Source organism: Bidens hawaiensis, unplaced genomic scaffold (assembly GCF_021521415.1).
Source record: "Bidens hawaiensis isolate Kalapana, Puna unplaced genomic scaffold, B.hawaiensis_p1.1 tig00036766_1, whole genome shotgun sequence".
NCBI lineage: Eukaryota > Viridiplantae > Streptophyta > Magnoliopsida > Asterales > Asteraceae > Bidens > Bidens hawaiensis.
In genome coordinates this window covers 131,898-203,986 of record NW_027505433.1, presented here as the reverse complement: position 1 = coordinate 203,986, position 72,089 = coordinate 131,898, and the positions used below count along the sequence as shown (strand labels likewise).

Sequence of the window (72,089 nt, the reverse complement as noted above, 5' to 3'; positions counted from 1 at the left end):
CATTGTCACCAACGTTAAACTCAATTGGTCGTCGCCGCTTATCTGCATAAGACTTTTGTCTGTCTTGAGCGGCTTTCATTCTTGTTTTGATCTGATCAAACTTTGAAGACGTTTCTTGAACCACTTCTAGGCTTCCCATTTCTTTCTGGCCCATCTCACCCCAACACACCGGGGTTCTACATCGTCTACCGTAAAGCATCTCAAACGGTGGCACACCAATACTTGAATGGTAACTGTTGTTATAGGAGAACTCTGCCAGGTGCATATGATCATCCCAACTTCCACCAAAATCTAAAACACAAGCACGCAACATATCCTCAAGGGTTTGGATCGTCCTTTCAGACTGTCCATCGGTTTGAGGATGATACGCCGTACTGATGTTCAACCTCGTCCCCATAGCTTCATGGAATTTCTTCCAGAAACTCGAAGTAAACCGTGTATCTCTATCAGACACGATCGATAACGGTACTCCATGCTTGGTTACAACTTCTTTAATGAACAAGCTTGCTAACGTTTCTGACGAGATGGCCTCTCGTATGGGCAGAAAGTGAGCACTCTTGGTCAAACGGTCCACAATCACCCAGATAGTATCATGATGCTTAGCTGTACGAGGTAGCTTAGTTATGAAATCCATGGTGATGTGTTCCCATTTCCACTCAGGTATCTCTAGCGGTTGCATCTTCCCATAAGGCTTCTGATGTTTGGCTTTGACTTGTAAGCAAGTTAAGCACTTAATGACATAATCTACTACATCATTCTTCATTCCCGGCCACCAATAGTCTCTTTTTAAATCTTGATACATCGTTGTAGCTCCTGGATGAATCGAATATCTTGACTTATGAGCCTCATCTAAGATTCGAATTCTAAGATCACCATGGCGTGGGATCCACATACGGTCGAACCTAGTCTTAACTCCATGAGTGTTTTCCATCAACTCATCTTGCTGGCCATAAATCCTTTCTTTCTTTACTAACCCTTCATCTACTAACACCTCTGACTGCACCTTGATGATTTCTTCAAACAGACTTGGGTTCATGATCAACTTGTATGACTTTACTGTTGCAAGGACTTCCTCATTCTTACGACTTAACGCGTCAGCGACTACATTAGCTTTACCGGGATAGTACTTAATGTCGCAGTCATAATCCTTAATCAACTCCAACCATCTTCTCTGCCTCATGTTCAATTCTTTCTGCTCGAAGAAGTACTTTAAACTCTTATGATCTGTATAGATAGTACACTTAGTACCGTACAGATAATGCCTCCATATCTTAAGAGCATGCACTACAGCTTCTAACTCGTGGACTTTCAACTGTCTAGACGCATAAGCTATCACCTTTCCTCGTTGCATCAACACGCAAACTAATTCCTGATGCGAGGCATCTGCACAAACAACCAAATCCTCATCACCATCGGGTAGAGTAAGGATTGGAGCTTGTGTGAGTCTTTTCTTCAACTCCTCAAAAGCTTCTTCTTGAAACTTACCCCAACTGAATACTACCGACTTTCGGGTTCATACCGGTCAATGGTGCGGCTATCTTGGAGAAACCTTCGATGAATCTCCTATAGTAGCCAGCTAACCCTAGGAAGCTTCGTATATCAGTCGGATTCTGTGGAGTCTTCCAATTTGTTATCGCTTCAATCTTAGCTGGATCCACGGTAATCCCTTCAGGATTGATCACGTGACCTAGAAATTGCACTTCTCGCAACCAGAACGCGCATTTCGAAAACTTAGCGTACAACTTCTCTTTCTTCAGAACTTCCAATACCTCTCTCAAATGCTCAGCATGATCAGTCTCTCTCTTTGAATAAATCAATATATCATCAATGAAGACGATAACCAACTTATCCAACATCGGCCGACACACCCTATTATTCATCATGTCCATAAATGCTGCAGGAGCATTTGTTAGACCGAATGACATTACGAGGAACTCGTAGTGTCCATACCGCGTTCGGAACGCTGTCTTAGGGATGTCTGCCTCCTTTACCTTCAGCTGATGATAGCCTGATCTGAGATCTATTCGTGAGAACCAACTTGAACCTTGCAGTTGGTCAAACAGATCATCAATCCTTGGCAAAGGATATCTATTCTTTACCGTAAGCTTATTCAACTCACGATAGTCTATGCACATTCTCATACTTCCATCCTTCTTCTTCACGAACAACACTGGTGCGCCCCACGGGGAAACACTTGGTCTTATAAAACCCTTTTCGAGGAGTTCTTGCAGTTGGGACATTAATTCTTTCATCTCGGATGGAGCTAGACGGTAAGGTGCTTTCGCGACGGGCTGGGCTCCTGGTATTAAATCTATCTGGAATTCTATCTCTCTCTCCGGTGGTAACCCCGGAAGATCCTCAAGGAACACTTCTGGGTAGTTACACACGATAGGAACATCTTTCATTTCTTTCGTCTCGGCCGTAGCATTGACAACATACGCCAGGTAGGCACCACATCCTCGTCGTAATAACCCTTCGGCTTTTATCATCGAAATGACGTTAAACCCTGAACTTTCTTTATCACCGTAAACCGTCACCGCACTACCATCTAAAGACCTTAGCTTTATTATTCTACTCTTACATACTATCTGAGCTTCAAACTCAGACAACCAATCCATTCCCAAGACTACATCGAACCCTCCTAAGGTCATAACATACAAGGTAACAGGGAACTCATGTCCCTCTAACTCTATCTTACAATCCTTAACCATTTTTGTTATTTTAACCGAAGTGTCACTGGTGGTTTCTACTACAAAAGTTTCAGACACTCGACAACCTTTCATTTTAGCTAGTTTACTAAATGTCGTAGCTACAAAACTTCTATTCGCACCAGAATCAAATAATACGGAAGCAGAAATGCCGTTTACTAAGAACGTACCGGTCACAACATCAGGAATCTGTCTAGCTTGTTCCTGGGTCAGCATATAGGCTCTAGTCCTCGGCATTGCTTGATCAGAATCTTTCTTCCCACTACCTCCAGCCTCACCTTCAGTGCACTCTCTTGCCATATGGCCTGTCTTGCCACATTTGTAACATGCTGGCCTCGCACCGCACTCATTGGCATAATGCCCTACCTTCCCGCACTTATAACAGGCATTCGACCCCATTCTGCATTCTCCACCATGAGCCTTTCCACATTTGAGACAAACATCAGAACTTCTACCCCACTTGCACTCACCACCATGCATCTTTCCGCAGGTCTTACACGATCTCTTCTCCCACACTTTCTGCTTCTTATCTTTGGAGTTCCATAACTGAGTACCGGGTCGCTTAACAGGAGCAACCCACTTCTTATCTTTCTTTTCTTCTTCCACCACTGCATCATCCGCAACCAGGTCAGCATAAACCACCTCTGCGAGTTCGACAGCAAAGTCAAAGGTAGCAGGTTTACTCGTCCTGACTAGCATGCGGACTTTCTGTGGCAATCCCCTCACATAACACTTGATTCTCTTGGCCTCAGTGTTAACCATATCGGGTACCAACCTAGACATTCGATTGAACTCGGTGGTGTACTCACGATGTGTCATTGTCCCAGCTTTCAAGTTCAGGAACTTCATCTCCGCCCTCTCAACCTCGGCGTCAGCACAGAACTTCTTCATCACTAACTCTTTCAGTTCCTCCCACTTCATCTCTTTGATCTCTTCACGGGTCTTCCTCTGCTCCACACTCTCCCACCAATACATAGCCTCATCCTCGAATGATTGAGTAACCTACCGCTTGGTCGGGACGGCACTCGCTAATGCGGATAATTTTATCCATGGCGGTTATCTATTTAAGAGTAGTGATTGCGTCTCCTAAACCAGTCAGCTTAGGCGGGTCACAACCTTTTAAGGACCTATAGTTGCAACCGCCTCGGCCCCTCTTCCTATCATCAACTTTCACAGACCTTACCTCACTTGAATCACCCTTTTCCCTCTTATCATTTTTCCTACCATCACCACCTGCCCCTTCGGCAGTTCTTTCACGGCTTCCAGCAGACCCTTCAGGGGTAATATTCTTCACAGCAATGGCTACAGCTTGGACAATAGCTGCCTGAATTACAGAATCCAGTTGAAACCCTTCGTTGTTGTTCGGGTCTCTTCTAGCCGCGCTTCCTTCATCTCCGATGTTGGAAGAGGTCTCAACCGAAGGTTGTTGGACACGACGAGACCTGCCGCGTCGTTCAGTGCGACCTCCAGCTCCAGCAATGTCTCCAGCTCCAGCCATCGTATTCTAAAAGGGAAAACACAAACATCATCACTCAAGGAACTATTTAGTACAGGGACAATATCTAATTAATTTATTTATTATCAAACAACATTTAAATGCAACAAAAATAAAGGAAATTACAAATACAAACTATTCTTGTATATGTTTTATCCTAAAATCATATCTATGTGAGCTTCAGTTCGATAAGAAATCCAAATCTATAACCTGAAAATGCGTACAAAATATATATTTGTCAACAACACATGTTGAGTGAGTAGATCACCAGTTTTGACACAAACAAAAATGGTAATAATATATAATGATATAAGTGAATAAAAATAGGCAAAACTGTTATCTGTGAGTATAACCAATTAAACCATAGCACATACATAAACAATCAACCATAAAGAAAGGGCTAAACCGTTGCCATGCGAATGGGCATTGGTTACCAAAAATGAGGTGTCAGTGAAACCATTGCCAATGCGATCGGGCTCCGGCCACTACGACGGTCGTATGATCATACTATAATGAGATTATGTTGGACCTCTACGAATGCGATTCAAGTAAGCAAATAGCAAGTAACATGCAATCATTCAATTGATACACCGCACAAAGATCACAGTTTGCGTTTTAGAAATAATAAGATAAATAATATGATAAATGGTACGCAAGTGTCCCCAAAATATTTGAAAACAAGTAAAATAGTGGAGTGATTACTCACCTGACTAGAGGAACGAAATACGAGTGCGAATGTGAGAATGATGAGCCCTTCTGGATACACCGACAAGGATTCCTAATTAAATAGGATAATGTTAATTATCAGAGATATAACATGATTGGATGAATTAAGATTTAGATGTGATTAAATTAGGTTTAGGATTCGTATATTTATTAATCGATCGATAGATTCCTATAATAATTATTATTGCAAAGAGTAATAATATTGTTTAACATATTTTTATTAAAGTCATTATTTATAGAATTTCCCTAGCTTACTTTATATGAAAAAGAATATAAAATCACATTTATAAACTAATAATTTAAATAACTAAATTTGATATAAAATATACTTATGATTATACAAATATATAAATATTTAAATAAATAATTATAATATGTAACAATACACATAAAAATATTTAATGACTATTTTTCTTGAGTCTTTCACAAATTTAATGATAAAGATATAGTTAGCACGTTTAAAAATACGTTTGTTACAATTTAAATAATGATACATATATAGAATATATATATTTTTATGTATATAAACAATTTGTAAGGACGTTCAAAGTCGAGGAAAGCTCCAATAATGGTGTTTGGGTTTTTATAAAGCAACGATGACTTATTAAAATTAAAAAAACTTATAATATATATATATATATATATACACACACGTAACGAAAGCTTTAGCGAGACTTGACAAGAAACATAAACTCTAAGATGTCGGTTTAGTAAAATAAGTTTATTTAATATTAAATATTTATTTTATAAAACCTAAAAAAAATCCATTAAAACCTTTAAAAGAAAGAATAAAAGCAAAAACTGCCATGGCCGGAACTCGAACCCACGCCATTGGCCGGTCCAAGATAATCATGCACACTAGCCAAACCAGTTGGACTGGTTAATCAGTTGGTGATAAAATGAAAACAATAAATTACATATAACAGCCCAGTTTCCCCCAAATCCCTTATGAACCGTAAAATTCCCAATCCGATATACTGTTATACAATGGATCAATTGCTATTAGGGTTATTGTTTAACAGATGAATGCGATGATTGTTGCATGATTTGATTACCTTAACACGCTGTAAGGATGGTGAACGACCATAAAGAAGTTGCGGCCAAGATACGACATGGTTAAGTGTCTTGCAGAAAGCTATCATCCGATTAGGCTTAGGGTTTTGATTGCGAGGGTGAGGCGATGCTCATTGCCAGTTTAATTGAATTACCATAACCATATACAAGTATAACGAAATTGGGATTAAGTCGGCTAGGTTAAAAATAGTATAACGAATCAATTAGATCAATTTAACTTAATTGGAGCGTCGGTGTGGCCGTAATTGGAAAGTATAACGCGAATATTCATTCAATTTCCATGTTGATTGCGAGAATTGAGGTCCAAGCTAAGCAATTGGATAAACGGGTTTGTTATACGGGTCAAAGGTTTGGATCAGGTAGTGGGTAATTGGGTAAAAGGGTTAAGATATATAAATTGCAGATCAGCCCCCCTGAACTAAAGATGTGGAAACATAATGAGTTAATATTTTAGTTTGGGTTGAAGTTGTATGTTTCTAAGTTACTTATATATATTAAATATATATAATAAACGAATAAAACTAATATATAATAATTTCTCGATAACGCGAAAATTTTCCGAACATAAAACGGTTACGGATATAATTTATGTGTAAGGCCCCGTTACCGGTAGCCCTACTTTCGTGTTGGATTTACTCATAAACGCAGTTCTAAATATCAGAGTTAATTAAAACATTCGCGGAACATTAAAACATTCAAACCATTACATTCCATAACCATAATTCTTGTCTTATCGAGCATTCATAGTCATTTAAAAACAAAACATAGTCTTTTAAAATAAAACATCATAGCAAAATCTTCAGATGCCAGCTTCATCCAACTCTGCCATGTGTCCTCCTCAAGCTACCTGCCTCATTCTACTCACCTGCGTGCATACTAAAAGTCAGCTACGCTGAGTGAGTTCTAGTTAATCACTTACTCATACAATACCTTCTTACATTTCATACTTAACCTCTTAACTTTCTTTCATACACACATAAGTGCATATACTTTCATTCTTACCTTCATACTTTCTTTACATACATAATCATACGTTTTAAAGAGCCTTTCGCCCTATAACCTCACAGATATTATAAGGGTCTGGTCCCTAACATCACAGATATTATTAGGGTCTGGTCCCTAACATCACAGATATTATTAGGGTCTGGTCCCAAACATCACAGATATTATTAGGGTCTGGTCCCTTTGTTTCGTGTAACTGTACCGTACCTGTTCATACATACTTTCCTTGACAATACGTGCAATCTCCGAAGAGCGTTCATGTACCATCATCATAACATACATACATTATGAATACATCATACATTCATACATACGTCATATCTTTCATCATACTTATCAATCATATCTTAACTACCACCTGACGGTACATGCAATATCCGAAGATCGTTCACGCACTGTCAAACAATCATCATACATAAATCATACAAGGCATATACTTACCACTTAAGATAAGTGTATTAACTATCACATCGAGTATGCACACAGCCCCGAAAACATAACAAGGTAGTGGGGCTAGAAACTCACCTGAATCCTGTTACGCTCTCCGTTAATCGTTATTCCCTTCTTGAGCTGTGCACGGCTAACTGTATAATATTTACATGTATCAATTAACTACTACTACTCATGTTGTATTTCTATCTTTATATAACCCACAACGAACGGGGGTCCGGGGGCAGCGCCCCTGGCAGAGGGGCCTAGGGGCGGCAGCCCCTAGCAGGGTCCAAGGGGCAGAGCCCCTGGATGGGGTTGAGCTGTCTTAACACATTTTTCATTAGGTTTTTAATTGATTTCCTAGTTTGCTAACTCCAGCGAACTTATCATTAAGCGAACTTAACAATAAGCGAACTTATCATCAGCGAACTTATACAAGCGAACTTATACAAGCAAACTTATACAAGCGAACTTATACAAGCGAAGTTGGCCACCTGCGAACTTAGCATGTAGCGAAGTTTAGCCATAAGCGAACTTATTTGGTAGGCGAAGTTATAGCTTGGCGAACTTAGATTGGCGAACTTAGCTACAGGCGAGGTTACCTGCAGGCGAAGTTGCCCAGCTGCCGCCTCTGTTCAATCTTAATCCCCCAAAATCATCATCGTTTTACTGATAAATCCATGGGTATGGTATTTGACTAACCCGCGATCATTCCTATGGTCGTTTTTGGATATGGTTTGACCCGAAAACACGTAAAGTTTGGACCTTTGAGTTCAAAAACGTTCAATACTAGTGTTAAGGGTTCATTACTCGAGCCGTCTCCATTTTCGGGTTCATTACACTCGTATTTATCATCAAGTTTACAACTTTATGTTTCGTTTACACCCGATCTACTCTCGTTCTAAGTTTCAAGGCTAAACGTTTATAAAAACGTAAACTTTAGGATCAAAACATACCTTTTATACGTTCGGTTGGTCGCGTTTTTGCTTGGTTATCTTGTATCAAGCTTGTATATGAGAGATCTATTGCTATTCGATGTTCGTTGGTCGTTTCACCCTCTTCCTCTCTCTCGGCCGTAAATAGTAATAAGGAAGTGGGTGTGTGTTTTTGAGTGTGTAGAGATTAGAATGGATATAAATGAGGGTTTAGGGTTTTAGGTTGGTTTAAGAGGGTATTTATACCTCTTGAAGCACATGGACCTAAAGCCCATTACCACTTAATCCACCTTAATTAATTCAAGTCCATGTTCTTTATTAATACTAATTAATTATTCAGGCCCGATAACTAAACACAACTTTCTTTTATTAAATACGAGAATTAAGGATGTTACATTATGAGTTCATAAACCCGAGTTGTTACACCATATATATTTAGGAGGCGTTTTTGGGCTTCGGACTTGGGCCAAACAGCTGTAGGCTATTTACCACAATGTGTCCTCGTTTCAAGCTTCGATTTGACTGATAATGGGCTCGAAACGGAGCTTCGTGGGCCAAGTTATGCCCATTTTCATGGGCCACCTTTGGAAGCACGATCATGGGCCTCCAAATACAACATGGCACGTTCTTCAATACTTGGGCCTCTGTCAACAGGTCAACAGGTTACTTTGGGCGGGATTAAGAGCGAGGAATAAAACATCAGGATCCTAATAAAATATATTTTCAACTGTGCTAGTGTGTAAATTAACCTTAAGTTTGCCTTGTCTAATATGTTATGCCTTTGACAAGTATATAAAATTATGTCTTTTGTTCGGAAACCATATTATTGTGACACGTCATCCCATCCGGGTTGGGGTGTTACAACTATGGTATCAGAGAAAAAGCTATTTCCTGCATAAGACTTAAACATAGTAATTAGGCCTATGAGGAATGGGTAGAACTTAGGCATGTCAGGATATTATTAGTTTAGATTTAGGTAGATTTATTTTCATATCTATCTTCATCATTTTAACCACGTGTCCCTACTAGTAGATGTCCCAAACCGTTAATTCCGTAACAACGACCGGCACGCCATTTCTGAACCTCACTTCCGTGATGAATATCTTGCGACCTCAAATTCTATAAACCACATTTGTGTAATATTAAAGTTTTAACCAAATTATTTTGAACCTGAAGTTTATTTAAAATATGATAAAGCACTCCATTGGAAGAAATTAGCGATCTTGGCTCACTAGTCAAAAACACGCTCCACAAAATAAGGGTAATATGTTTCGGAACCTCTTACTAGCGTAAGGTTGTGAAAACTCAACTAGATTAATAATTAAAATAACATTGCTTAAGTATTTGTTTTGCAATCGATATGTCACCACAAAATTTTTCGAAACAAAGGTTTTTATTAATATATAAATAGCTTATTAAATACTTTTATTAGTTATATGAACAAATAGTTTTAAATGTTTCTATTAAATCACCTACCCCTATAGATGCCGAGACCGACACTGCTTTTATTATTTGTTACAATTATGGCTACTATTTATATGTTATGTTTGAACTACATGTATGTTACCACCTTTTACGTAACTATTAGACTATATTTTCCCCAAGGAGGATCCACTTATAAGACATCGGGTTCAAGCGAACCCATATTTTTCGGCTTTTATATGTAAAATAAGTTGTTTAAAGTCAGAGCAAAACCATATGTTTTATAAAACTTTAGAAAGGAAGCGGAAACAAGATCAAAAGTCCTTTTTTGTCTGGTGATAGAACTGCAGTTTCTCATCTTTTGTGTAATTGGTTTGATCCTCAAATTACTATTTTTTATGCCACCCTTTACTTTACTTTTTACCTCCATCAAATAATTAAATTCGTTTAAATATTTATTGGATATTAATAATGGTTCAATGAGTTTCATTTTCTTGTTTAACTATTTTAATTAATTATTACTTACTTTTTTCTTAATTTTGGTTATATGTTTATGAATTAAGTTATAATTATCAATAATCTTATAAAATTACTTGTTGGGTTGTACAAATTATTTATTACAAATAGCGAATGATTTTTTTTAGAATGTCATGAAATTCATCTAAAGCAATTATGAGTATGCGATAATGCTAGTTAATCATTATTTATTAATTTTCTTTACGTAACTTATATTTTAGCGCACGTGCTAAAATTTTAGTTCATTCTAAGATAAAACTAATGGGTGTCACAAAGTTAAGGTCATTTTATGGTATTGTGTTTTGTTATCCGACCCGACCCAATTGTTACATAGTTATGATGTCAGATGATTCCGAGTACAAAAAATAAAAATAAAATAAAAATTAAATCTGCATTTGCTAGAGTTTTTGCCCTAACCATTTTAATACTAAATGCGGTAACTACTTTTAAGTTATTTTTTATTATAACCGTTTACACCATTATATGCCGCAACTATTTTACTGTGATAATCGTCCAAACAATCATTTAACCATAGTCAGTTGACTATAATTTAAACATATATATCTTACTACAATTTTAACCATAACTATTTTACTATCAGTGTAAGGCCCCGTTACCGGTGCCTCACATTTGGACGTTGGATTTACTCATCGACATAGTTCTAATCATCAGAGTTAATAAAAACTTTCGCGGAATATAGAACTTAACCGTTTATTACAAAACATTTAATCTTTTCTTTAAAACCATAACATAAAATATCATATTTAAAACATCGTTTCTTCCATCTTCAGATGCCAGCCATTTAATCCATGCCATGTGCCATCTTCATGCCGGCTCTTTAGTTTGCTCACCTGCGTGCATACTAAAAGTCAGCTACGCTGAGTGAGTTCTAGTTAATCAGGCAACATACAATACATTCACATACTTACTTATATACGTATCCGAAGATACATATTACATACTTAACCTATTCATCGTTCTTCCATACACATACTTTCATTCTTTCGTACTTTCTTTCTTTAACAAACACAAAACACACGTAACTAACCTTACATTATAAAGAGCATTTCGCCCTACATACCTCGGATATTGTTAGGGTCCGGTACCCTTCATCCTCGGATATTTTTAGGGTCCGGTACCCTTCATCCTCGGATATTATTAGGGTCCGGTCACCCTCCATCCTCGGATATTATTAGGGTCCGGTCACCCTCCATCCTCGGATATTATTAGGGTCCGGTCACCCTCCATACTCGGATTTTATTAGGGTCCGGTCACTCTCCATCCTCAGATATTATTAGGGTCTGGTCACCCTCCATCCTCGAATATTATTAGGGTCCGGTCTCCCTTTGTTTCGTACTACTATAACATACATGTCCTTTACGTACTTTCCTTGACAATACATGCAATCTCCGAAGAGCGTTCACGTACCAGCAACATATCATACGTTAATCATACTTAATCATTCATACATCATCTATACATCATATATATTCATACATACAACATTCATACATCATGTATATCAATCATATCATTAACTACCACCTGACGGTCCATGCAATATCCGAAGATCGTTCATGCACCGTCAAGCAATCATCATACATAAATCATACAAGGCATACACTTGCCACTTAAGGTAAGTGTATTAACTATCACATCGAGTATGCACACAGCCCCGAAAACATAACAAGGAAGTGGAGCTAGAAACTCACCTGAACTCTGCTTCTTTCTCCGATAGTTGTTAATCCCTTCTTTAATGGAGCTCGGCTAACTGTATATAAGTTTCACGTATCAATACTCGTCCGATCTATTCTAATGGCCTAGTATTAGCTTACTTCTACTTAGCATTTTTATGGATTTCCTTTATTTTAACATTCATGTATTTTATCTCCTTAGGTCCCTACGATGCATGCCATCAAGTGTATACACGTATATGTATACATTTACACGTCGCCAGGTATCCGGGTCTCAATATAAGCGAACTTAGATATATAAGCAAACTTAGATATAAGCGAACTTAGATATAAGCGAACTTGTATATAAGCGAACTTAGATATAAGCGAACTTGTATATAAGCGAACTTAGATATAAGCGAACTTGTATATCAGGCGAACTTATATATGGCGAACTTAACCAGCAGGCGAACTTAACCAGCAGCTACGGGTTTGGTTTTAACAACATTCAAACCTTGATATGATGTTAACCATTCCCGTAAACGTTCCCACATCCATTTCCGGATAAGTCTTAACCCGGGGAACCATAAAGTTTGGACCTTAAGGCTTAAAACGTTCAAAACTAGATCTAGGGTTTATTTAAACGAGCCGTTCATAACCATGAGTTCGTTAAGTCCATTTTAATCTTCAAGTTTGCAACTTTACGATTTTTCTAGACCCGAGCTATCATCCTACCAATTTTCATGTAAATCAGGTTCATGAAAAGTAAACCTTTTTAACAAAACGTACCTTTGAGGTTTTTGTTGAAATCACTCGAGAGGCTCAAAACCATACCAAACGTACTCCGATTTGAGTGATTCAAGCGGCCACGGAATCGTCTCGTCCCGGTCTACAAACCCATCAGCTCAACTTCGCCGGAAACGGCCGCTACAGTCTCCGGAATAGTGGAACAGTGGCCGGAAATCTTCATTTTGAGCTGCTACAGTTTTGCTAATAAAAACCGTACTTACCGACCTCTGATCGAAGATCTAATCGATGAGACCGATCCGACGGCTAGATCAGCTGGGAATATTTGAGTCTTTGTGCGTGGTTTTCTCAAAAACGGGAATTGTGTTAAGTGTGTTTTGATGGTGTAGGCTATGGTGTATAGATGTATGAAAATGGAAAGGATTAGGGTTTTAAAGGGGTATTTATACTCCCTTAAGCCCATGGACCTTAGACCTATCTTTCCTTTTTGGTCCATAATAATTACATCTAATTAGCCACTTATCCTTCCATCTTTATTATTTTACTATTTTTCTATTAACTCAAGTAAACTTTTCAGTCTTAAATAAATAATATATTAATTATTTATTCTTAGAAATTCCGGGATGTTACAATCAGTATTATTTGTAACCAATACAATTTTGACATACCGTTACCAATATTGTGTTGAAATTGTTTTAAATTACCATATACAAATACTAATTTAACGCATCACATATCATAATTGATATAGTACACCTTTCCCATTTTTCACCGTGTACCGAAATGTTTTCATGCTTCAGCAACTAAAACAAGTTTAATATGAGATGTATAACAATTACTTATTTGAACACGTACCTTTAATAAGCTATTATTACCATCATTACCGACAAAGGACTTTCTTAATCTTATATTATTACCATATATAATAATTTTAGTAATAGCAATGATAAAAGTGCTAATTCGTAATAAGGAACAATATTAACTGCAATAAAGTTTATATGTATATATGTGTTAAAAGATTGTTCGAATTGTTTAATGCTCGTTTAACAAAACTAGTTATGTAAGACATTTTGTATTCTTTTGAACACGTCTTTTAATATTTTTGTTTATTATGTGAATTTGAACCTTTACCATAAGTTATCTTACAAACCTTCTATAACTTTTAAAATTTAAATATTCGTTTACAAGAATTTAAAATTTTCAAACATCATGTTATTTTATTTATACCTTATAGGATGCCAATTTATATATGCCTTTCAAAAACAAAAAATAAATAAATAAATAAAATTTAATATGCCATAACTATAAACGACACCATTAAATTAAAACTTTGGATATCTTTTACACCAACACGGCTTCACGTCTAGGACATGCTGTCAATAAGAGTATGAAAAAAAAAATGATTTAAAACAACCTAAACTGAGTTAGCTCATTTTTAACCAAGCCAAAATCAACCCAAGCTCGGCTTAGGATCACGAATCGGGTCGTTGGCTCGATTTTAGGCTCGTTTAACTTTAAAATCAAGCTCTAACCTAACTGAGCTATCTCGTTTAATTTTGAGCTCGAGCTCAAAACCACCCTGACTTGACTCTGACTCGACTCGTGAACATCCTTACATATGACTCAGCCCAAGCTTCACCACTGGATACAACCCTAATATAAAAGACGAAACATAACCAACCTCGTAGATAAATAATAATAATAATAATAATAATAACAAGGGTATCTAGCTGCTTTCATAAAAGAAAACTTTTATATACGTTTCCACTAACTAAATGTTTTGTGAAATGTTATTCAAAATCCTTTGAGAAGAGCTTTAAATCTAATAGAATGTTCTATTTAAAACCGGAGTTTAGATTTTATGAAAAGACGAGCAATTATAATATAAGTTGCATATGGGTATATTATCGAAAAAAATATGAAACATTTGTTCGTTATAAAATAAATAAATAAATAAAAAGATTTAATTACCATTCTTTATAAAACGAGGTTTTAAAACGTTATTATGAGTATATACATCCACATGACTACTTTCTTAATCAGAATAAATAAAGTTAATTTGATGTTTAACTCAAGGAGAATATTTTGAAACACAAGTTTAGTATGTCGCGAAGTCATTTTTTGGTATAAAAAAAGTATATACCCATTTACCGTAACACGAGCGCCTTTGACGTCATCCTCGGGTTGGATTTGCTCGATTTATTATCGTATGTTATTTTTAACACGTCATCTCCATAACTATGGTTTGCCTATTAGGGAACCTAACCTCATACGCCTGTTAGGATTAGTTCCGTGTTTAAAATCAAAAGTTAATCTTGTAAAGTTATGCCAGATTCTTATCTCTGACTAACAATATTTCAATAGGAGGTATAAATATTAATATCCTTCCCGTTTTCCCTAGTAAGATGTGAAATAGAATTCCCGTCAACCCTCCGTATGTCTGTATAGGTCAATAAGATGCATTATGGGAAAACCGTTAGTACGCAATTGTAAGGTAATTAACAATTATGGTCCGGAACATAATTGTGAATTGCATTTACGAAGGTGTGCTATTAGGATTACTATTATGCATATTAGTGTCCTTGTTAAGAGGATACATGTATCATCCGCTTCACATCATTAATAATTCGTCACATACAATTCACAAGGACTTGTCATACAAGGAAGAACCAGAAGCTATTTTAGACCGAAAAGAATGGATTAAACGTAAGAAAGTATTCCTTTCGTCAAAATCCTTTTGAAGAATCACTCTGAACGTAAAATTACATAGGAAACGAAAGAGTTGATTCATTCTATATACCCTAGTCTATTCGTGCAATAGAACTTTTAATATAGGAGACTACAAACCTTATTTTAGATCTGTGCAATAAAACTTCTCTTTCCATTTCTTAAGTGATTACATATGTTTTAACTAATAAATTTTGAATTTCGAGGAGAAAATTTCTTTTTAGGGGGTAATAATTGTAATATCCAAAATTTTAGAATCCATTTCTTAAATAATAATAATAAAATAATAATAATAATAATAACAATAATAAATAAATAAAACATTAGTTAAATTTCAAATATATTAGAAATTATATTATCTGTTATGATTTAAAGAAAAATGAAATAAGAAATAAATAAAGTATAGAAATATGCACATATAAGATCAAATAAGATAGAATTAAGTAACGTTGGGATTTGAGGTTGTGAAGGTGTAAACGTTCTATCCAAAGTTTTGACAGTGTGGCCATCCATCTATATCTTCACCTTCGTTGCAAAGAAAACATTTTTATAAATATGAGTCTCGGAGCCTTTAATCATTCATACAGTCACACCAAACATTCAAAAACATTTTCCGACGTTAACTTCCATCGACTATTCATGCATAAGGCGAATCGAAACGAACCCACTCACATAACAAATAGATATCTTAGTACTTTTCTTCACCGGGTGACAAACTCATAAAGCGTCAGAACAAGTTTCTAGCCAACCTGTACTTTATCCGACAAACCAACATGAATCTAAACACCAAAACAAGAATCTTCGTTTCAATATATATTCACTCCATAACAGCAACCCCCCCCCCCCCCACCTCTTGATTACCACGTAACATCACAACGGAAACGACGTTAACACACGAACTTCCTTTTTATCACCACCTGTTATTAATCCCAAACGTATGGAACCTCTCTTATTGTTTTCCACCAATCTAAAATTTCCCCGCGAAATGATAAAGAAGATGAAGTAACATAAGGTATAATTGAATTTTTATTTTTATATTAAGTGAGTGGAAGCCTAATTAAATAAATTAAAGAACCAACATGATTTCAGATGATTAAAATGGTAAATAACAAAAGTTTTTAACTAATGGTCGAATCTCAATGTGTGCCACTCCACTATTTTGTTTATTTCTTTATTTTATTTTATTTAGTAAACCATCCAAAGTTTCAAAGTTGACTATATTGACATTATTACTTTTATTTTTACTAAGGAAGCCATCATCAGGTTTACTAATAATACTATGATCGAGCTATCTTTAAATAATTGTTACATAAAATAAACTTTTATTCTAAAACATATTATGGATTTCGTAAATATTATATTGTGTTCATAACCAACTATAGATAATAAATAAAACTCCAGTTCAACCATATAACATATGAAATTCTTGTTCTTTGATTATTTATATTTTAATGTGGTCATCACAAAATGTTTTCTATTAACCTGTCTTATTTTGGTTAAATTCCTAAAATCGTCACATATGTCATAAATTATTATTTTTATGATTAATATTATTATTTAAGAATGATCCCTTTTACGAGCAACAGAGACTCACATTATTTTCATATTATAAGTTTATAAACTACGATTATTTATTACACAATAAGATTTTAATAATAGATGGATCATTATTAAACAATAAATTTGAGTTTACAAAATTTTAAATTGTAATACTGGTTTAAGTCCAATAAAATATATTTCTAAAAGGAATATAATTTGTATGTAGATCTTTGCGAACGTTTTTAAAACAAATCAGTATCATTTTGGAGCAGTAAAGGTACTAATTCTTACCCCCCACTCTTCATTGTTTTCATATTCAATTGATATAAATCCATTGAGTTCATATATATTTTAAAACTCCTCACGTCTTTGGATTATCAATTCACTTGGCTTTAACTGTCCGTTGGATTCCAGTTCTTATTATAACATTAGATTTAACTTTCATGTCATGCGATCGTATTATATTTAATTATACTCATTATCGCATGTTCCGAGATATGTTACAATAATATATGATAACCGTCGTTTGAGTCAATCAAAAACCTAAATAACCTAAGTAGATAGGGTAAATGAGGTATCGTATCCACCAGGAGTATGTGATCAATGTAATCGTGTAACAGATTTATAATATTATGAAGTAGCGGATTTTAGTGCTGATCACACAAGCAATTAGTTTTAATTTAGAATTAAGCAACGAACAAGTGAACAAGTTTCAATCAATTAATAAAATCAAATCACACCCGGGACTTCAAGTAAGTAACTTACAGTAATCTCATGCAACCTAACAGATTAATCATTAACGGATAACTACAGACTGATCAACTAGACAAAACCTTAGACATCAATAATCGCTTTACACACGGCACTGGTTATCAAACAGTCCCTGCCAGTGTGACTCAGTTAAGGGCAATCATATGTTTTATCGTATTCAACCTAATCAAGCAGTCCTATGATCAATTATTATAGCAACTGGTAACTAATCGTTCAGATCAACGTAAACCTAAACCGATTGAACACACAGAAATACTAAACATCAATAATCATAGATTAACCATAAACAATTATACATAAACATTCTTAGTCACGTGAGAAAACTAAAAATAATACAAACTTTACATCCCGGGTATGATTCGGAGAAGTTAGCCAAGCATCGACATCATGGAATCTTCATTTATGATGATATGGAACATGTATGTAATCTCAGTCTGAATCGGAATGGTGGAATCGCCCTCTTGTAGCTCTGTAAACTGCCAGCCAGAAGTTTTCAATGAAACCCTAACTTTAACCTTATATAGGGTTTTAAAATAGCGACTCCCGTAGTTTTACTTTGGTCCAGCATATGATACTCTAGCTTCAGCAAATGGTACTTTGGCTCAGCAAATGGTACTCTAACTTTAGAGTGTGATACTCTATTTCAGCCATACTTTAAAGACACCTGATGTACGCTCCCTCTTATGCTCAGCATATGATACTCTGTTTTCAGCAAATGATATGCTAAACCAACTTTTACTCAGATTCATCAGTTTTGATCATACACTATCACACATCATCCCGGGTCTTCATCCCGTGCTCGTACAGGTCCAAATTAGGTACTTTAACGTCTATGACCTGAAATACAATAAACACGTATGAAGTATCGAAGTTCCCACAATAAACAGTTAAAACTAATAAATAAACGAACTTAATTATATACAAATTAACCAACCATCACATCCCCACACTTATCTTTTGCTTGCCCTCAAGCAAACTCTAAAGCAAACATCAAGGTCATACCCAGTTTCCCAGACTGACACTGTTTTTAGATTGACATCTCACAAATACGGTTAACTGCTATAATAAAACAATAGAGCCGCCCAGACAAGTGTACTTTGTTTCCGGTTAAGGCATACATGTTCATACCCCTCACGCTATCAACACTCCTCTCGGTTTAATATCTGGACTGGCAAAAGATGTGCCAGTATATGTCTCTGCACTCAAATACCAAATATGAGTCACAACTTAATAAGCTTGCAGGTAAGTCTTATCTCCACCCATTACCCACCGGTTGCATAAAGACTCGGACTGGGGTTTTGCTGAGGCTTGGGTTGGGTGCGGAATAGGCACATTTAGTGACTACGGTGGATGAAACCCAGTTAAACAAATACACAGACAACTGATCAAAAACAAAAAGACTGCTAATTACATAACTGAATAAGAACTGACTTTCTTTTTGGCTTTTTGCTGATTTTTTTTTTCTTCATTTTTTTCATCTTTTTTTTTTACCATTTGATAGACAATATACTGAAGCAAATAAATAAACAACTTTGATAAACACATATTTACAACTCAACCGAGACATAAGTACATTGTGTACTATGCTCAACAACTGACTATATACAGCTCGATAACGAACTGGATTTCATCACACAGGGTTAAAATAAAGTGAAGGCCAAGGATGAAATGGTGTATAATGTTCAGTTTAATAAATGAAAAGGAATATGGTCCAAATGGGCTCCTAGGGGAGTAATGTCGGGTAAGGAAATTTATTTAGTGGGGGAATAGTGTATAAAAGGGTTTTCTAAAGTCCTAATCTCCATACAGGTGGTGGTATTAAGATCTCGATAAGCATGTGACAAGCAAGTTCTAACTCTGTAAAACATACCGGTTTCCCTCAATCAATGGTGTAAGACATGTTTTATATCTATTATATAGTATGTGTATTAAGTATAGGGGGCCATCTCACAATATGTCTGAAATAATGGGCTGCCGATATGAAACATGTATACTCGTCCCCTTGACTCGTTATCCCCGCCTAAACGACCCCATTTTCAACTTCTCGTTATGAAAACATTTGTGAGTAAGACTATCAAGAAGCTGAAAAACCAACCATGACCAGAAACCTATAACTTGGCATTAATGACAATAATTAACAGTTAACAACTTTGGTTTCTGAACACTCTTTGAGGTACTATCGGGTAAAAATTTTCAAATTTCCCCCATCCCCACACTTGAGGTTTACATTGTCCTCAATGTTAAAATAGTTAAACAATAAATGAACATTTGAGGGACGGGGTTGAAATTGAACTTTTTGACTGTTAAGCAATTTTAAAAATTCGGGGCTTAAATGTGATGGTTCTACTAGCAATTATACAATTACACTTTTAATGTTTAAAGTAACAAAAACAAAACAAATTATGAAACTGAAATCACCTGATATCAATGGAACTGGAGAAGGACCAGTCGGCTCGTGAACTCTCAAAAACACTCGTATACTCTCGTCTCATCCAATTACCAAACTGACAATCGAACCTGCAAAATCTCGAGACGTGTAGAAGCAAGCTTCTCCCAAGTGTAAGACATAGGTCTTTTAAGAGTTATGAAAATGAATATTTGTTAATTTTATTAAAACAATTACCGAGCCAAATTAAGTCGTTTCATAATAAATTCTGTTAAATTAGTTAAAAACATTAAAAGACCTAACTCACTTTCGTTGGAATCACGATTGCATTTAGCATATGCAACAAGCCCTGTAAACCTCCCGATAGCCCGGGAGGACGAGTGGGGTCTCGTGAGGGTTTATAGTGAACTACACCGACAAAGTTCCAAATACAACAAAATATACAATAAATCAAAATATTGCAGAAAATAACTCAAATAAAAACAAATTGGAAAGATGCTTACAAACCCCGGGTTGCCTCCTGGTTAGCGCTGAATTGATGTCTACAGCTCGACAATACCTGGATTTCTCACGGTGGTCGAAGTGCACACTTACCCACCGAGTTTCCAATATGCGCTCGGTAGCTTACATGCCAAGTCCATAACCGCTTTACAGTGATTGGCATGCTACTTGAATGATTATTGTGGGGCCGCTTCTTAATTATTTGCCCAATATCTTGCAAGTTTACTTTCTTTTCATTCTGTACCAAGCCTTCATCCTCACACTTGTTGTTTTGAATAATAAGTACTGAAGAAGGCATATGATTCACATTGGCTACCTTGGGCTCTTCATACTCTGAAGGAATTGTATCTTCTACTTGAATCCCACTTTCACTTTCTTGCTTTGGAAGATCAACAACCTCATTCTCTTCATCACCATCAAACACAGTATCACTAGCCAACTCTTCTTGGTCTCGTTTGATTTTAGTATTGTCCTCAATATTCGGATTGAGCGAGGCCAAAATTCTTTCATGTCTTAGCTCATATTCCTTTTCTTCTCCCATCATCTGTCTCTTATGTTCCATTAACGTGTTCATGATGGTATCGAGCTTAGAGTGCAGAATATTTTGTTGGTCTTCATCAACCGACTGAGGATATTCATAATCATCTTCTTCATGAGAATATTCATAATCATCTTCTTCATGAGAATATTCATAATCATCCTCATCCCAGTCTGGTTCAGTATGTATAATCTCTTCATTAATTTGATTGGTCCACTTAGCCTCGAGAGATTTCCTTTGTTGTTCTAATTCCTTGTTATGCTCAACTATAATATATATCAATTTGTCAAGTTTGGATTCCACCGTGTCTTGGGAACTTGAGGAATAGGGCATCTCCGGTTCGCAGTTGGCATAATACGGCTCTTATCATATTGGTCATCCATGTCTGATTGATAATCTTCATCATAATTTGGTGATGTGTGTTGTTCAGAGTGTGAATAATATGACAAAATCTCTTTATCTTCATAGCATGTCGTCATATGTCTTCGCCCATGGCAACGCTCTTGCCGATTTTGTGCAACTACTGGACAATCCCGATAATGATACGGCCCTTCACAATAACAAAAATCACCATAATTGCTCATAGTGACAGTTGTGTGTTCGGGTTTCGGGATGGGTTTTGGTTTTGACCCATAAGCGGTGACTGTCTGCCCGAGTGGCGGGTGTGTAAAAACCTGTTACCTGCACAAACAACACACCCCGCGTAAAATGGAAAAATAAAATAAAAACCAAAAATAAAATTAAAAATTACTAAACTAAACTAAAATAAACAAAGAAATCAAATAACACGAAAAACACTAAGCGCACTAACTCCCCGGCAACGGCGCCATTTTATGACCGTCGTTTGAGTCAATCAAAAACCTAAATAACCTAAGTAGATAGGGTAAATAAGGTATCGTATCCACCAGGAGTATGTGGTCAATGTAATCGTGTAACAGATTTATAATATTATGAAGTAGCGGATTTTAGTGCTGATCACACAAGCAATTAGTTTTAATTTAGAATTAAGCAACGAACAAGTGAACAAGTTTCAATCAATTAATAAAATCAAATCACACCCGGGACTTCAAGTAAGTAACTTACAGTAATATCATGCAACCTAACAGATTAATCATTAACGGTTAACTACAGACTGATCAACTAGACAAAACCTTAGACATCAATAATCGCTTTACACACGGCACTGGTTATCAAACAGTCCCTGCCAGTGTGACTCAGTTAAGGGCAATCATATGTTTTATCGTATTCAACCTAATCAAGCAGTCCTATGATCAATTATTATAGCAACTGGTAACTAATCGTTCAGATCAACGTAAACCTAAACCGATTGAACACACAGAAATACTAAACATCAATAATCATAGATTAACCATAAACAATTATACATAAACATTCTTAGTCACGTGAGAAAACTAAAAATAATACAAACTTTACATCTCGGGTTTGATTCGGAGAAGTTAGCCGAGCATCGACATCATGGAATCTTTAATTATGATGATATGGAACATGTATGTAATCTCAGTCTGAATCGAAATGGTGGAATCGCCCTCTTGTAGCTCTGTAAACTGCCAGCCAGAAGTTTTCAATGAAACCCTAACTTTAACCTTATATAGGGTTTTAAAATAGCGACTCCCGTAGTTTTACTTTGGTCCAGCATATGATACTCTAGCTTTAGCAAATGGTACTCTGGCTCAGCAAATGGTACTCTAACTTTAGAGTGTGATACTCTATTTCAACATACCATACTTTAAAGACACCTAATGTACGCTCCCTCTTATGCTCAGCATATGATACTATGTTTTCAGCAAATGATATGCTAAACCAACTTTTACTCAGATTCATCAGTTTTGATCATAGACTATCACACATCATCCCGGGTCTTCATCCCGTGCTCGTACAGGTCCAAATTAGGTACTTTAACGTCTATGACCTGAAATACAATAAACACGTATGAAGTATCGAAGTTCCCACAATAAACAGTTAAAACTAATAAATAAACGAACTTAATTATATACAAATTAACCAACCATCAATATATTTGTTATGAAAAAGATTATATGTATTATGATACCCTGAGTTCCGCTTCTCATGGAGCGTCCCACGAGCATGTTGTTGCGGCATCGACAACATGTGCACCAACCGTGACGGTGAGATCAGTTCACGGCGTCTCTTAAGTACAAGTGTGGTACATATGGCTAATTGGAGGCCTATGGATCGATTCTAGGATTAATATTAAGTAGATGGATAGCGGGTATGCCAACTCGCCATCTCGTGTGATAAATATGCATGAGTAGCTACCGATATATTGTCACGTTTTATGTTCGCTCATGGGTACATCCGTATGATAAGATTTTATTTATTTAATAAGGTTACTTTTCATCATATCATTTACCGTAAGTTCAATCTAAATTACAAATTACGTACACTAAATCATTAATTGTTTGAGCCTATCATTCCGTACTGAGCATTCGGCTCACTTCGTTAACTTTTTGTATACAGGTCAACAGGTTACTTTGGGCGGGATTAAGAGCGAGGAATAAAACATCAGGATCCTAATAAAATATCTTTTCAACCGTGCTAGTGTGTACATTAACCCTAAGTTTGCCTTGTCTAATATGTTATGCCTTTGACAAGTAAATATATAAAATTATGTCTTTTGTTCAGAAACCTTATTATTGTGACACGTCTGCCCATCCGTATTAGGGTATTACACCTTTGGTCTGTTACGGATTCGTCATTTCGAATTCGTCCCAATTATGACACTCATGGAGAAGAATCTTAATAAATGCAAAGAGGATCTTTTATCCAATAGCGAAGAGCCTGACCAAGATTTCTAGATAAGCTGGGTAAGGTATTAGTATATCTAACACATAATTTAAATGTGAAAAGTTGTCCTCTAAAAAAGAAAATATTGAATGAATTGATCGTAAATTATCGGATTTCACTACCCCTTTCCTTTCTAGGGAAGATATTAATCTCAGAGACAATGGAAGTCGTACGCAAATTTGACAAATTCTCGGTCTTTTACAAGATGCATAGCCGCGGCGGGTGGTTCAAGTGTCCCTCCGTGGCCAAGAGGCTTATAGGCACCGAGCCGCCCCACAGCGCTTACGAGTGTAGGACGAAGTTTTTCTGGATACGTGAAAACATCGTCCCCATCATCATGGTTCGTCGTATGGCGAATGAAAAACTTCCGGACATGAGCATTGCCCCCTTTGAGGGCCAGGAATGATTTTGGACTCTGATGCAGAAGCCGACACCAATGCGTACCATTCCTGAGGAGGCCCTTGTGTGGGCGGGTTTGAGCCGCTTATGGCCATACCCCGATATAGAACCCTTCTTCCATAACATGGATGAGAGTAAGTGTTTCCTACTTTCCTCATGCTTAGTTTTGGAACTTTTACTTATAATTTTTTACGTTTTCTTTAGGTGAGGGGTCAATGCTTGATGCCATGTTGGAGAAGACGGTGGGTTGTCCGCATAAGCGCATCCGTGATGCGAAGGCTCTGCCTGTTTTGGGCAAGACCCGGGATCACTTCCTCTTTCCCACCAAGGTACGCGACGAGCCGGTAGTTTCAGAGGCGATATTCCAATTAGGTGTGCTTCCTTTGAACATGCGACCATTAAGTGCACTAAATTCGGACGGGGTGATTGTACTTCTGTCTTCAAGTGATGAATCGTCACCCCGCGAAGAATATTATTCTGATGACACGCCTGAAACCTCGGCTGTTATGCATGCTTTGGTAGATCTGGAGAAGAAGAGGAAGCATCAGACTTCCAAGGCAAGTGACGCAGAGACCAGTCGTGCTGATGCCAAGGAAGAACCTGCCAAGATGAAGAAGAGGGCATCTGGCCTGAAAAAGGTCCGCCATGCAGATCGCGTGAAGGAACTGATGTAGGCTTATGCACGTAAGTTGTCGAAATTAAATGATAGCTGTATTTTCATTTTTTATTTTAGCTAACATTATTATTCATTTGTTTGCATAAACTACTGATACATCTAATCAAGGTGTATCAACAGAGAAACCATCATCTCATCCGGCAACTGGTAACTAATCGTTCACATCAACGTAAACCTAAACCGATTGAACACACAGAAATACTAAACATCAATAATCATAGATTAACCATAAACAATTATACATAAACGTTCTTAGTCACGTGAGAAAACTAAAAATAATACAAACTTTACATCCCGGGTATGATTCGGAGAAGTTAGCCAAGCATCGACATCATGGAATCTTTAGTTATGATGATATGGAACATGTATGTAATCTCAGTCTGAATCGGAATGGTGGAATCGCCCTCTTGTAGCTCTGTAAACTGCCAGCCAGAAGTTTTCAATGTATGTAATCTCCCGGGTATGATTCGGAGAAGTTAGCCAAGCATCGACATCATGGAATCTTTAGTTATGATGATATGGAACATGTATGTAATCTCAGTCTGAATCGGAATGGTGGAATCGCCCTCTTGTAGCTCTGTAAACTGCCAGCCAGAAGTTTTCAATGAAACCCTAACTTTAACCTTATATAGGGTTTTAAAATAGCGACTCCCGTAGTTTTACTTTGGTCCAGCATATGATACTCTAGCTTTAGCAAATGGTACTCTGGCTCAGCAAATGGTACTCTAACTTTAGAGTGTGATACTCTATTTCAGCATACCATACTTTAAAGACACCTAATGTACGCTCCCTCTTATGCTCAGCATATGATACTCTGTTTTCAGCAAATGATATGCTAAACCAACTTTTACTCAGATTCATCAGCATATGATACTCTGTTTTGATCATAGACTATCACACATCATCCCGGGTCTTCATCCCGTGCTCGTACAGGTCCAAATTAGGTACTTTAACGTCTATGACCTGAAATACAATAAACACGTATGAAGTATCGAAGTTTCCACAATAAACAGTTAAAACTAATAAATAAACGAACTTAATTATATACAAATTAACCAACCATCAATATATTTGTTATGAAAAAGATTATATGTATTATGATACCCTGAGTTCCGCTTCTCATGGAGTGTCCCATGAGCATGTTGTTGCGGCATCGACAACATGTGCACCAACCGTGACGGTGAGATCAGTTCACGGCGTCTCTTAAGTACAAATGTGGTACATATGGCTAATTGGAGGCCTATGGATCGATTCTAGGATTAATATTAAGTAGATGGATAGCGGGTATGCCAACTCGCCATCTCGTGTGATAAATATGCATGAGTAGCTACCGATATATTGTCACGTTTTATGTTCGCTCATGGGTACATCCGTATGATAAGATTTTATTTATTTAATAAGGTTACTTTTCATCATATCATTTACCGTAAGTTCAATCTAAATTACAAATTACGTACACTAAATCATTAATTGTTTGAGCCTATCATTCCGTACTGAGCATTCGGCTCACTTCGTTAACTTTTTGTATACAGGTCAACAGGTTACTTTGGGCGGGATTAAGAGCGAGGAATAAAACATCAGGATCCTAATAAAATATCTTTTCAACCGTGCTAGTGTGTACATTAACCCTAAGTTTGCCTTGTCTAATATGTTATGCCTTTGACAAGTAAATATATAAAATTATGTCTTTTGTTCAGAAACCTTATTATTGTGACACGTCTGCCCATCTGTATTGGGGTATTACACCTTTGGTCTGTTACGGATTCGTCATTTCGAATTCGTCCCAATTATGACACTCATGGAGAAGAATCTTAATAAATGCAAAGAGGATCTTTTATCCAATAGCGAAGAGCCTGACCAAGATTTCTAGATAAGCTGGGTAAGGTATTAGTATATCTAACACATAATTTAAATGTGAAAAGTTGTCCTCTAAAAAAGAAAATATTGAATGAATTGATCGTAAATTATCGGATTTCACTACCCCTTTCCTTTCTAGGGAAGATATTAATCGCAGAGACAATGGAAGTCGTACGCAAATTTGACAAATTCTCGGTCTTTTACAAGATGCATAGCCGCGGCGGGTGGTTCAAGTGTCCCTCCGTGGCCAAGAGGCTTATAGGCACCAAGCCGCCCCACAGCGCTTACGAGTGTAGGACGGTGTTTTTATGGATACGTGAAAACATCGTCCCCATCATCATGGTTCGTCGTATGGCGAATGAAAAACTTCCGGACATGAGCATTGCCCCCTTTGAGGGCCAGGAATGATTTTGGACTCTAATGCAGAAGCCGACACCAATGCGTACCATTCCTGAGGAGGCCCTTGTGTGGGCGGGTTTGAGCCGCTTATGGCCATACCCCGATATAGAACCCTTCTTCCATAACATGGATGAGAGTAAGTGTTTCCTACTTTCCTCATGCTTAGTTTTGGAACTTTTACTTATAATTTTTTACGTTTTCTTTAGGTGAGGGGTCAATGCTTGATGCCATGTTGGAGAAGACGGTGGGTTATCCGCATAAGCGCATCCGTGATGCGAAGGCTCTGCCTGTTTTGGGCAAGACCCGGGATCACTTCCTCTTTCCCACCAAGGTACGCGACGAGCCGGTAGTTTCAGAGGCGATATTCCAATTAGGTGTGCTTCCTTTGAACATGCGACCATTAAGTGCACTAAATTCGGACGGGGTGATTGTACTTCTGTCTTCAAGTGATGAATCGTCACCCCGCGAAGAATATTATTCTGATGACACGCCTGAAACCTCGGCTGTTATGCATGCTTTGGTAGATCTGGAGAAGAAGAGGAAGCATCAGACTTCCAAGGCAAGTGACGCAGAGACCAGTCGTGCTGATGCCAAGGAAGAACCTGCCAAAATGAAGAAGAGGGCATCTGGCCTGAAAAAGGTCCGCCATGCAGATCGCGTGAAGGAACTGATGTAGGCTTATGCACGTAAGTTGTCGAAATTAAATGATAGCTGTATTTTCATTTTTTATTTTAGCTAACATTATTATTCATTTGTTTGCATAAACTACTGATACATCTAATCAAGGTGTATCAACAGAGAAACCGTCATCTCATCCGGCAACGATCGTCATACCCGATGATGGGTCTGGTCCGAAAGGGAAGGAACCGGTTAGAGACCATGAGGGTCCGAAATCACAAGAGAATCCGCATCGCTCACCATCTCCTCCTCCGCCGTCTCCTCCTCGCTTTTCCATTTCCTTGCCGCCACGGCAAGCGGGTGGTGGGGAGACTTCCCACTCCCAATTCTCCCGCGGTGATTATTACAGAGTGGCGAACCCCGGTGAGGATGACCATATCTACATCCCGCACTGGACTTTGACGCGAGGATCTCGGTTCACAGAAAAAGATGTATGTGCTGAGTTTGTGAGCCGCAACATTCCTCCTGTTGAACGCGCTTTCCAGCGTTGTCGCCCCCACCATGATCTCGCCCGCAGCTTTAACCTTGTCTTGGCTAACACCATGGCCAACGGGAAAGAGATTTTGCGATAATGGCTCTCCATGGGGGAGAAGTGGGGCGAGATGTCCCGGGCAACAAAGGAGGCCAAGAAGAATGCTGAGGAGTAGGGCCTTAAAGCTAACACTGCTCAGTGGAAGCTGAAGGATGCAGAGATTGCCCTTCAGGCAGAAAAAGATCGTCAAGCTGCCGCTGCTCGTTCATGGGAGAGGCGTGTAAGAAACAAATTACTTTTCTTTCCACTGCCTGTGACGAGACAAAACGCAAAGAGGCTGACCTGGCTAAAGCCCTTGAAGCCAACATTGCATTAGAAGCTCAAGTTATCACGCAGGGAAACTTGATTCAGGCTTATGAGGAGGAGGCTCGGCTGTGGAAGGAGTAGGCCGAGGAGATGGATAACATCAATTTTAACACAAAAGACAATTTTGATAAACAAACATCATACATAAACAAACACATGACCAGCATGTACACATTTCCACAAATGCAAGCAGGTAGACATGAAGTTTTAGTCAATTCAGAACACATGCATAAACCTACTTGATAAAAGCACAAAATGCATAATAATTTTAAAGCAAACGTATTACTATCATAATCAAGTATGCATATTAACCATTTTTAAGCAAGCACAATCATACTTTTCAAATGATCATGAAACACAACAAAACATAACAATTAAGTATCATAGACACATCATTCATCAAATAGTCAGTTAAGAACCTAGCAAACATCACAAAATCACAAACACGTAGAAGCACTCAAGACGTTGCAAGAAATATTCAGTTAGCACAATGATCATATATCACTAATTAGACTTCAACAGAGTTGATCATGCCTAAAGCTTTCAATAGAAAATTGAATCTAGTCTTATCTAGTGTCTTGGTGAACAAATATGCCAAGTTATCACTAGTTTAAGCTATTTTCATTTCTATTAATCCTTTCTCATTGCAATCTCTGATGAAATAATGTCTAATTTAAAATTCTTAGTCTTTGAGTGTTGCACAGGGTTTCTAACAATGAACATTGTTGCAATATTATCAATGAGTATAGGAGTGTTTAGAAAATTCAGGTCATAATCAAGCAGTTGATTTTGAATCCAGAGGACTTGCGCATAGAAGGCAGATGCAACAATGTATTCAGCTTCAGCAGTTGAAACAGACACTATAGTTTCATACTTGCATTGTCATGACACTAGTCTGTTTCCCAAGAACTGACAACCACTAAAGTAAACTTCCTACTCATATTACATCCATCATAATCACTATCTGTGTATGAAAGTAGATCAAATAATCTATTCTTTGGATACCAAATACCCAAGTCTGGCTTTCCTTTCAGATATCTGAAGATCCTTTCGACAACCATCATGTGTGAAACCTTGGGATTGGCTTGAAATCTTGCACAAACACACACAGCAAACATGATATTTGGTCTTGAAAAAATTAGGTACATCAATTATCCAATATTGGCTTTGGATCCATGTTGGTCTATAGGCTCCCCCTTTTCATCTGCAACCATCTTCTCATTTGTGTCCATAGGAGTTGAAGCTGTGTTCACATTAATGCATATGAACTTGGTCAACATGTCTTAAACATACTTGTTTTGATTAATGAATATTCCATCCATTTTCTATTGAACTTGCAATCGAAGGAAGAAATTCATCTCTCCCATTGAGCTCATGTTGTACTTAGACTTCATAACACCTTTAAACTTCTTACACATGTCTTCATTGGTAGAACAAAAGATGATATCATCAACATATACTTGTAGTAGAAGTAAATATTTTCCTTTCTTCTTGTATAATAAGGTCTTGTCAATGGTTCCCCTATGGAAACCATTTGTAAGAATATGGTTTGACAACTTATCATATCGGGCTCTTGGAGCTTGATGCAATCCATTTAGGGCTTTATTCAATTTATACAACCTATTAGGATACTAAGGATCTTCAAAGCCTAGAGCTTGAGTGACATAAACCTCCCCATCTATATTTCCATTAAGGAAGGCAGATTTAACATATTGTTAAAAAACTCTTATGTTTTTGGATGATTCATATGCTAGGAAAATCTTGATGGCTTCCAATCTAGCCACAGTAGCAAACACTTCTTCAAAATCAATCATTTTTTTCTTATAAGCATCCAAGGGCCACCAGTCTTGCTTTGTTTTTTAATACAATGCCCCCATTCCATCTCTTTTGTTTCTGAAAACCCATTTAGTGCCTATTGTATACGAAACCTCTTGGCTTATCAACAAGTTCCCAGACTTGCAAATTTCTGAATTGAGCCAATTCGTCCGACATAGCTTCTACCCAACTGTTATTTTTCAAAGTTTGAACTATGTTCTTTGGTTCAATTTGGGGTAGAAAACAGGAATATAGACATATGTTTGCAGTTTCAGAAGCACTCTGGTCACTCTCTCATGCAAGTCACCAATGATGTTTTCAATAGGATGATTTCTTTGTACAGAAGAGGTTTGGATAATTGAATTTGAAGTCATATTTGGATCTAAGTTTGAATCATTCAACTTAGGTTCATTAATATTTAAATCATTTGCATCATTGTTCAAATCAGTTTCATCAACATTCTGATTTGTGGTGTTGGATATTGAAGCACCATTATGTGAAAGATTGAGAGTCTCAAATAGACTTTCAAACATAGCTTGAGTGTCATGAGTTTATTCAGCAGTATATTCAGTTTGATTTTTGGTAGTTGTATTTTGATCTGATTCCTAAGACTCAGATGTTGCTCATCTTTTTCATTTTCATCTGAAATATTTCTTTGAAAAGAGAAATCAGTGTCATTATTAGCAACTTTGGACCATAGTTTGTCCAAATCAATTTTCTTTTCAGTAGTTGCCTCGGATCACTTGTTTTGTATGAATGTTCTGCACCATCTTTTGGATATATTTTGAATGGTTTTGATCAGCTTTTCTAGATCAATAATCAACTGGCACCATACACTGTGTTAAACTGATTCTCATTGAAAATTATGTCAAATGATTCAATCACACTCAAGTGATCTTTCACATATACTCTGTAGGCTTTGGAGTGTGAGGAATACCCAATATAGAAATAATTCAGTGATTTTTCTTAAAATTTGTTTGAATAGTCTTTAATATTTAACAAGGAACATTTGCAGCCAAAAGGCTTGAGAAACTTGATATAGGGCTTCCTTTTAAACAAAAACTCATAGGAAGTTTTGTTTTGTCTTTTGTTAAGAAGTACCATATTATGAACATAACAGGCTATGTTGATTGTTTCAGCCCGTGTGACACAGGTAGAAAAGCATCAGCTAACATGGTTCTTGTAGCTTCAATAGGTGTTCTATGTCTTATTTCTGCAACCCCATTTTGTTCAGGAGTTCTCGGAGCACTGAATTGTTGAAGTATTCCTTTTGCTTGACAGAGTTCAATCATTACACCATTTTTGAACTCTGAACCATTATCACTTCTCATAACCTTCACTCTTGTATTAAGTTAATTCTCAATCCTTGTAACACACCCTTTAATCAATTCAGTAGTTTCATCTTTTGTATTTAGGAAACACACCCAACTGAACCTTTAATAATCATCATTTACCCCTTGACAGAACTTCTTCTTGCCAATACTTGGAACACTTACAAGACCAAATAAATCCATGTGAAGCATTTCGAACACTTGTTCAGTTGAGTTTACAAGTTTTGTCTTGTGAGATGATTTGTGTTGTTTTCCTTTTTGACATGAGGAACATTTGTCATCAAGGTTGAACTCTCTTGTAGGTAGACCAATCACATCTTCACCTTTACCAAGTTTGTTCACGTTCTTTAAGTTTACATGACATAATTCCTATGTCATTGTTTAGTTTCATTCTCAAAAGTCTTGGATACAAAACAAGTTTCGCCTCTTGATATGGCATCCTTCATTCTTAATTCATATAAGTTCCCATTTCTTGAAACCATCGTCATTATCACCTCATGTGGTATCACAAATTCAAGCTTTATATGAAACAGTGAGATTCATCAAATCCCACTTTATAACCTTTTATCAAACACTTGTGATAAGCTCAAAAGGTTATATTGAAGTCCTTCAACATGAAACACATTATCAAATGACACCTTTCTATTTGTAAGGATTTCTTTGCCTATAATTTTCCCACCATTTTCATCACTACCAAAAGCAACTGGGCCTCAAATATCTCTTCATAATTGACAAGTGATCTTTTGTCACAAGTCATGTACCTGGAACATCCACTATCCATATACCATATGTCATTTATCTCTGTGGATTGTTCATGCACAGTCAAAACATATTTGATAAGTTTTATGATGAATCACAAGAAAAACATGCTTGTACATCATAGTTTATAAAAACATTAGTTGCAGTTTGAATGGGATCTTCATAATAAAATTCACATGATTCATCTGAATCATATCCATAATCATCAACTTTTCCCACAAATGCCACAATGCTTTTGCATTCTTGTAGGATTGGAAGTTCTTTCTTCATAATAGTCTTTGGTGATTCATCCTTTGGTTTCCCCATAAAACCCTTTGGCTCATATTCATTCTTTAACAAAATTTCTCATAACCATTAAGCGCCATCTTGTTTCCTTTTGAAAGCATTCTTTGACATTTTTCTTTTCAAAGCAGATGGCGGTGATTTGATAGAGTCATCGGAATTTTCTGAATCTTGAGGTTTTATTGACAACTTCTTCGTTAATTTCTTGGCATTCAACTCTTCTTTCTTCTCATCCAATCATTCATCCTTCTTCATTACTTTCATTAAATATTCATCATACTTTTTCTTGTATAGCCCAAAATATTGACCATATAGTATAGAATCTGGAACTTTGAAGGGTTCAAGAATGATTCTTTCTTGACATTAATTTGTATGATGTCCATACACATCACACAATCTACAACAAAGTTTTCCTTTGTGTTCAGCCAGAGAGTTTTCTTTCTTAAATTTTTCACCAATTGCCTTCTGATGAGTGATTGGTTTGTCAAAGTTGATTGAAATTGGTTGAAAAACATTAATTTTCTTATTATTTCTTTCATTTGATCCCTTAACAAAGGTGACTTTCATTTGACTCTCTCTCTCTCTCTCTCTCTCTCTCTGGACTTGAATATCTTATTGAAAAGTACTCTGCATCCCCAATGTCATACAACTCATGGTTAGAGAAAACTAGGTAGATTGGTGGATACTGATTATCTCTCTTTGTGTCTTCATCAGTCTTGATATGAGATTTCTTTTGTCACTGAAACCTTCTTTCTTCTTGAACCTTTTTGTTTGCATAAGGGAAGACCTGTTTTGTTTGTCTTTTTGATCCTCCACAAATGTCACACACCCTATGATTTATTCTCATATCTTCATAGTGTTTCTTTAACTTGGGAGTCATTTTGGGTAACTTTTGTATCCATTTGTTATTTTTGAAAATTTTTATCAAGAAAAATTAGAAGATATTTTGGTATTTTTTATTTTAGAAATTTTTAGACAAAAATAAAATTTAAGCCAAAATTACTAAAACTTTGAACAACTTTTGGAATTTTCAAATCTGAAGAAAAAATCTTTAAATCTGATGGAAACAGATGATTCTGACCAAGATCTAGACACAAACTTAATCAAATAGATGTATATCTAGGATTATAATACTTTTGAACCGTAACTAATGGTAAATCTGATAGTAAGAAGAACAGAGTAGCTGACATCACTCTTCAATGAAATAGTGCTCTGCTTATGTTATCGTCTTCAACCTTAAATCTACTAAAATTCTTCTCAATCAAACTTTTAAGCAGCATAACGGTCTTCACTGAGCCAACATAGCTTTGATACCACTTGTCAGGTTCGTTAATCTCGTAACCCAAATAACCAATTGACAAGAACGATTACGAAATAATAATATGTAAAAAAACCCTTGATAATAGCCGACGGAATCAGCTAGAATCAGGATGCTGCTTGAAACACTAAAATGACAAACAAACTAATAACTCAAAATATTTCCATTAGAATATTCAAAGAAATACAACTAGAATTGCTTTAGGGTTTCAGGTGGAATGTCAGGTGCGGTTGTCTTTCCGTACAGAATAATCAATGTGTATTGGAAAGTGGGAAATCTACCGTCCTCATAAATGTAACAAGGTTTTTTGTTTTATAGGCACCTAACGTTTCTTGTAGAAACCCTAATAATTGTAAAAACATAATCAAACATATTCAAAATAGGTCTTGGAGTAAACTTTCATCTCAGTCGAGTAGACCTTGTAACCTTCAAGTGTGCTTGGAGAGTTCCTTTGAGTATATTGTTACTTAGAATATTTTCCTAAAAAATATTCTTCAAGCATGCTTCAATCTTCATGATATAACCTAACTTTGCTCGAAATATTCCACCAGCAAACTAGTTCTTCATGATCTCTACAATCTTTGTCCTAAGACTCGTTCCAGCAAACATAGTATACTTAGGTAAATCCAAAATTACATTAAAAATCACTTCATTTTATCTCTCATATTCAATTAAATAATACTTTTCTATAACTTTATCATTACATTTTTTCTCTCTCTACTCACAACTACTTTAAAAAAAATATTAAAAAATATTATAATATGCTACAGATCATTTTCAAATATACAGAAAAATCACAACATTTTTTCTCTTTTCACTCACAACACCTTAAACCACTCACTATATTATAATTTATAAAAACTTATGTCACAAACTTTGATGAATTGGCTAAGAATAGTTTATCATAATTCTAAGCATGGAGTCAAACCTATAAACATGACATTCGATATAGAGTTGGCCAAGTAAATTTTCGGAAGAATCATAACACAGCTTGCTTCACTAAAGACGGCTTCTAATGCTAATCAATTATCCCACTTTTAATGCAAAAACTTTCGAAAATTGAAAGAATGGTTGGTTAAATGAATAAATGCTTAGATTTGTTACCTTTTTACTAAACTCACAAAAACATATTCACACTTAAAAACTTTGCAATGCACACAAACAAGTGTTGGAATAAGAAATGTGTTTCACAAATCAAAATTAACATGACAAACAAAAATAGTCATACAATACAAATACAATCTTCTTCACAAGCACAAATATTTTTGTCATGTTAAACATAACTAATAAACAAACAAGAAAAAGAAAAAGTGTTTTAAGGTTCCTGCATTCATGGAAATTAGCAGATCTTAAATCCATTACATAGAAAATGGACCATCATACCTTGATGGCTCATGCCTAGTTTGCAAGTGCTTCAAAAAAGGATCTGCGTGGTGTATCTTCATTTGATCTTAACTCTCAGTTTTTAACCATATCGCGTCACTAATCAAATATCATCATCATCATCAACCCATTCTAAAGTTAGGCGGTTTCTGAACATAATTCTTTAAAATATGATCTTCACCACCTTAAGAACTTCAGCAGCTTCAAAACATAACCTATTCGGAATTTCCATCATTGTTTCTGAAAAATACTCACCAGCTTCAGAACATAGCATATATTCAAGACCACATGTACACTTTCCCCTTCAAAACTTTAACACATCTTAGAACATGACATATGTAGGTGTATGGTCTTCTTCAGCTTCCCTGGTTTGAAAACATAACATTCAAAATCTGATCATCATAAACTTCACCAGTCTCGCGCGATACTGACTGATTTTTGTAGCCAAAAGTAAATCTTCCATCCAATCATATGCAAGTACAAAAGGCGTGCCAGGTAACAAATTTCATCTAAACACGTCTTCATGTGTAAAAATCAGTCTTTTTTTTTCGGAACAGAATAAACAAGTTGATCCACTGATAAGACAGATGTACATCATCTCCCAATATTGTTCATCAAACGATTTGATTTTGGCTATCTATGTCCAAGCATAGAGAGGGGTAAACATTCCGCTATAGAACTATTAAGTTTCTTAAAAAAAGACCCAACAAAAACTAACCTATATACAACCTTTGATCTCGATCTTGTCAAGCATACTTGTTGGATTGCTGACAAGTGACCAAATGAAAACAAGAAAACAAAAGCACAAAATGGTCATCCCGTGGTACCTGGTGGCCTGTGATATACCAGTAGTTATTATATCAACGCCTCATTAGTTATTGGGTGACCGTTTCTAACAATGAACCCGCTAAGTAATAACCTTTAACCTAAACCTACTTTACAGCCGCTTTATGATTTCAAGTGGGGTGGTTGGTTACCAATCCGGGTCCCCTGAATTGGTCTCCGGAAGAGTAATACTAACCGGTTGCCATCCTGATGGATGATGTGTGATCCACTTCTTTACGCTGGTTGTCAAGTGCATAATCTGAAGTATGTCACCCAAAGCAGTATCTTTTAGGCATGTATTCTTTATAATAGTTGCTGCCTCATATCTAAGCAAAACACAAATAATAATACTTGTCACATAAATGATAGCACAAATCATATATATACACTCGATTTTTACTATAGGGTCAAATGGAATAACTCTTTAGAAAAATGAACCTTTTTTGGACAACAAATTTGTTGGACTTTTAAAAGTAATTTGTTACATATTATTACAAATTTTATAATGCTACAATCTGATCTATATATATTATAAAATAACTTTTAAAGTTCAATAAATTAATATATACTTTGGACAACTTTCAAGCTGTTTGGTGTGTTGGGTATACTTCAACCTGAATCGAGCCATTGAAAAGTAAACACATAAAAACTGCCACCTCTAAGGATTAGACTTGTAAACAAAACAAATGCTCAATGAGAAATTCGTTTAAACAAACATATACTGTTAATGATTAGCTTTGTTATGTTCATTTATGTTCGTCCCTTTATGTTCGTGAACCGTTCAGTTATACTGTTAATGAACAAACATAACTAAACATGTTCACTCTCTTAATGAGCGAACAAGAAAACCTCGTTCGTTTAATTATGTGTTCAATAGTCTGAATCGAACAAACACGAACATGCTCCTATCTAAGATAAATTAAGTTACCTGCACTGGGAGGCGGTTATAGCAGAACGACCCGCAGGAGTTGACAAAAACTTTTGAAGTTCATCCCAAGTTGTTTTTGAGTGATCCTTAATATTATTACCTATAGGGTTCACACAATTCCATAACTTTTCATTCTTACCAACATAAAACGGTAACGAACCAAGATTATGTTTCACTACCAGTTGCTTCTTAACAGCACTACCTAGAGCCTTTTTAACATCAATGTTTTGTTTCTTAGAATTCCCATAACGAATGCAATTTATTATATTTTCTTCCGTAGGCATTATCTTTTCACTTTTCAAGGTACTCAGAGCAAGTAAAATCACCCCTATTAGTCCTTGCACATATTCTGAAGGTTTTGGGAATCCAGGTGTTCCCCACACACCACTACCATTTGTGCTAGTGTCCAATGCTGACGAAGATGACGGTTGAAACAGAAAATCAGGTTTATTATTAACCAATGGTGGATGTTTGTTGTTCGTATTATCCTTGTGAAATTGAGACTTGTTTGGCATACCATGTCCTTTCTGTGGACTGTTTGTGTATGCATGATTTGAAGATTCAACAGAATTTTGTTTCAATAATCCTTTACTCAATTGAGAATTATGCTCTCTGCCCAAATTATCAGGAACAAAGTCAGGCCTATGAGATGGCATATAATGAGTAGGATGAATATGTGGCGGATTAGGTGGAAAGAAATTTATAGGGGCAAGTGCAGGAGTCCCGGGTGGTAGTTGAACTTGAGGCTTAACCGACTGTTGAAGATTATGATTATGATTATGATGATGATGAAGATGACCTTGATAACTAGTCATGTTATTCCCAATATTCCATGAATAATCAAGAATGTGATTAGGGTTTGATCCAGTTGAAGATACACTAGGAAAGTGACTATGGTGCATATTATATCCTGGTTGATGAGAGTTTGAATTATTCTGATTTTCAAAGGGTTGAGTTGATAAAACTGGTTGACTAAAGTTTTTCCTTATCGTCTTCCCTTTTGGTTTAGAATCTGTTCTTGAGGGTTTCTGCAATCCAGGATGAGGGGTGTTTACATACTCGTTGTCTAGCGTCGGAAGTGGTTCAGAAACTGAAGTATGTAACGAACTTTCGGCTGATTCTGTTATATTAGTTAGTGGTGGCCCACCAGCCAAAAGACTAGTCCATTGCCATACACTCTTTGCGGCTGCAATAAGGGACACAGAGGCTTTCTGAGGCTGTGCTAAAAGTATGTTATATTTCCTCATCCGCAATTGATGAAGCGCGTTTGAGAAATCTCTATCACCAGAAATTAGTAGGTAATTGCATGGGGCAGGATTATCAACAGCCCAGAATAACATGTCTACCAATATTTTCTTGTCGCTCGCGTCTTTGACCCCTATTCATATATAAAAAAACAGAGATTAGTCTTTACAGAGATTAGTCTTTATCATAAATATGATATGCACATGAGTGAATTACAAATTTAACCATCATAACTTATTTACCGAATAACGTGACGGTACGTCCAATGTCTACAGTCTAAAAATAAAGCACCCATTAACAATGAAAAAATTTCCCACATCACAAAATTATATGTTTCCTAAAAGATAAATATAAGAAATAAAAGCCACTACATGGTTATTTAAATTTGCATTGTGAACATGACACATCTATTTTGAGACCAAAAAATATAATTAAATTAAATTAAACTATTATACATACTCCAGTGGAACTAGACTATCATGTGTATGTGCATTTCTGCATGTTTCCAATTCCAACTACAATGTTCTTTATCATCTTTTACATTTTCAGTAGTATAATGCTTGTCCATTTAAAATATAAGCATTATGATAATTGTTTAACAATAGATATTTAGTTCAACAGTTAAAAATTCAGTTAAAAGATAAAGTCATAAAACTATTACCAAACAGATATTTTATTTTTTTTCCATTTTGCCAATATTATGGGTTCATTTACAAGAAAAATGGAAATCTAAATATCTGATGATATAAATCCTAACTCAATAATATTTAGAAAGGTAGAAGGAAGTATAAGAAAAAAAAATACAGAAACTAAACAATGCTTTTATGTTAGGGCTGTCATTTTTATACGCAACCCGAAACCCAACACGAATAAGTATTAACCTGGACCCGAAAGTACCCATACTCATGAAACTCAAACCTAGCAAACCCGACTCGTACTAACTCGAGTCGGGTACTTTTTAATGGGTTTTGGGTAAACCCGTGTTGGTAATCAAAGGCACAAAACTGTTTTTGTATTAAAGGGATTAGACCACCACACTTTTACAAGACACTTTAGTCACCTATTTATACTAAAACATAAAATCTACATACTCTAAAACAACTTGCATAACTAGTTGCAAGTTACAACCTTATCTTCCTAGATATGCTAACCTCCATTATATTAACTTATCCTAATATAACAACTTCACACACAAGTTGTTTACACAAAACATCCTTTTACTTAATCCAGAAGTCTAACCCAACTTCTGTTTTGCCTGACCTAAACACTGACTCGTCACCCGTATGTTAACAAACCTATGAACATAACGATTAAGTCTTAACAATCACCCCCCCCCCCTAAACGTTTAATGTTCACGCTGCCCATCACGACAATGTCGAATCATCGTCTTCCCGAGCCAACTCGACTTTAACCCGGACTCCGACCTTTACTCCGGTAACGTCCAAAGTCTTCACTCGACTCTTCTTGATTTGACCTTCGCTACCCCGGTACACTAATTTCTTCCTGAGTTGTAAGCCAAACGCTATCAACTACCAACCTGAAGACAAACCATCCGCTTTTCTGTCTTTCATGCCGCTAAACGAACACAACCTCGCTGATTCGTTTTTTTCTGCACTATCTAGTTGGAATATTTCTGCCAAAAGAACCAGCCACCTGCTGTTCTTGTCCTCGGCGAGGAAGAAACCCGGTCGAAGATACCTTTCTATATTATTTCTTGACGGTCCCAATCCTTCTGATCAGCCACGTTCCAACAGCCACTTTCCCACTTATTTGACCGATCCACTGGATCTTTCATTGATCCTACCAGCTCCGCTTTATCCGCAAAACCACGGGTCAAAAATCTGCTCCACGCAGATTATTGGTTGTTGTCTACTTTCTCTCGACTACAACCTCGCTCAGATTCTGATCACTCTCTGAACAGAAACTACAACCTGAATCACTCAGGCCTTCTCCTTCGGTAGTTGTTCCACACAACCAGTCCAACTCAATCGTTTACACGACTAAACTATCTCATGCACACCTTCTGGAAGCTATTCACAGCCCCTCCGATTTTTCCAGCAGCTTTCACAGTTCGATCTATCACAGATCGATTTCAGCAGCCTCAATCGACCACAGAAAGGTTTGCTATAACAGTCTTCTTCACAAACGATCTATCACAGATCGCTTCTTCAACTGCCCCTGAACCAGTCACAGGTACTAGGTTACAAACAATCAATCACAGATCGCTTTTTCAACAACCCCTGAACCAGTCACAGGTTCTAGGTTGGGTGGTAAATGCCCTCCTTTTTTTCTCTTCTCGAACAGCCCTTCGACCTTGTAGCTCTGATACCAATTGTTGGTAATCAAAGGCACAAAATTGTTTCTTGTATTAAAGAGATTAAACCACCACACTTTTACAAGACACTTTAGTCACCTATTTATACTAAAACATAAAATCTACATAATCTAAAACAACTTGCATAACTAGTTGCAAGTTACAACCTTATCTTCCTTGATATGCTAACCTCCATTATTTTAACTTATCCTAATATAACAACCTGACACACAAGTTGTTTACACAAAACACCCTTTTACTTAATCCAGAAGTCTAACCCAACTTCTGTTTTGACTGACCTAAAACATTGACTCGTCACTCGTATGTTAACAAACCTGTGAACATAACGATTAAGCCTAACAACCCGAATAAGTCATTTGACCTAGTTGATCGTAACAAATGGTCAAACGTTATGATATCGCCAAATCATAGTCCTGCTCTGTTCTAAGGTATATCACCGATCCAATATCATCGGTAGCATAATCTACTCCGATTCCTAGCATTCCAACCCCATCGAATAGATTATTATTTTAATATAATTTAGTTCCACCCTTGGTTTTAAATTGCGTGCATATTGCGCTAATGCGCTGCTGCAAGGTCTGGGTCGCATCAACTGCTGCGATGCGTTAGGGTTACATGTTGCGCCAATATTGCGCCAGATTTCGCAAAATGCGGCGGTTTGAAGGCTTGAATCGTACCTTTTTCAACTGAAAACTGGGTCGGAGATGAAGAAGACGATGAAATACATGCTTGGAGAAGACGATGAAGAAGGTTAGGGGATGAAGAACTCCTAGATAACCCCAGGAACTTTGAAAAGATGAAGAAGGTTGAAATAAGAATGGCGGCTGTAACAACAAAACCCTAAAAGTCTTCTACTTAAATATTTCTTATAAAATGCATATTTTTTTCTAAAACATAATAACTAAAAATACTGTTGTTTTCTTTCATTTCCAAAGTAAAAGATAATTATCTTAACTATCTCCTTTAATAGAGGAATTTGTTTTCCTTTCCTTTTATTTTAGAATGACATTGGCAATTGACAAAATTGTTATGACCGTATGTTAACATTTGACTAAATTAAGTTTCTATAATTATAATTAAGAGCTACTATTAATAACCGAGTTTATCAATACTCTAGTTTGTCAATACATTTTAAAGTTAACATGCTAAAATATTATGTATAATTAATTTTTTAACATTTTTCTAAGAAAGAGCGCATCGAATACGTGATGCGCTCGCAACCAGTGGTGTAGCCAGAAAATTTTTCCTACGGGTTCGGAAAATTTCGAGGGACGGACAACCGATTGTTTATCACTTAGATTTGGGTTTTTTACGGGTTCGATGTTGAAATTTCTACGGGTTCGATGTCAAAATACACTAATATATAACATTAAAGTAAAATTTTGTACGGGTTCGACCGAACCCGTTCCCATAAAGCTGCCTACGCCCCTGCTCGCAACACGCATTTCGCATCGCGCAACGGATTTTTGAACAAAACGCATCGGACCGCATTACGCAATTTAAAAGTAAGGTTCCACCGATTACTCAAGGGAGATGGCTATTTATTCAATTCAATCGATCAGTTATTTATTGTTGAAGTTTTAAATTTCACTCGTTTAAAGATTGTGTATTTTGGGTTTGTTATTTGCTTATGTAAATTTGATGTTGATACTTTTCTTGAATTTTAGCATATATATAATATATATAGAAAATGGTTCAAATAGAAATAAAGAGTTTCCTAGGAATAGCAAGAACCAACATATTTTTGAAAATTATTTTATATATTAATATTATTTGAGACTAATTTTATTGTATTTTGAAAATAAATTTTTGACTACATATGTAAATCAAAAGCTTACACATGTGTAAAATTTACGTACTAACAAATTTACATGTGTGTAAAAAAAATATAGACGTGTAAAAAACTAATTTTCATTATTGTAACCGTAAATACAGATCTAAAAGCTGATAAAACTATACTAGGTCAAATACTCCCCAAACTCAAATAGAAACAAACATATGTAATGGTAATGTAATGTTAGGGTTTTGACTAACCAGCAGGCACGTGATTCAAGGAGATGCCGGTACTATTGAGACCTTGCTGGACGGAGGCCGGGATCCGATTGGTGTCGCCGTAAGCCGAAATCGATACCGGGCCACAGTAGTTCATATTAACCAAAGCGGAACTTATATTCTGCGCGATCGAGTGAGGCTCACAGCCTTTTGGTACCTGACAGTTCTCTATGTCCCACCAAACAGATATCTTCGCCTTCGCGTACTGCTGCTCGGCTGCTTCTCCGGCCATGGTTTCTTCAGATCGCCGATGGACTTTATTTTCTTTTTTCTTTTTTCTTTTTTCTTTTTTCTTTTATGCGTGGATGAGGAAAGCTTTGTATGGAAAGGAAAGGAGGATTATTTATTTTGTTTAAACCCAAGACAAGAAGGGGGTACCGTACCATCTCTCAAATTACCAAACTCACCTTCATGGATTTTGTTTCTTTCGTGTGAAGCCGTCGGTGGGATCAATGCACGCCACATTACTTAATTTTACTGAAATACCCCTCGAGTGTTTGAAGGGGTTCTTGTTTTACTATAATCCAGTTTTTTCTATTCAGTACTAACTATCCCGTGTGATACACGGGTTAAATACATAATATGTTGATTTTAACTGATTTTAATAAACTAATATAGAGATTTTATAAAGAGAACTCTGTTTATAAAGTTGAATAATTTACAAACTAAAGAAGGAATAAAAGAATTATGATGAAGTTATCATCAATCGTAATATAATTGCTTATATATGATTGTGCATGCCTGGCTGATAACACCTAAATTATATAAGAAAAGAATATCATTATCAAATATTCTTATTCAAAAATAGCATAAAAAAAATGTGTTAACATGCTTTCCATATAAAGTCTTTCAGGATACATCACATGACCCAAAAGAAACTTGGTCCTATTGAAAAGTTTATAGAGGTGTATCTGCTTATGCTAGTAATATTAACTTATGTATGTTTGATTACAAACAAAATAAACTATCAAAAAGATGATCAGATGATTATGATAAATGGACAACCCAATATAATCATAACAAAAAAGCTACTCATGATATACTATGAAACACATATGATCATCCATAAATGAATGCATCTATCTATTTTACTTATATACTCTTTACAAGAAATATGGTACGCTAACTTTGCAGATAAGTTAGTTACACAATTAAGAAATAATATATAGATTTGTAACACCCTTTCGTTTATGATATAAGAAACACAAATTATTACACGGTTAGTTAGTTATATAAACAAAGTAGACATGGTCTACCTATGTTGCATAAAAACTGGGACAGGAACGAGAAACGGGCATGGGTATGGGAACGGGAAACGGCAAAACTCTCAAAAAATCAAGAAACGGGTACGGCACAGGTACGACAATAAATACATATAAAAAATAAATATATATTAATGATAATGTACCACAAAGCCCAAAATATATTCATACGTTGATGTAAACTTCAAAATTCATACATCTTCCAATGATAATCAATCATAAGTCTTTCAAAATTCATACATCTTCTAAAGCAAAGGTAATCAAATATTATCAATCAAACCGTTTTCAAGATCCGGCTCATCTAGTGAAAGATCCGCAAACTGTAAAAAGCCTACATCTTCCATCGAGTCAAAGGCATCTCAACCAATATCCCACATCTTCAAGTCATCATTGGGAGCCCTGGATAAAAGTCGAAGATTATTGTGTACGTAAACCAAGTCTTGAGCCCGACTAGTAGTCATTCTGTTCCTCCTAAGAGAGTGAATAAATGCGTAGCTGCTCCAATTACGCTCAGCACATGAAGAGAGTGAATAAATGAGTAGTCAATATCTCCAGACGCCTTACAAACTGATGCATTGTCAGTAATGAGTTGCACAACGTTTTCATGACCAATCTCATTTATAACTTCTTTCATCATATTTGAAATAAAAAACTTATCTTTGTACTCCCCAAAACAATTCACCGCTTTTATAAACAATGGACCATTACCTGATGTAGGCATGAAATTAATTAGTGGCTTTCTAGTAGGATCAGACCAACCATCACTGACAATAGATACACCTTTTTTCTTTCCATGATAACATAATTGGTTCCAATAACTTGTGCACATTCTCCTTTCCTTTTGTAACAAGGTGGTTCTAAGCTTATTATAGCTAGGAGGCATATAGCTTTCAATTTTATTGGTAGCTACAAACTCAAAGGCCGTTTGAAAATGTGGATTCTTTGCAAGATTGAAAGGTAAACCGCCAGTATAGAACATCCTTGCTATTTCTTAATCTAATTGGTCCCTTATTTCCTCACCGTATGCTCTTTCAATAGGATTTGATATAGTTTTTCTTTTCTTTAAACCGAGAGTAGCTTCATAAGGCAACCCAACTTCTTTCACCTTTGATGCGTCTTTCTTCTCTTCATAAGCATCTTCAAGCTTTCTCATTTTAGTTTTGTCACTCATTGTTGCTTTCTTACATGGAGCAATCCCAGCACCTAAAGCAATGATAGACACATAGTTCATTTTTAGTAACAGATGGCAAAACAAATAAAGCATCTGGATAGAGTGCTTGAAAGCATCATGTGCCAAGGCTGGAAGTTCATCAAGACTAACAAACACAATTGGGAAAGGAGGGCTAGCTATAATCTTCACATTAAACTAACATGTTTGTGTAGCAGGATCAAAAATCTAGTATTTTTCTTAGTAACAGAAACAAAAATCTATAAAATACAATATAAATTACAATATGATCAATTGATCATTACCTTTGATCCCAAGTAGATATGCTTTTAACCCTTGAATATCAGCCTTCTCGATTGTCGCCACAAAAATTACACGTGAACTTCCAAGTACCTCCTGTACCATGCTTTGCGTTTTTGGTTACAAACTCCCACGATGGTGGTTCATCAGTTGATGCCACCGGTGTTGATGAAGATTTTTGACTTTGTGTTTCTTGAGAACTAGCCATAATCGTGATAGATGATTGTGATTTATGAAGATTATTGTTGAATTTCGTTGTTGAAGGAGATCTGTTACTAAATCGACTGAATAGGGTTGGGATATATCGACTCTTTTCTGGAAACATACGCAAATAGCTCCATAACTTACAAGAATTACCCATGAACTACTAGAAACCTTCAAAAAGGTCCCCAAAATCTGGAAACGGTCTGGAAACACCCTTTGACTTATCGAAACGGTCAAGGAACTTCCCCAAATATCAGGAAATGTTATGGAAACGTCCCGCAGCCGTCCCCCGCGAGTTTTCGGGACGGGGTACGGTGGGTTCCAGGCGTTTCCATAAATCACAGTGTTCTACAAATGCATCATTATCGGTTCTCAATATTAGTCATAAGCTAACATTTACATTAAATTTGTTAGGTTTGTAATGTCTAATCAACTTTTTCCCCAACTTTAAAATTACATGGGAACAAAGATCCATTGATATGAGCATATGTAACATAATCATCAATAAACACACACACACACACACACACATATATATATATATATAGTGATAGAAAGTAGAAACTACTACTTAACAAATTCAATAGTATTGTAAACAAATTAAGACGTTAACCTAGATTATCATAAATACAACCAAAATCAAACAGGAACACAAATCGTAAACCTTAGAGGTTTATTATCGAGATTTGGAGAAATCATGAAAATATTTACAGATAAAGAGACATAATTGAGATTTGATATATGGAATAGCTTGAGATTATATGATTGATTTCTTGTGCCTGCTATCATTTAGGGAGAAAGTCATTTACGTCAGATATGATTTAGGGAGGCACGAAAATTCATTGTGTGTGTTATAAATTATATGAAAATTAATATAATATTATTGTAACAATGGGTTAGTTATGGGATACCCATTTACCAATTCTGATTATTTTCTAAAGAAAAAGAGTTTTAATGATTGAAAATAAAAACTTGCAAAATGACACAAATATAGACATATATACTCTCTTTCACTACATGTGATTATATTTTTAATGCATAATGTATAAGTGTTTATGCTATTTTCATAATTTTCTATTTCAAATTAGTTTTAAACTGGACAATTGTATATATAATGAGATTAATTATAAAGACTACAGTTATATTGAAATGATAAAACTGAGCACTAATTCTTTAATCTAAGTCCTTTAATTTTGTGTTTTCAATAAGAATGATGATAATGATTATCAAGGAAGAATAATATGCACTAATGTGAGTCATGTCCGGTGGAGATACTTCAATTTCTGGGGTCTCAAAAATTACAATAATATTAACTTACAATGCTACACCATTCTTATTAGTTGTTATTATTCATTACTAAATAATTAATTCATAATAACATGGTCATATCTAAAGAAATGGTCGGTTACGAAACCATTTACCAATCTTGATTATTCTTTTATTTGAACAAAGAAAAGAAAGGTTTTAATGAATGACAAAAACTTGCCAAGTGGCACAAATATAGTGTAATTAGGTGCCAAGTAGCACAAATAGATTTTTGTTTATTATAATAGTAGATTGTTTAGTTTTAGAAATATTGTTTTAGATTCACTTTTAGGTCATCACTCTTGCTCATTAGTGGTTTGGGTATAGATTGAACGAGAGTCTTTTTGAACTTCTTTAGATTACTTTTTACATCCCTAACACTTTCGGATGTATTGTGATTAGTGATACTGAGAGGTGATCTTATCATTAGAGTACTTTAGTATTGTTGGAGAGACAATGTGGTAATTCAACCAACCAGTATACGTCATACGGACAGGGTTTCCTTTTAGGTCATACCAGAAGAGTGATCTAGGATCCGTTACGTGACTTACGTCTAGGGGTGTCGTATCTTTAAATCTCGGTTTCATCACAGTTGCCATAGCCGATAAGAGTCCAAGATTCACAAATATGATTTCTAGCCTAGGTAACGCTTTTCCCAATCTTGTTTCCACAAAAGTTTGTCAGCTCGCTTAAAATCATTTTAATTTAGTTTTTAAATTTATTTTAATTTTAGTTAATAAAATATTTAAAGAAATCAACTTTTTCATAAAAACCAAGTCAAATATTTTAAACCATTAAATTTTTCTGTTAGAATCAAGTTTAGTTTCTTCGCATTGTCTCTAGGGTTCAATATCCTGGACTTCAATTAGCTACATTACATTCGGTAGGTACACTTGTCTCTCGTTAATGGTCTAGTTTAGGGTTTTCTAGGTTTATTACATGGTGTGTCTACAACCACGTATGGTGCCTTTTTACATAAATATGTAATTCCTAAAATGCCCCTATACATGTTTCTAAACCAAACAACAAATTCGAAAGTACAAGACATTAAAATAATGAATTAACAAACTCCCCATTTTCTTGTGCTTGTTCAATCATTTAGTTCCATTTGGTCTTCCAGTTACTTCTAGCATTGTGATGAGTCAAGATTTGTCCCAAAACTGACTACAAGGAAGATTGGAATCTTCTCAACCTCCTCAGATATTGTTAAGTATGGAACCGGGCACACCTGAGACATCCGAGCAAGGTTTTACTTAGCCGGGCTTGATATTTTGCCTATTGGGCAAGGTTATCTTCTTGAAGTTTTCTTTAGTGGATATCCGGGCAGGGTTCACTCTTTAGTGTTTACCCGGGCAGGGTTCACTAGTTAGTGTATACCCGGGCAAGGTTCTCTATATCAAGCAGGTTTTTCATCATAGCCGAGTAAGGTTTACTTCAGAGTAAGCTCTTGGCTAACCAAGCTCATGAAGCCAAGTGATTGGAAGATAGGGCAAGGTATTCTTTAATAATACAGTGGTCCGAGTAAGCTTGATGTGTAATGAAATATCTCAAGTAACATCGGGCAGAGTTCAACTCAAGCAGGGTACAGTGCTCCCAAGCACACTTTGCTAATAAGCTAATTCCAAGCAAGGTGTTGATGGGACCATTGAAGAAAAATGTTGCTAGTAAGTTTATGTCGGGCAAAGTCTGATATAATCAAGAAGATTGAAGTCTGCTTGGTGAAAATACTCCAAGTAAAGCATACCCAGAAAACTGTTCCCGGGGACACTTCAAGGTTACCAAGTCTAACAAGGAAGGCAGAGCACAAAGTCTACTCGGAGAAGTTTACTTCTACAAAGCCTACCCGGAAGACTTGTTTTACACTTAGGATAATTTTGAATATGTAATTTGAATATGTACTATTTATTTAGGGTTTCTAGAGGGAATGACAACTGTCTGGGGGTGTCAGGCCTATAAAAGGAACATTTAGGGCACGCATCCAGGGGAGCAGTTGAAGACACACTCATTAATTGTGAAAGAATATTCATAGAGTGACGGTTGTTCTTTGAATCGTACGGACCTAACTCTTTATCAAGAAACCCTAGATAGATTATCGTTTGTATGATTTATATTATATAAATGGAAATCTTTTGAGTGAATCTTGTGTGTTAGTTACCTTTGATTGATCGTTCAGCCATTCCAAAATTTGTTATTGATTCCGCCTTTAACAAACGGTTTTCTTTCTAAAAATAGCAACCCGTCATTAACTCTCTTGTCAACACATTATTGTGTGAGTTATTACTTAATTTGTTAATGATCTACCAACAATCCGGGACCTGACACATTGATTTCAAAAGCATAGCACACACAAACAAGATATTGAAATTGCAATGCTAACTCCATGTCATGTGTATTCTTCCATCTAATCTGATTATCATATAGAGTTTAGATATTTTTCTTTGATAAGGTGATGTGCCTCAACAAATCATAAATTCTTACAAACTTTTATTATTCTCTCCCAAAACAATTACAGCTTCCCCTGTTCTCTCATCATAGTACCATCACTCTAAGCGAACTACCAACGTCTTGTTTCATTTGCTTAAGCGTGATCTTTTTCATTGCATAAGGAGCTTTGATCTTTAAAGTAACCAACTGTCGGTCAATTCTAGGAAATCTTTTTGTATTGTTGAACCAACGAGTCAGAATCTAGGGTTGTAAGGGTCCAAATTTGTGGTCAACCTCATAAATCTGATGTCTATAAAACCATTCTACCAATTCAAAACCAACACGTTTGATAATTGGTCTTCTTCAAAGAAGTATAAAATCCAAGTGAGGTAATGTTAGAATATCTTGAAGCTTCTAGTAAAACTGTATACCAAACTCCCATTAACCATGTAAACTTCTATTTCTGGCTCATGCATCCAACTAATAATATCTACTTTAACATACTTGACATTGATGTATTGGGACTCTTGGATAATAACTGGATTGAATGTATTATAATACTTTTTCTGTGATTCTTTAAAAGCAATCAACCAATCAATGAATAAATCTTCATTATATTCTCTTTATGATTTCATATTCTTTGACATCTTTTCTTTTCTTTAATCGCATCTTTAGGTTCTTTAAATACCTTCTAACTAAACACTAGAATTTCTTCATCTTTTCTTTTCATTCACCATGATTCACGAACGGTGTGTTGGCCAGTGTCAGCACATCCCACCTTGGTAAGGTAAGAACATTGACAATATGTTGAAAATATTGAATGTCTTGTTCCCACTTGATAATACAAACCTTCAGCTCAGAATCATATAACCATGAGATTATATCACCCTTCACCGCCTTTGAAGCGTTAAACTTTTTCACCTGATATGCAGTAGCTCGGGCTCTCGACTGCTTTTCATCTTTTTGCTAAGCATACCTTAAAACACCAATATGCTTAGACATACGAGACTTATTTTGCTCTAACATCCCCTCGAATACATTTTCACCTGAATCCTTCGATCCAGGCCCAACTTCACTTACTTTATCCTTCTTTTTACTCAGAAGTTCTTAAACTGCTTTATAATGTTCAGTCGTGAAGAATGAAACTCCTTCATCTGTATTTGAACGAGTATACAGATCAGGGTATTCCTCGGCTGTCACATCTTCAACCTCCACCTCGTCATAAGTAAATGATTTATTCCCAAACGGAATACTCATATCAAATCGAACTTCCTCATCGTCCACAACCTCTACATCATCTTCTTTCTCCAGATACTCAACATACATTCAAACCCAACAACAAAGCAATTTGTTCTTTTGATAATGAACAATCAACAAACTCGCCTTCCTCAATCTCATCCACGTTTACCATACCCATCACTATCCCCTTATGATTATCCATAAATAAAATCATATTCACCATCACAGACTCAATCGGCTGCACATTAGTAGTATCAGTATACACTAATAATGCATATCCGAACCTTCACCTCCAACACTACCACTAGATATACCAGTCTTTGGTTGCTGCTCACCACCACTCGCACCTTCCTCGGAGTCTTTGTCATCATTATTACCTTTAAATTTCTTTAACATATCGTCTTTACACGTCAACTAAAGCATGATCTCATCTTGCTTCTTGATCTTTTCACCCTGAGCAGTAACACAATTCACAGTTTTCACGTTGTACGTACGAGATGTGGCTAACCATATTTCTCTAATCCAAACATATCTACTCTTGAAATTGACGATCAGCAGCCATTTGGTTTTTTGCAAATGTACCAAATTCAACAACCGGAACATTTGTTGTTGAAGTGGCATGTTGTTAAAGGAAAGAGGAGCAAGCTGCATTGGACCTACTGCACAATTAAAAGACATGAATGAGAAGTCCAATGGTTGTAGAGGTCTTAGTGTAGGACTTGTAGGAGAAACAGCTTGTTAAGGAGTCGGCATTGGTGATAATACGACTTTAGGAACCGATGCGAACCTCGGGTCTGATGAGATTGTCATCGATAAAGTAACCACCGAGGTACTAATAGGAGTAGTAGCCACCGGTGTTTGTTGAAGTGATACATTAACGGTAGATCTTCATACAAACTCACCAATATCCACACCTGAACTCCTATAAATTAGAGTTTTAGTAGGCTTGTCAAAAGCTTTAGCCTTGCCCTTTCGTTTACGCAAAGCAGCTGCTGCACGAGCTGCCTCACCACCATCTCCCCCATTTCCACCATCACCACCATCTCCACCATCTCCATCATCATCACCATCGTTCCCAATTTCTCCACCTTCACGTTTAGAATCCAAGTCGTCGTGGATCCAACGATCATCGGGTGGACATACATAATCAGGTAGAGCAATATGACCTATCAACCTCTGAAACTTGGGCCTGTTCTCCGCAGTTTGACCGCGATAAGTTCTTAAACGCTTCATCGTTTATTCAGTCATGTGTTCCAACACCATGATATCATCTATCAACTCCGGATCTCTCACCAAATTCGACTCTAGGTGGTCAATAATCAGTTGCAAGAACCTCATGTACATAAGGAACTTGTTCTTCTTATGATGAATGGTACAGCTCTCTTTGAGATGAAAAAAGACAAGCTCAGAGAAGTTAAATGGCTTGTTCAGTACTAAAGCTATAAATGCGGGTTGTAGCATAATCCGGCACTCGTCGAAACCTCCTTTTCTTCCGCCGAGACTAAGTATAAGTAAGTGGAGTAGATACTAATAATGCTTGCATAAATAATCTTTGCCGTACTGCGACTTCTCGAGTTCACCCATGTACTTCAAACGACCAAACAATCCTTTGACAAGCTCCTTATCTGTTAGAGCATTAATGTCTAAGGCTAGGTCTAGTGGGCTAAATGTGTCATATGTATTGTATAAGGGGCTGAAAGTGTCATTATTAGTTTTATGTTGTGTAGCGTATAAGCCTTAGAGGCATATAAGCTTATGCGGGCGTATAAGCTTATACACTGACCATGGCTTATACGGTGTCACTGTAGCACTATATATATAGGGCTTTCATGTTTATTTTGTAATAATTTTTGGGAAACAATTCTAATTTGTACTCAAGTTGTTATATCAATATATCAGAGCTTATAAGTGAATTTGTTGTTAATCCTTTAGAGTATTATTCCGCGATATTGTTTAGTATAGAAAATAATTAGTTAATCATTCCGAATCATAACGTTTTACATGTAAATGATGTCATGCATGATCTGGATCATGCGCTTTTAAGTGGTATCAGAGCATGAGGCTCATATTCGCTACTGATTACAACGCATTCTGTTGGAGATTCTAGTCCTAATCCGTTTGGTCGAGACTACAACCGACAAACAATATATCATCAAAGTTCACCTACACATGCTGAGAAATAAAAAAAACCTGAAGCTTCGTCATCAAAGGCATGTCATGCACAATTGGATGAAGGTTTTAAATGGAATTTTATTGTTCATAAAGCTAATGTGGCAGAAGTAGTTGGTGAGAGTTCACAAGTTAAAGAACAAGAAAACAAAATGATGCAGAAAATGTTGATTTTGCTGAAAGAATGAGTGATGATGAAGAAGAAATCTCTACTGCTACCGAGGAGACAAATTCCCCTAAAAGTTTTGAATCGATTCCTAATGAATTCTTTAAGTCATTTTTGCCACCTGATGTGTTTGAGAGTTTTGCTGGTTGGTTTAATGGCAAAGAAGTTCTGCATGGAAAGATTGATTTTGGAATTGATGATGAGCAAGAGGAGACTAGAGAAACTGATGGAGTTCAAGATGCAGCAAAGAATGAAGCTAGTGAGGAGTCTGAGATTTTGATCAAGAAATAGTTGGGTTTTAACAAGATTATCAAAGTCATATAAACCCATTTATATGAAAAACGCAGCGGATAATAAAGTTTTAAATATTGTTAATTTGATTAGTATAAAACCGATTTTATATAAAACCCAATGCCCGAATCCATATATGAAACACATGCTATCCAAACAACCATAGGGTGTTTTAGCATATTACCTTTCAAGATGAAACTTGAAGAGGAGAATGAACTTGAATGGCTAGTCTTCAAAGGAGAAGATCCTCAACCTTGTATGTGCACAAACCAATAACAAAGCACCCTTGATTTGCTAGGATTTACACACTTGAAAGTCCTTCTTGTTCCTTCCTATCTTGGCCGAATTCAAGAGAGTGGGAGAAAGAGTTTACTTGCAAAATGTGTGTGTGAGAGAGAGAAAATATGCAACCCTTTTGCACACTTCTCTTGTTCAATTAATTTTCTTGCATGTTCTTGGAAAGGTGTATTAATAAATAGATGAGAGAGAAAGATATTTCCCACCCAAAATTTAAACCCTTTCAATTTTAATTATTTATGTTATATTTGTTACATAATAATAAAAATGTAACATAACATCATGTAAGTAACATGCATAATGTTATTTAACCAACTTAAATAACATTACAAAATGTCTTCTCACAAAATATAAATTATCCATATAATTTATTTACCACACAAGTGCAAATATTTAGAAACCCTTTTCTAAATGTCGTAATTTTTGATATTTATTTATTAGATCATATCTTAAAATAAATATCGTGGGTGTTTGTCTAGCTTGTTATTGGGTATGACCCGACTTGGATCATAACGTACTAGCCATATCAACTCTAATATGTGTCTTGGGCAGACCGATTCCAACAATCTCCCACTTGCACAAGATACATAGAAGATTGATGCAAATAGCAAATACCGCCTCACAACGGTTTACTACCCCTAATATGTTTGAGGAAGTGCCCTTCAATAACATCATCCCCTTCAAGTCTCTCACTTGAAAATGATTTAGGTGAATATATCATTTATCCTTATGTCACAAATGTCATGTCAAATCCAAAGACACATAGTGATCATTCTCTGTTGATTTAACTTATCAGGCCTTAGACATCTTACTCTCAACGAATAAAGGGACAAATCCCCTATTGACTACATACGTCTCTCACAGTCACCTCGTACTACACTTGAGCTTAGCCTTATGTACCGTCATGTTTCAAAATAGTGAAGAACTAAGTCAAAGCATAATATTTAGTGAATATCAAGACCCAATATGTATCTCAGGTCGGAAGATACTATGATATTCGCCTTTACTCAAATTTACTTATGACCACCAATCACCAGGATACCATGCAGTAAAATTTGAGGGTGGGCCAGTCCAATATTTATATCCCATAAATATCTATGAACCTTGGCAGCAAACCCTTGCTCTATATTCATACCTTACGAATATCCACCAACCTAAGTTCATAATAGTCTTACCTTCATATTTTTTCCCACAAATATGAGGAACTACGAACATTTAGAATAATTAACTTATTCACAGATTTAAACTTGCTAAAATGGAACATAACTCAAAAGTCATAATCATAAACCATAATCATTTGAATGACTCAAAATAACAATTGTTCTGATATCCAAATACAAAATAGATAAAATCTAATCACTAGAATATCGAAGTCCTAAGGCACAAGTATGACCCTCATGCTTCAGCCTTTCAAGGAGCTTCGTGAGTGGATCCGCAATGTTTTGATCGGTGTGAACTTTGCAAATACATATCTTTCCCTTTTCAACTTCATCCCTTATGTAGTTGAATCTCCGCTCAATATGCCTCATCCTTTAATGTGCATGGGGTTCCTTGATTTGAGCAATCGCACCCTCGTTGTCACAAAAGATCTCTAGAGGGTCCTGAATGGTATGAACTACCCCTAGTTCGGTAATGAATTTCCTTATCCACGCAGCTTCTTGAGCTGCCAATGAGGCGGAGATGTATTCCGATTCAGTGATGGAAAATGCTACCACATCTTATTTTGCACTCTTCCAAGAGACTGCCCACCATTCGTAACGAAAACATATACCGATTGTGAACGAGAATCATCTCGATCAATTTGGAAACTCGCATCCGTGTAACCCTTTACAACGAGTTCCTCCTCACCAGAGCCATATATTAGAAACATATCCTTAGTCCTTCCAAGGTATTTCAATATGATCTTAACCGCCATCCAATGGCTATTTCCCGGATTTTGTTGGTATCTACTTGTCATACTCAAGGCGCATGACACATCCAATCTTGTGCATATCATTTCATACATGATGGATCCTATAGCCGAAGCGTATGGAATTCCTTTCATTTTCTCTTGCTCATCCTTTGAGCGTGGACATTGAGTCGCACTCAATACTGTTCCTCTTTGAATAGGTACCTAACCTTTCTTAGAGTTTTCCATCTTGAACATTTTCAAGATTTTGTCTATGTATGCAGTTTGGTTTAAACCTATCAACTGCCTTGATCTATCCCTAGAGATCTTTATTCCCAAAATATAGGCTGCTTCACCAAGATCCTTGATGGAAAAACAACTCCCAAGCCAGGCTTTTACACCTTCCGCAGTTGGAATGTCATTTCCAAATAGTAGTATGTAATCAACATATAATACTAAGAAGGTAATGATTCTCCCACTAGCTTTCTTATACACACAAGCCTCATCAGCGTTCTTGATGAATCCAAATTTCTTAACCTCTTCATCAAAACGGTGATTCCAACTTCTAGATGCTTGTTTTAATCAATAGATTGATTTCTTTAACTTGCATACTTTATTAGGATGTTGTGGATCAACAAAATCTTCGGGCTAAACCATATAGACATCTTTCTCAAGATGTCCATTTAGAAAATAGGTTTTGACATCCGTTTTCCAAATCTCATAGTCATAATATGCGGCTATGGCAAATAATATCCAAATAGACTAAAGCATTGCCACCGGCGAAAAGGTCTCATCATAATCAACCCCTTGAGTTTGAGTAAAGCCTTTTGCTACAAGTATTGCTTTATAAGTATCCAAGTTTCCATGCATATCGGTTTTCTTTTTGAAAACCCACTTACTTCCAACCGGTTTGGAGCTAAGAGGTGGTACAACCAAATCCCATACATGGTTGTCATGCATGAATTGCACTCAACATTCATGGCTTCAAGCCATTTGTCACAATCGGATTGTGACATTGCATCATGGTATGTGGTGGGTTCATTCGAATCTACCACATAGCATCCATCCATAAAAAATCCATATCTTTCGGGTGGATTACTAATTATACCAGATTTGCGAATATTTTGTGTGTTTCGATCAACCATTTGACCATTCTCAACAACCTCTTGTTGAGTGCTAGTATCAACCAAACGCGTATCGGCTTGTGCTTCTCGATCCTCCTCGAGTTCCACGGTTCTACTAGTTCCTTCCATAAGGAACTTAGTTTCCAAGACCTCGGTCTTTCGAGCAATAAACACCTTTTGCTCGGTAGGGTTGTAGAAATAATATCCCATAGAGTCTTTGGAATTTCCTACAAAGATACACTTAGTGGATCGGCTTTCAAGTTTGTTTTGGGTGTTGTGTTTAACATAAGCCTCACAACCCGATACCTTTAAATATGATAATGATGGAACCCTTCCATGCCATATTTCAAAAGGTGTCTTGTCCACTTTTTTGTTGGTGCCATATTTCAAAAGGTGTCTTGTCCACTTTTTTGTTGGTGCCATATTTAGAATATGGGCTGCTGAGAGCAATGCGAAGCCCCAATGTCCTATCTCACCACAACCAAAGCACGGATCCTCCAAGCTAACCTTTAGCTTCTTTGGTTTGGGTGGTTCCACTTTTGCCTTCCCTTTGAACTTACCCTTGACGTGCCCCTTACCATTTGCAACCCTTTCTTTAGGTTCTGTGTGATGCCTCTTCTTAGTGCCACCTTCATTGATCATGAGAACCGGTAAAACCCTTTTACCCATTCCTGCTTATACCGTCTTTAGCAATGCGTGAAGCTCACCAATGCTCTTGTCCCATCCATTCATGTTATAATTCATGACAAACGTCTCAAACCTTTTGGTTAGGCCATTGAGGATCATATCCGTGGCTAACTCTTTTGAGATGGGACAATTTAGCCATTCAAGTCGATCAATGTGGCTTTTCATCTTAAGCACATAAGATGAAACGAATTGGGTTTCTTCCATATGACATGCATGAAGCGCTCGAACCATTTCAAAGCGTTCCACCCTAGCTTGAGTAAGGAACATTTCCTTAAGTTGGGTGATCATGTCATATGCCCCTTGATTTTCAAAATCCTTTTGAATTTCAGGAATCATAGCTCCCAACATGAGACAAGAAACTTGCACCGAATCCTCGGTGTATTTCAACCAATCGTTATAGGCATCTAAATCGCCAATGTTTAGTTCGTCGGGAATAGGATCGTTTAATATATATGATTTTTTTTTCTTGAGAACGATTCTCAAGTTTCGATACCAATCCAAAAAATTGTTGTAGTTAAGACGATCCTTATCAAATTTAGCTCTTAGTGATAGGGTATGCACGGGTGGGATAATTTCGTTAGGTGGATTGTTTGCAGCCATCTACATAATTTAACAAAGCTCTATTTTAGTATTTTTTATATCATTTAATAATTTTGATCATTAATACCCTTTATGTCTCCAAAACAATTGATGATTAAAATCTAGAAACCTAACGTTACATCCACATAGTAGTTAGGTGACCTTTATCCTACTATTGAATTAACAAGGTAGTCAACGTTTGATGATTAACAAGGTAATCCCATCAACACCTTTGTACGCCATGCTTCGGTGACCCTATTCACATGGTTTCCAAATCAAGTAGTCCTACTTACACACACGTGTTAATTTGTACATACAAGCGGTTAGGTGACCTTTATCCCACATATATGGCAAACCCACCTCAAACTCACAAGTTTCCTCCAATGTGGTTAGGTGACCTTTATCCCACATCAAGTTCCCAAGTGATTCGAGTGTTGTATAAAAGGATGGTGTTAAACTTGTTTTAAAATGGATTTAAGTTTTCTAAATTCTAGATTGGAAAACTTATTATGTACCTTGCATTTACATGCATTCAAATGTATGGTACTTTGTTTGAAAAACAATTTTCAAATTTCCTTTTAATAAAACCCATTTTGATGTGAAATCATTAACCTTTAATAAAACCAATTTTATTACCTAATGATTTTTAAGGAACCAATGTTATGCATGCTGTTTGATTTTATGTTATAACAATCCATATGCAAAACAAAATATAAATAAACCAAACAAGCATAAATAAACAACCACAAGTCCATAACTATACCCACCTAAAATGACAACACTTGTTGACCGAAACAAGTGTGCCAAAAAGTCTCTCCTAAGGGACGAGAGTGACACAAGGTATGTGTCGGTGAACTCTCATTTGATCTCGCATCCAAATGCTTCAAGTGTCCACCTTGTGTTATGACTCTTCCACTTTATTTGGGCTTCCAATTGGGCTCCAACTTCAGCTCCTAGCTTCCATGGGCCTCCAAGTTTGAGCTTTGGTCATTGGGGTAAAATCCCATCTTGGACTATGAGGTCCATTAAGGCCCAAAACCAAAACCGTAACCTTGTTGCATATTCTTTTACAAAAAAATATACCCTATTACATTTTCCTCTAGTAAAAGAAATACAACTAACTTACTTTTTCATACAAACCGATATGAAATGAATAAATAGATTACAAACCCAAATAAATGAATACTACAACCAAGTTGAATAATCGAATAAATCACAACACAAACACACATCCAAAAGGTCATGGCTAGGTTATGAACATCCAAATGCACATCCAAATATGCAAGGTCTTAGAAGACCAAAATGGTTCCTCTTTTACCCATAAAACTTTCGGCCAAGGCTAACCAAACCGAAAGTTTTGGGTTTTGTCCAAACAAAATAATTAATCATCCATATGACTTAATTCTTCAAGATTACCACATGCATGTAAAGTATAATCTTGAAGAATCAAGGGGTAACCAAAAGCCAGAAAACTTTCAGCCATATGGTGAAACACACCATAAACCCGAAAAGTTTTAGATCTAATGAAGCATGTATCCGTATACGCGGCTCTTGATGCCATTTTTGGGTTTTAACAAGATTATCAAAGTCATATAAACCAATTTATATGAAAAACGCAGCGGATAATAAAGTTTTAAATCATGTTAATTTGATTAGTATAAAACCGATTTTATATAAAACCCAATGCCCGAATCCATACACGAAACACATGCTATCAAAACAATAATAGGGTGTTTTAGCATATGTTATATTTTTTGGACAACAGTTCTGATTTGTATTCAAGTTGTTATATCAATATATTAGAGCTTATAAGTGAATGTGTTGTTAATCCTTTACAGTATTATTCCGTGATATTGTTTAGTATAGCAAATAACTAGTTAACCTGTTAAACACCAATACTCAGATCCAATCAACACATAATCGTAATAGGTTGATTAGAACTTGGATCTAGTTATTTGATATGCTATTAATTAAGTAATAGTATGATAAAAGTAATAAGATTAATGAAGTATTGATCGAGAGAGTAATTGGGCAGAGGTTCGATATAAAACTTAAATAATTCCTTAATTAATCAAGGCAACACAACCTTATATAGACGAAGGATCCCATTCGTTACACATCTCATAACAAATGGGCTCCATTCGTTAACATTACATAACTAAAACGGAAGGTATAGCGAATGACTCATTCGCTATACCCCCATTCGTCAACATTTCATGACGAATGGGATACATACATAACGAACTAAGGTTCATTCGTTAAACATCCTTAACGAATGGACTGTACAAATAACGAAGGAGCTCATTAGTTAAACATCATAACGAATGGACTGTACAAATAACGAAGGGGCGCATTCGTTAAACATCCTTAACGAATGTGCCTTAACATAACGAATGGGATTGATTTTACATAAATACCCCTTACATTAAAATAATAATAAATTACAACTTATAAGTTACAAAGACTCGAGACGACAAAACCAAGCACTAACAAACACCCCCTCGTCTTGAGCTCTTTGTCTTTAATTACTTGAAGCGCTTCGTCTTCCAATCACAACAACTATGAATCTCGAACGCGTGACACACGTACGACATGTTGGAATTTCATAGCTCGGTTGTAGTCTTCTTGACGCTCGATCAAAATCTTGTTCTAGAACAATACGTCATTTTCGGTTTCAGATAAGTTAACGAGCCACATCGGGTCGATAACTTTAATAAAACTAGTCTTCAAACCTTTACCTAGCACAATGACGGCCTCGCTAGTATGATTATCGTTGGACCATTGATTGAACGATAAGTGAAGTCTCTCTGGAGACGTCTTCACCGGTATATGTTTCATCGTTTTTGGCGGTTTAACTTTAAGTACAAGTTCTCCAACCCGTACGAGGATCAATCTCGTCAATGCACTTACGGGTTGGAATTTGCGGCTTAAAGAATTTAAATCCATGGTTTACCTCGAAAAGAAAATGTTAGTGAAACCATTCTGCTAGTCGATCTACACCGCGATTTATAAACGACCGACTCGCGAGGGTACGAACGTCCCACCGCGGTAGTGAGAGAACATCAGTGATATACTAATAGTACTGAACGCCGTTCTCCCACTTGATGATACAGACCTTCAATTCAAAATCGTATAACCAAGACACAATATCACCTTTCACAGTCGACACTACTTTGAATGTTGTCTTTTGATTTGCTTTAGCCCGCGAAACAGCGTCCAGTTGTTGTTCTCGGTCAACATATCGATAGGCCTCGATGATATTACGAGCAAGTTTGCTACGGTGCCCAAAACACCCCAAAATATCAGCCTCAGTCGGATTAGAATACTGTTAAGACATCTTCGCTGTATTCTTCGACGTCTTCTCCAGATGGTCTTCAGCAGCTTTAACATGTTCTTCAGTAAAAGTTGGAACACCCTGATCAACATTTGATCGTTGATATAGATCAGGGTATTCCTTTGCTGTCATATCCTCTATCTCAATCTCTTCGTCTTCGTAAATAAATGACGTATTCCCATGGGTAATACTCGTATCCAATAATACTTCCACATCGTTTACCACCTCAACATCCTCCTCAGCCTCCAAAGCGTCAAGTTCTTCATTGTTCAGCCCTAACAGCAATAAAATTTGTTCGCGTGTTAGGAACTGATTGAAAAACTGACCTTCTTCAATCTCGTCAATGTTAGCAGTACTCATCACTACTCCTTTCTTGAAATCCATAAACAAGATGGTGTTGTCCTTGATTGACTCGATAGGTTGTGCATTGGTCGAGTCATGATAAACCACTAATTGTTTATCATTGCCTTCACCACCGCTAGTACCAGCACCTGAGGATGAGCCGTGAGCTTGTTTCGGATCACTACCTCCAGTTCCTGGAGCGTCAGGATCGTCATCATCGTTCTTTAGCTTTTCCAGGGCATCGTCTTTGCAAGTTAGTGGAAGGATGAGATCCTCTTGTTCCTTTATTTTCACCCTCTAAGCCGTGACAATCTCACGAAGCTCTTTCATTTCCTTTTGGCAGTAGGAAACGTAACCCATCATACGGCGTTGTTTAATCATCATTTTCTCTTGAGCTTGATGATCGGCCGACATTTGATTCTCATATAAATGAATCAAACTCAAGAGCATGTCCATCTGATTGGTTGGGGTTAAATTATGAAACGTTGGAGGTATTGGTTGTACTTGACCTTGAGGACGGTTGATTCTCATAAATGAGACGTCCAAAGGATGAGTAGGCATCATGGTTGTTGTCGGAGGAACCACTGAAGCAGCAGCAGGCCTTGGCATATTAGATAATACTGATTGTGGAATCATGTCATGCCTTGGATCGGAAGTGAGCATAGTCGTCAAAGTGAGTTCAAGGGTGCTAGTAGTAAGCGTTACCACTGGACTTTGAGGAGCGGACGACCTTGGCTCATGTGGACCGATCCCCACACCGAATCCATGACTCACATGACACTTGGGCGGTTGTTTAGTTGCTAACGCCTTGCCCTTACGCTTTCATTGTGCAGCATGAGAACTTGCCACCACAACGTCAGCACGTCGTTGACTACCTCTATTTACACCATCACCATCTTCATCTCCATAATCTCCACCGTCATTCCCACCTGATCCCTCTTCTCGTTCGGAATCCGAATCATCGTGGATCCAACAATCATTAGAAGGACATACATATGCCGGATTTGACAAATGACCAATCAAACGTTTGGTCCTCGGCGTCTCGTGCCTATACAACTTCACCCTTTTCATCGTGTCGGCATTGATATGCTCCAACTTCAGCATATCGTCTCTCAACGTCAAGTCAATCTCCAAATAAAAAATAAGGTCCTGAATGATCAGCTATACGAATCGTGGATACATCAGGAATTTACTGCGTCGGTTTTTGACCAGGCAGTTTTCCTTCAAATGATAGAAGATCAGCTCAGAGAAGTTGAACAATTTGTTCAAAATCAGATCTACGAATGCCAATGGCAACATGAACCAGCATTCGCCGTATCCACCTTTACGTCCCCCAAGGTAATGTATAAGCACTTGTAATAGGTACTTGTACGGAGCGCACAAGTACGCCTTGTTTTACTGGGAACGATCAAGGGCACCCGCATAGAAAACTCGTTGAAATAACCCGCGGGTCAACACCTTATCAAACTCACACGGGTTGTCCATATTGTCCCCAAACATCAACACCTGTCTAATAACCCCAGGTGTAATAATGACCGGCTTCTTGTTGACTTCGACGACGATGTGGTTTTCGGACTCAACATAACGAGCCGAATTCCAAAATGGTCGAGCAACGAGGAAGTGGACTGTTGTATCAACAGAAACAACATAACTTATCCGAGATCGTCGGCTAAAAGCAATAACATCTCGAAATATATCTTCGTCGGCAAAGTTCTCTTGAACAAAAGCACAGATGTTGTGCTTTTTGTCAAAAGGTAGCATCAGAATTTCAGGTTCTTGTTGTTGCTGAATCTGTTACTACTCAGCCATGGGAAGCATCTTGAACAAATTCATCAGCCATAACTGAAAATACATAAACCCAAGAATTAGTAAAACGAACATTCAAACATTAAATATTTAATAATTTTAGATTTTTGGATTTTGAAAATAATTCAAAGTGTCATTCATTATTATTCTTAGCTCATTCGTTATAATTAATTAAAGCGTATTAACCATAACAAATCACTAACGAAAGAGTTACGAATTAATTAACGAAGCTGAGTTCATTCTTTATCAAAACATATGAAGGAGTTGATTCGTTTTGGAACTGAACACGAATGGGTGTCCATTCGTTAAACAATAACAAAAGGTCACCAATAGTTAACAACTTTGACTATCAGGAGTCAAAGTCAAAATGGAGTTGAACACAAATGGTCAACATGCATAATCAGAATCAATTAGTCCATGTTATACGTGTGTGAACTAATATTAAGCCTAAATCTGCTCACAATCCTCTCGATAATCGATTTATAATATCAATTTTGGTAAAGACTGAATTTTAATTATAGTTATGGTCATAAGTTATAAACCCAAAGTTAAAATATCTAATTTACCCATGAAATGGCCATGGATTTTGACAAAACTTATCATATTTTGATCGCAATTACCTTCTGAGTTTAATATGATGATCAAAACGGAATTTTATGGTGTTCGAGATTTCTGGAATAATCGGCCAGAGGTTTGTTAAGGAAGGTGAATAGTTGTGTGAATGAATGAGATGATTCGTTCTCAACCTGTTCATTATATATGACTGACTTTCACAAATTCCAAGACAATGAATAAGTTAATTCGTAAACCCCGGTAACGAATGAGTAATACGTTAAAAGACATAACGAATTAATAACGAAGTAAGATAACTTCGTGCTTCATTCGTTATCAATCGGATGACGAATGAGGTCATTCGTTACAGAGTAGCAGAAGCGAATTAATGATGACGAATTTGGACAAATTCGTTTTCCAAATGACACTCATTCGTTATCCAGATGGATAGCGAATGGATAATAATTAAAAAATAAAATCTTTTTCATTTTAAATTTAAAAGAATTAAATAATACATCGAAACCCATGTCCCGATGAACTTTACCTTACGAATCTTACTCGACGGAGTAAGATGCAATACCTTAACGTGTTTTACTTTCGACAACACATAACTTTAAATCAAATAACTTAAAATCAATTTATTTAATATATTTAAATGAATAAATACAAATCTTTTTGGTATTTTCCTTTTCTTTTCTAATATTTACACTTAAACCTGAAAAGCAAAAATAAAGCAGGAAAAATAAAATAGAAAATAAAATATTATTGGATTTTTGAATATTTTAATCAAAATAAAACCTATTTTATGAATGCAGTACATATTTTGTGAGTTTAAGCAGAGAATCATATTGAACAAATCGCCCGTCCATCGTAGTTTTATATTTAAACGTTATTATGACTGGCGTTGAGTCGGTAATTGATATTGTTGTCCACTTAATCTTATAACAAACTTTCAAGTATTTTTGTGATATGATTAAGTATTCAATTAAAGCACAGAATATCAGAAACTATCAGCTTCTAATCTTGATTCAAGCTTAATTTGATTTTTACCGTATCAACCCAACTTGACTTAAACCATCATGTTTCCGATCAAAATTTAGAAATATTTATAGATATTTTTGATTGATGCACCAAGATTCATTTACTGTGAATGAGTATGCACGAGTCCATCAGAAGGCATACATACATTGTGTCCCCTGTGGTCCGTTTATTATTGGTATTGAGACGAACGCAAGGAAAGTATGACTTACAACGGATTTTGATCAAGTCTGTAATTCAATTTGTATGATGTACAACAGTGATCAAGTTTAATGACTTTGGGTTTGCTCAAAAAACTATTGAAATATTCATGCTTATGAATACCCAGATGATTAAGCAGCATAAAGACTCACAGTGTCCAGAACCCGGATTCTTTTATTCAAATTTTTATTTTGGTAATCAGACAAACTTAAGGCTTCAGTATGACAGGCTGTTACATTTTTGCCATCATTATCGAGAATTTTAGTAGAGACTAACACCTCTTTCAATTTGGCGTTTCTTTATGTTTATATCACATACTTTACCATAACAGCTTGTTTAAGACCTATCAATACAACAATGCAATTAAGCACTCAGTCTTTTAAGTTTATTTCTTTCTGGATATGGGGGACCAGATGATCAATTTACTATCATTTTCTGTTTTTGCTTCAAAACTCATTTTTGAGGAGCATAAAAGATTCAATCGCCCCAGTCACTTTCAGTCTATAGATTAACGGTTATGATGTGTTGTAAAACACACCTATTTTCCGCACCTTTTTATCATCTTCTAAGTGCTTAATTATATAATAATTGATGATTTTAACTCGTTTTAACATGATCTTAAAAAGCTTAATACTTGGTGTAGGTTATGAGTTTTACAAGAGAAAAGAGGCTTTTTGATCAATTTTGAAGACTAAAACTCAAGGCCCGAACCAAGCCCACAAGATCAAAGCCTTACATGATATTATATAAGATTATTAACAAAAGCCCTAAATCCCGAAATCAACACCCCCTTCACCAAGAAAATTTGTTTTTAGCAATTGGCAGCCAAGGAAGGAAGAAAAAAGAGTTGTGGAGGCTTGGTGGCGGCTAGGGGAAGAAGAATAACATCAAGGGAGACTTGGTACAGCAGCCAGGGTTGATCTTCATCAATAATCTCAGCACTAATCTTAAGCATAACTCTTATAAACTTTGTGTTCTTGTTCAAGGTTCATACTTGTTGATTTTGATATTTAAACTTGATTTCTTTTGCAATTGAATTGAAGATTAGATTGCGTATGATCTTGATAGATTGTTGAATGATTAATATGATGTTTATGATGAATAACATGGTGTTTATTAAGTGTTATAGCTGTTGTCCAAAAATAATATTAGGCTAAACTTGTTAGTTCTACCAAGGTTAGATGAATATTATTAGGTTTTAGTAAGTCATATGGATTGTTTGATCATCATGACTTGATTTGTTAATGAAAGTTTGGTTTAATATTGAATTAGGTTGTGTTTAGTGGCTGTGATTTTATTAATTATACTCATAAACCCCTTGCTTTGATTGATAGAATTAGTTTTGATTGATTGTTGCTTGTTTGACTCTTTACTTTGTGTTTAGAGATTGTTTGCGGGGTGTGCAACCATAGGGTTTAGTTGGGTGTGTTAATTGATTGAATTCAGCGGGTAGGCACCTTCTTAGAGACCGAGAGGTGATAGGAAGTAAGGTCGTCTCATAGCTTGTACTTGTTAGGATTAGGATCGCGCGAGAGCGGGTTCGGTTCTTGTCGGGTTTTGGTTTGTGAGCGATTAGTTGATCTAGTTTAAGTTAAACCAAATGGTTCCTCTATCCTTGGTTGCATAGTATTCGTTTCCATTAGGGTCGTGTGTCCGTGATACCGAGAGGAGAGTCGACATTAGAACACTTTAGCAATTCGTTTCCCGGTTTGTTCTTAAAATCAACTAAGTGTAAGTTAGGGTTTGTTAGTGAGACTGAGAGGTGATCTAGCTTTCTTGAGCGAAACCTTAGTTGTGTCATCCTTAGATACCGGTGTCGTGAGGTTATTCAATCCATTAGCTTGTTAGACCTTCAATAGGATTCTTACCTAGGTAGACGTTTTCTCCAAAAGCAGTGAAGTCTCAAAGTTTCGCTAGGTCTTTTTAAGTATAGTCTTTTAATTTGGTTAAAGTAACTTAGGTTAAGTTGTTTAATAATTAAAAATCATTTAAAAATATTATTCTTAGAAAATTCTTTTCTAGGGTTAGTAATCATAGACGTTTTCACGTGTCCTCGTGTTCGATACTCGGACTTCCTTAGTTCTATTGTACTTATGATCGGTACACTTGTCGGTTGTGTGTAGTTTTATTAGGAAAATCCGTTTTGTAAATTTAAAACTTAGTTGTGAGTTCCGTAGAAAGAAACATACTTTAAACACACATCAAGTTTTTGGCGCCGTTGCCGGGGACACGGTTGAGGCGTATTGAGAACGAATCGAGTTAGGGACTTGCCTATTGTATTTCGTATTTATATTTGGATTAGATTAGTTATTTTAATTAGTTTGGTTTATTTTAGTTTAGTGTAGTTTAAGTTTTGTTTTATTATTATTATTATTATTATTATTATTATTATTATTATTGTTATTCTTAACTATTTTATCTATTTTTATCTGGTGCCCGTGATCTGTTTCTTTTGAGTGTTCTTTACAGGAAAAATGTTCAGATTACAAGTTGGAGAACCATGGTGCAAAGTTTGTGGCGGAAATCACTGGGTGCATGATGCTTATGAGAGGAGAAATATAGAAGTCGAGGCACGGAAAGCTCCATGGGAATCACTTTTGGCAAAGCCTCCTCCATACCGATTTGCGTATGATCAAATGGGGAACTTCTTAGGGTATAAAGATTTGTCACGGAATATATTAGAGCCCACCCCAGAATCGGAGGCAATAACGGATGATGTATTGTTTGCTATTAGAAATGATTTGGAATATATTCCACCTTTGAATCCACCTTTGTTTGAAACCCTGACTGAGATTGAAGATACCGGAATGGAGGAGCATAGAGTAGAGGAGTATGTTCCCTCTTGGGTGGAAGAATTTAAGCATGAGTTTGGTGAAGAGTTGATGGAGTTTACCATGACAGATGAAGGAGAGTTTGACCCACTTGGCGATTTAAAGTTGCTTGAGGATCTATTGTATAACGGGCCAAGTGCGGGGATAAAAAATGAGCCTTGTGAGGAGAGCCATGAGGTGGTTGGTGAATCAGTCTTTCCACCATTGCACTTTGAATGTGAAAAACCAAAACATGAACCGTACTCAATCTCCATTCAGGACGTCTTGAGGTTTAAAAAGTTGGCTAAAAGAATAAGGAGGATATCAAGGTTCAGAGATCATGGTGTGCAGAAGAGTTCGTCACTCCCGTTTCACTTTAGGGGATCATTTTTTGTGGAGTCTAAGAGTTGGTGGGCCGAGTTTAATTCATATGGTCGTGCCCATGAGAGTTGTGCAATTGGTTTCTTCCCGACCAATTGTAAAAGGAGAGTGTTGAGAAGCATCGATGGGAAGAGGATAAAGGAGAAACCTCCTGATTGAGGTTTCTGGAGGGAGTCCAGCTGAAGACTATTCAATAAACTTAGCGCTTATCGGGAGGCAACCCAGTAATATCTTTCCTTATTATTTTATCTTCATTTTTATTTTTATTTCCGAGTTTTACCGAGTTGTTCCTTCTCTTACTTGCAGGTTATTCTTGGTTGGTTGATGACGGTTGATGAGCTGGAGTTTTAAACAAGTGTGGGGATGCAATTTTCTTAAGGATTGTCGCTTTCGTTCGTTAATGATAGCTTGATAGAGAGCACTGGAGTTTTAAAATTGCGTTCGAATAGGGGGGGCGAGGAACATGATTCACCGCACACTTGCATGATCACATATACCAGGGGAGTCTTTTCCACTTTATTTTTCTTTTTGTTTAGTTTTGTCTTTTCCTTGTCTCACATTGAGGACAATGTGAAATTTAAGTGTGGGGACGAAGGACTGACGTTTTCATTTTTAAGAAAAATAAAATAATACTGAAAATCTTAAGAGTTAATATTAAAAAAATATTCTTACGCTGAAAATTATGTCGGTTACTCAAGTTTGAGGGACATATACTTGTATGTGTTTGGTCCTGTTATCTACCTGTAGACATACAAGATAGTCATTAACCCGAAAACTGAAAGTGACTGGGTGACTGAATTTGAAAAAAAATAAGGTTTTAAAGAAAAAAGTCCCTTGAAAATTGTTTTTCTTCTACGTTAAGCAGGAAATGATATTATTGCCATTGTGTTAACGAACTCTCGGAACTTTTGAAATATATAATATAACAATAAAAGAATAGATGGTTTGCATATATGATTTGGGATGTGTCTGTAGGCCCAACTAGCTTTGATAGTCCTCTTTAGCAGATTATATATATATATATATATAGTAATTTGAAAACGGTGAAACCGAATTTCGATGCTTAGGGAGGATTACCATAATCTGAAAACTTTGAGATGGTAAGAATTAAATGCACTCAAACCAGCACACCACCACATGTCCATCTTTTTACGAGCTTAGAAATAGTTATATACTTTAGGGTGATATAAAAAAAGAGAGAAAAAAAATGAAAAAAAAGAAGTACGTTATGAAAGTTATGTGTACTCTGAAAAGTTCAACTGAAAAGCAAATGCTTGTGAGAAAGTTTTATATTGTAAAATGCCAAAGAAGCATTCTTTAAAGTTAGTAAAAGAGGCCAAAGATTCACATACTAGGCGGGACTTAGAGTTTACATGTTACAAAGGGGATGGTGACTCTGAGGATACACTATTGGGGCTCGAAGGTTCTTAGTCAATAAATATCAAATTAGGAATTTATAGGACAAAGTCCAATAATATTTAGGAATAGCTCATACGACCTCCACATGACCATTCATCCATGAAATTTCACCGAGTGCATCTAATTAGAACCATCAACGAGTCCTTGGTTTATGGTGATTTGTCGAACCAGTTTGCTTCGACTCTAGTTCTTCAAGTTCTCTTTATCTGAGATGGGGTAGGTGTAGCCTTAATTTTTGGACTTAAAAACACTTAATGCAATTGGGGGTTTGATAGGTTAGTGGCTGGGTTTAAGTGGACAACAATATCGGCAATCGTGGTCAATATGTCGAACTGTTTCTTGTGCTTTAATAATGATAAATAATCTGGGAGTTTGTTGTTTTTCACTTGGTTATGATCCTGTGTAGATTTCTTTTTCCGAGACGAAAAAGTCTTAAGTGTTGGGATGTTTGATGTGTTGTAAAACACACCTATTTTCCACACCTTTTTATCATCTACTAAGTGCTTAATTATATAATAATTGATGATTTTAACTCATTTTAACATGATCTTACAAAGCTTAATACTTGGTGTAGGTTATGAGTTTTACAAGAGAAAAAGTATGGGTTTTGGAAGAGAAAAGAGGCCTTTTTGATCAATTTTGAAGACTAAAACTCAAGGCGACCCAAGCCCACAAGATCAAAGCCTTACATGATATTATATAAGATTATTAACAAAATCCCAAAATCCCGAAATCAACACCCCCTTCACCAAGAAAATTCGTTTTTTGCAATTGGCAGCCAAGGAAGGAAGAAAAAAGAGTTGTGGAGGCTTGGTGGCGGCTAGGGGAAGAATAATAACATCAAGGGAGACTTGGTACAGCAGCTAGGGTTAATCTTCATCAATAATCTCAACCCCAATCTTAAGTATAACTCTTATAAACTTTGTGTTCTTGTTCAGGGTTCATACTTGTTGATTTTGATCTTTAAACTTGATTTCTTTTGCAATTGAATTGAAGATTGGATTATGTATGATCTTGATAGATTATTGAATGATTAAAATGATGTTTATGATGAATAACATGGTGTTTATTAAGAGTTGTAGCTTCTGTCCAAAAATAATGTTAGGCTAAACTTGTTAGTTCTACCTAGGTTTGATGAATATTGTTAGGTTTTAGTAAGTGATATGGATTGTTTGATCATCATGACTTGATTTGTTAATGAAAGTTTGGTTTAATATTGAATTAGGTTGTGCTTAGTGGCTATGATTTTATTAATTATACTCATAAACCCCTTTCTTTGATTGATTGTTGCTTGTTTGACTCTTTACTTTGTGTTTAGAGATTGTTTGCGGGGTGTGCAACCATAGGGTTTAGTTGGGTGTGTTAATTGATTGAATTCAGCGGGTAGGCACCTTCTTAGAGACCGAGAGGTGATAGGAAGTAAGGTCGTCTCATAGCTTGTACTTGTTAGGATTAAGATCGCGCGAGAGCGGGTTCGGTTATTGTCGGTTTTTGGTTTGTGAGCGATTAGTTGATCTAGTTTAAGTTAAACCAAATGGTTCCTCTATCCTTGGTTGCGTAGTATTCGTTTCCATTAGGGTTGTGTGTCGGTGAGACCGAGAGGAGAGTCGACATTAGAACACTTTAGCAATTCGTTTCCCGGTTTGTTCTTAAAATCAACTAAGTATAAGTTAGGGTTTGTTAGTGAGACCGAGAGGTGATCTAGCTTTCTTGAGCGAACCTTAGTTGTGTCATCCTTAGTTACCGGTGTGGTGAGGTTATTCAATCCATTAGCTTGTTAGACCTTCAATAGGATTCTTACCTGGGTAGACGTTTTTTCCAATTGCATAAAGTCTCAAAGTTTCACTAAGTCTTTTTAAGTTTAGTTTTTTAATTTGGTTAAAGTAAGTTAGGTTAAGTAGTTTAATAATTAAAAATCATTTAAAAAATATTATTCTTAGGAAAGTCTTTTCTAGGGTTAGTAAT

At 36.3% G+C, this 72,089-nt stretch overlaps 1 protein-coding gene across 2 annotated transcripts; it reads right to left on the bottom strand.

The window, feature by feature from the left end:
* Positions 1–35,507: 35,507 nt before the first annotated feature.
* On the bottom strand, positions 35,508–43,427 carry LOC143613166 (uncharacterized). 2 transcript variants are annotated; one of them, XM_077086949.1, is made up of 4 exons: positions 43,121–43,427; positions 37,507–38,884; positions 36,731–36,904; positions 35,508–35,993 (listed from the first exon to the last, which is right to left on the bottom strand). In XM_077086949.1, coding segments are annotated over exons 1-4 (1,803 nt in total). In that variant the 5' UTR covers positions 43,371–43,427; the 3' UTR covers positions 35,508–35,992. The 2 variants fall into 2 exon arrangements, with proteins under 2 accessions (XP_076943064.1, XP_076943063.1); XM_077086948.1 differs by having other exon boundaries at positions 35,508–36,904.
* Between the last annotated feature and the right edge of the window lie 28,662 nt (positions 43,428–72,089).

Coding starts and splice junctions, on each gene's coding strand:
- LOC143613166 (XM_077086948.1), bottom strand. CDS start 43,370: ATGGCCGGAGAAGCAGCCGAGCAGCAGTACGCGAAGGCGAAGATATCT. Junction 38,885..43,120: donor CTTGAATCACGTGCCTGCTG/GTTAGTCAAAAC, acceptor ATATATGAATAG/GGGTCAAAGACGCGAGCGAC. Junction 36,905..37,506: donor ATAACCGCCTCCCAGTGCAG/GTAACTTAATTT, acceptor TGTTTTGCTTAG/ATATGAGGCAGCAACTATTA.